The sequence below is a fragment of the Echiichthys vipera genome (assembly GCF_963691815.1).
Source record: "Echiichthys vipera genome assembly, chromosome: 6".
In the NCBI taxonomy this organism is placed as follows: Eukaryota; Metazoa; Chordata; class Actinopteri; order Perciformes; family Trachinidae; genus Echiichthys; species Echiichthys vipera.
This window is the reverse complement of record NC_139831.1, coordinates 10,702,271-10,774,359: the sequence shown is the minus strand read 5'-3', so window position 1 is coordinate 10,774,359 and position 72,089 is coordinate 10,702,271. Positions and strand designations below refer to the sequence as shown.

Here is a 72,089-nt window from a genome sequence, read left to right as displayed (position 1 = left end):
TTACATTGCATCTCCATCAGTTTTATACTAAAAAAAAGACACGGAAATCTAACTTTTTACAATATGGGACTTTTAATAACCAGCTGAATTGATTTCATTTTGTTATTGATGCTCTGTCCATAAATAATGCATATTTGAAAATACATTTGACACATAAAACACGCTGAATTAATTTTATTTCAAATGCAGAACTTGTTATCACATTAGATTCTGCCTCTCTGCAGCTCAGTTGCAGATGTTTAGGTGAGTTACGAGTTAAGCCATTTTTTTTAATCAATAAATCATTATAATGAATAATTCACCAAATACATTATCTACTGCCTTATAGCTAAAGGGTTTAATCAAAAGCAGCACCCCTGTTGCTCCTGTTTCTTCTTTGCTAAGTATTGTGATATTTAGGAAAGAAAAGAGAGGCTTTAATATCCTTATTTTCTTATGCCTCATCATCAACATTTGTCACATTTCTGTCCTGGATATGATGGGCCAAACTATGAATTCACTCAATGTGAAAATGCTGTTCAATAATAGTCTCCTAGTGATTACATCTGAAATATTATTACTTGGGATCTTAGGAGCAGCTACCCCAGAGAGAGTTACAGAGCCTCCAGTACTTCAGCTTATTTTGAGAAAATCAATTTTAATAATGTGATCGATACATAAGTCAGTTTGTAGTCAGGGAGTACACAAAGAAGACTGACCTTCGCTCTGGCCACTGTTTCAAAAGAAGCATAGACCTGCCACGACTAATCCTACCTTTGATGGGACCTGATGATGCACATTGTCCACAATAATTAGATAGGACTGCGTATTGTGTGCTATTGCTGGTAAACAAAGTGCATTGCAAAATCAATAACAAGCAAAGAGAGGCAGCACAGTATGCAAGACATTTACTCAATAATATTTTGAGGCTGCTTTGGTCTTGTTCTGTGGCATTTTCATGTCCTTGTCTATTTAAGTCAAAGCAGAAGGATAAAGGATACTTCAGATACAATTCTGCTAAAAGCCTCATGAAAAACTGTCCCCTTAAGTCATTGCAACTGTCACAGTGCCCACCGCAATTGTGTAGATTCCTTCTCTCTCTCCAGACAGATTTCTACTTTCTCAAACCTCTTCAGTGTTATTATTTACATTGTATTTCAGATTATGCCCCTCCCATCTGCCCTGCAATCATCTCATCCCCCCTCACCTGAGCTTCCCTGCCCATCTCTCCACCTACACCTTATTTCCTTATCAGTCCCGCAGCACATACAGTGTAACAGCCCCCTTTCCAGTCAGTGTTGGATTGCTGTAGTTTATTTGATGCCATGTTTCTTTGCCTCTGAGTTACCTGTCTGTGCACCCGTACCTGCCTGTCAATCTATTTGTGTCAACCTCTGAGCTTTTGTTTTTGTATCACTACATCATTGAACTGTCACTATATGCCTCAACTATCTGCATTTGGGGCCTTCTGCGGGCTTCTGACCTTTGTTCCAATACAGACAGGATCACTTGACCTTATACAAGTGTATGTTAGTCAATGTGAACAAGGTGATTACCGTCTCATTTAGAACAATATTGAGTAAGTTGTTTTTATTGTTGTATTGATTGAGTGGTGATTGATTTTTAGCCGCACCAGTGTTGGGGCTCCTGGGATTTCAATGTCAGCCGGTTGGTTGGTCATCATTTCAATTAAATTAATCCAGACTGAAATATCTTAATAAAGACAATCATCTCTCCGTAAAGACAGTCACAGTGCGAAGATGATGAATCCTAATGACTTTGACGTTCCCTTGACATTTCCTCTAGCACCACCATGAGGTTGACATTTGGGGTTTTGGGTGAAATGTTTTAATGGATATGCCACAAAATCTGGTCCAGACATTCACGTCCCCATCAGGATGAACTGTAATAACTTTGATGATCCCATAACTTTTCATCAGTCTCGTCTGTATTTTGTGTTTAATTGTAACTAATATTGAAATACTAACATGCTAAACTAGAGGTGCATCCCAAAACCATACTACATGCTAATTCTATACAGTATGTACTGTACAGTATGTACCTGGACACTTATCTTCTTCTTTTTTGTGCAATAACTTTATCCACCACTTAAGTGCAATAATTTAATCTTACTGCTCATTTCTGTTATATACAGTCATACATATTTTATCTTATAAATGTCCTCTACATAGTTTTTTTTATTTGACCTGTATTCTTACTTCTACCTCATATATATTTGACTAAGAGTTTATTGCTTACTGTTTATTGGTTTTTATACTTTCTGTAGGTATTTATCCACAAGTTTATTGGTTATCTTATACTGTATTTTTTTTTTTATACCTCCCTTGTGTTTTTGTAAGCTGCTGGAAACTCAATTTCTTTGCGGGAGTCATCCCAAAGGAATCAATAAAGAGAAGTCTAAGTCTATGTACTAATCATCATAGTATACTTGTTAAGAAGTTAGAATATCAACATACCTATGTCTTATACTAACAGAAAACCATACGTTTAACATCAGATGTGAATCAAACAGCAGCTTTAGAAAGCTTCTGGAAAGTAAACTTCATAAGATTTCACACCTTTCGGGGGGGTTTCAAGATTTAGTTTGGAGCCATTTCATCACCACAAACATCTTCCCCTCCGCTTTACTTTGTGCATTGCATTGTGGGATAATAGTCTCCATCAAAAGCACACTCACAAATTAACCATATTTAATATGCATGCTGTCTGCTGTTAGTATACTTTATTATCGTAAAGTTGCTTATGTGGCATGGATTTGGATGGCAGGATGTCGGACCAAGATTACTGTGAGCATGTCAGCATGCTGATTTTTGCATTTCGCTGTTAGTCTCGTTAAAGATACTGTCATAGCACAGCACATAACACATCCCAATATATATAAACATTTAACTTATTTGGAGGAATACACACTTGGAAACTAACTGTCTTGGATGTTGGAGTGTGAGCAAATAGCATGTTTGTCAACACTGTTTATTTGATTGACTTGCAGTTCATTAACATGTTACAGGAACTATAAATGAAACTTAACACAGTAATCATATCAAAAGCTGCTCCTATAAAAAGTGTTGACTGAACTGCAGAAAAGCTGAGAGGTTCAGGTTCAGCCCTCCGTCACTGCCACTCACTGGGCTTTACTTCACCATTTTTGCTGCATAAGTTCCAGACAGAGTGACCTTTGTTCGGGTGTTTTCTCGCCTATAGAGTCAATAATATCTGCAGGTTGTTTTTCGATCGGTAGTTCTTTTTACAGCGAGTAGAACAACAGCACTGGGGCATCAAGATAAGATAAGATACACCTTTATTGATCCTCAACAGGGAAATTTGGCTGTTGCAGCAGTACAATAGAAACAACAGAAATAAATACAGATAAATAGAAAGTAACAGAATTCAATAGTATAAGGTACACAAACTAAAATAAAAAATAATAAAATAGAAACTGAACTAAACTAGCAGTAGGGTCTATGTAAACAATAAACACCTGACTGATATATGATATGATTAAGTAATGGTAAGTAACTCAGTAACTCAGTTATTATCTGTATTAATATAATAGAATATTGTGCAACATATTAACACAATAAACACAAACAATTAACATGAAAACGTACATCAAGTGAGGAAACTCATCCCTCATGGTTTACATGTTGCGTCTTTGTAATGGATGGCCTGACCTTTTCACATGGAGACAAACTGCCATGCCAGAAATGCCCCCCAGAGCTTTGTGAAGCCAAATCAACCATATACCAATAAGTTTGCAGTTTGAAAGATTAAACCAGTACATCAGATGGATATACTTTAGACTTTATCTGAAAGGAAAGACTTTCAAATTTAATGTGGTCCATTTGTAGCTGAGCACTTCCCATTGATTCTGAAAGAGTACAATCAATTTTTACTTTTCTTTTTTTTCAGGCTGTACTTTCTGTTTAATTTTTCATATGAGGTTGAAAAATTCTTCTTGGGTTTTCTTTGAGACACTGCCTCTGTATTACCCGAAGAAATGATTCCATATACGAGTTCAATACGTCTCAGGTTACAACGGACCTGCAAATTGATTTCTCTGGGTGGGTTTGCAGCCTGGAGCACATTAAAAAAAATAAATTCTTTTTGCTCTGAAAGGAAAAACAAATGATGTCACGCACACCGTTCTACTCCTTTGTTATCACATGAAATGAATTGTTATATCGCTCTATTTTGTGGTGGAAATAAGCAATAGCCTAAGGGGAGCAGGTCATCGAGTCATATTATTCCATATACCCCCTCCCCCCCTTAGTTTAACGAGTAACGATATCTATTATCAACAAAGCATCACTATCACTGTGCAGATCCCATGATTGCAACTCCATGTTCCAATACTCCAAACACTCTCTCGTTGTTTACAGACCTGTGAAAACTCTAACATGCAGGCTTCAGCTCATTACCCCTGTTACACTTGACTGGTAAGCTTTTACGCGCTTGAATCAAATGGCAAAGGCATAATTGGATTCAAATGAGATTTTTACCTATTAGAATAATATTCTCTGTGTTGGAAGATGCTAAAATTTTAATGCTTAGCTCTTTTCATATTAGATGCTAATGAGAAATTGGTAGGTCAAAGCAGAGCACATTCACAGCTCTTTAATTATTGGACACATAGATTAAAGGTTGCGACTGCTATTACTCTCAGCAAAATGTTTTTTTTTAATAGTGTGTTCATCTGTGAGTTTGTAAAAAGTTGTTTGAAGAAGGATAATCCCACCTGGTTTTGAAGATTAAAAACCCACTTTGTATCATAATTCGTCTAATGTGATTAATTGACTGAAGACAGACAAAACAAAACAGACGTGCACAGACATTTTGGCATTCTTTGAGCATGAATAACCCCCAGCATGCTTTGCATCATAACGTTTTCCTTATCAGAACGGCAGCATCAAAAACCTACATTTAAAGCATTCTACCTCTTTTCCCTGGTGAAACAGAAAAAGGTGTTATTCTAATGAGCTCTGTTTTTGGAGAGACGCTCAGTCAGAAGTAGAGATGAAGCTTTTATAAGCTGTTTGTTACTGAACAACTTAAAAAGTGCAAGTTTTATCTGGAAGTCATAATTAACCATTGTTGCTACTTTGAAATGAAACTGACCTTTTAGAACTTTACATGATGAAGGCTACAATAACTGATTCTCAGTAAAAGCTGTAAACACAAAATTGATATACTGTTGGTGACAAGAGTCATCCAGTGGACTATTGCCAGCAGGTGAGCGAGGAGCTCCGGTCACTGAAGCTGTTCACTGCAGTGACACAGAGACGGGTGAACATTGGCAGTTTCCCTTAAATTACTATATATATATATATATATATATATATATATATATATATATATATATATATAACCTCTATCCTGATGCTAGTATGCCGATTACAAAGTAGCCCCGCCCTGAAGCTTACACTTCTTTATCGTCTATTTTTCTCTAGATGGGACCAATATTTACAAAATGTCATCATCATACATTGAAGAAGACTTGAAACATTGATTAAGACCATAAACTCATGAGGAAAATGTTTACTGAGGTAATAAATCAAGTCAATCATTGACGTCTATACAAGCTGACTTTTTTTGCAACCAGTGGAGGTGCCCCCTGCTGGAAATTAGTGAGAGTGCAGGTTGAAGACACTTCAGCCTTTCCTAAACTTTTCAGACCCAGAAGCTACGTCCATCTCTTATACACAGTCTATGGCTACAACAGACTTTCACAACTATCTTTATGGAGATACTATTAACCCAAGGAGAAGAGAGTCATCATGCTTGAAGTAAACATTTGTCTTTTTGTCTGTTTGAGTTTCTTGGCAGCTTCACAGATGATTGTTATTGTTTCTAGATGATATTTCTGCAGTGAAGACTTTGGGAGAGGCTTTAAATTAATTTTCTCTCAATGTTACATTTATTTACCTTCTTTGAAAATGTGTTGGTAAATTTTTTTACACACACCAGCACAAGAGCCCTCATTTATCAATCTTCCGTGAGAGGATAACCTTTGTCCCATAGAAGAACCATACCAAAATGTTAATCATCTGATACCTTGTTTGATTTAATGCAATTTATCGAGGGTAGCCACTAACCGAGGAGATAACTTTGGCTCTGCAGTGCGCCTTGCTGCAGCCGCGCCCCAACACATTCATTATTTAATTCATCTTCAACCGTTTGATAAATGAGGGCCAAGAGGAGCAACATAACAACTTTGTCTGTCTTCCGTTTGTTGCTGTTGTGTACTTTGGGTTTATCAGAGCTTTTTCACTGAAAACAGCTGCTTGCTGCTGCAGGAAATAACGCTGACGAGAGCGCTGAGAATAAAACGAAACAGTGAGGTTGCAAGCGGTAAAGACGCCATAGTGCTTCATCGAGGCTGAGGAGAAACTGCAGCGTCATGCGTTAATCATCTGTGGGTCCATCGTCATTGCATCCTTGATAAAAAATATATTGATAAGTGCAGCTGTAAATAGAGAGTGGCAATTTCATGTCTTTTTTTGAAATACATATTAATGTTAGTTCAAACACAATTTCTCCATTTAGATGAACTTCAAGGTGGAAATCTTGATGACAATGTAAAAAAGCTGGCAGCACTCACAGCAGGATTGAACGCTTGACAAATGGTCTTTTGTAAGGATATTGTATAATGGTCAACTATACATTTAATATCTATATATCATGTGCGATGGCAGGGAATAGAAAAATGCGAGTTTGTACATGCAGTTACAGTGACACATTGGATGAGGTGTGTGTAGCGGGGGGTAACTGGATGGGACAGACCATTACTCAGCAGGATGCAGACAGTAAATAAAAGGGTGTGGTGGCACCTGCTGAGCATCCCCTGCTGAGTTTCGTCTTTCACATTTTGAGTCCGCCCCAGGTGTTGCAATGCAAAGCTCAAAACAGACGTAACAAAGAAAGATGTGATGTTTATTTTTGAAGCTCCTGCAGAGACTTCTCGTAGCAATGACGATGGGAGTTTTAGAGCAGAGAAAAAAAAAGGTGAGCGAGGAGCGCACACACTCAATTCACTGGTGTATCCTGCTGCATCTTCTTCAAACACCAAAGTCCCCTTGCTCCAGCACAAGCGTATGCATTGTGTATCATGTATGCTCACACAAACACACTCGTACACACACCTTCATGCTTCACCCCCCATAGACTTTGCCTCCCCTCCAATACCATCTCCTCATCTCACAGATTATTATTCACTCTTGGCTTCGCAGCAGGCCCTTTGTTTCCAAGGCAACAAGACTTTGTGGCTGTGTTGGATTTGCTGTAGTCTAGACATTCAGCATTTTTAAGGTTCCATAGCTTCACGGAAAAATGTTGACCAGAAAAAGAAACATATTTAGTGTTTCCAAGATGCTGAATGAGGTTGCACATGGATTTTATTATCCTTGAGAAATGAATAATTCCTGTTGATTTTGGTTAACAGCACAGTATTAATAGTTATGCATAGTCACACTCGTCCTCTGAACATAGTTTTCTATAAGGCACTTTACTGGCATCGTGGCTCACTGATTGTGCATGTGCATGCTCAGACCATCTCAAGACTTGAGATGAAGCCTGATTATTAAACTCACGTTGACGCTGACATGTAAATAACATATAACAGTTAGATCCCTCTAAATCCTAAGCGGGAGAGAAACAATTTTGTTACAATTGTTACAACAACAATTAGCTATTTTATCATTCAAAATGCTGGACTGTGTGTGAATAGTCTAATCTATATAGCTCACCCAGTCCTTGTGAGGAGCCAAAACTTAACCTAAGGCTCTATAACCGCAGTGACAGGGCTGCCCAGCACTGAGGAACTGTTCCATTGGTTTCTCCATTCAACTGAGTTATTATTAGCAGCTAGAAAGCATTTCAGTCTCACCTGTTTTACCTGAATCAGAATTTGAAATATGGAAGGTAAAGCAGATTTCTTGGCATATTTGATAATGTAGCAGCTAAGGGACTGCAGTGGCAGCCTACAAGCCACAAGGCAAGCTTAACAAATTATTAAATATTTGAAATGAGCAAATTAGTTCGTTTTTACTTTTTAAGAATTTTTTCAAATAAAATCATCCAGTATGAAATTAACTGCAAAAATGCATCTATTTTCCTTCTTAATGGGGGCCATCCCAGCCATGCAATATTTAGCTAATTCAACATAGCTTCCTCCTGTTCTGTCCTCCATCTAGTACATGTAAATATTGTAAAAAGGGATCAGAAGATAGCACTTTAATACCATAAAGCAATGGGATTCATGAGTGATTGGCTGCCAATCAAGACCTTGCACGGAAGGTTGTCCAATGTATTTCAAGCCCCTTTCACACAGATATTCTGCAATAGCGCAATGAACAAGGCCCGCCTCTGTGCCGGCTTTGATCATTCACGCAGAAACTGCGTGTCATGGTCTTCTCAAGGAAAGGCAGAGTATTCCTCAAAGTTTAAAATGTTTATTATAAAAACAAGAACAAAGAATCTTCAGCCTGGCCAGGGGCTCTCTCTGGGGTCAGAATCTGCAGCCACAGAGGCAGAAAGAGCACAGAGCCCCTCCTTCACAAAGAATATATAGTGCAATATACAGTAGTTCAGTTGTAAACTGGAACTTATCTGCTACATCCTTTAAATGGAATTGATAATAATGTGAAAGCATGCTAAATCATTTCTATTTAACTTCCATACGTACCCTGAGAGTAATAACAAAACTTAAATTATATTGGGACAAAAATGAACACTTTATGTTTAAAAATCTCCACAGACACCTACATAGCCATTACCATAAGTTCAGTGGAAAGATGGCATGGCATCTTCTTGAGTCCAAACTCCAGGTAACAACAACTTCTAAAAAACGTTTTACCATTGTTGACATTTACCTTGTTGACAGAGGCTGTGGGGTCCAGTGGCTGATCCTTGCCAACACACCCCATCTCACCAGGCTGACGTGTTACAGGACCAATGACACCTCTATCAGTCTTAGCAGAGTGACATTATGACTCAACCTCGAAGGCTGCACACTACCTGCTCACCTGGTAAGGCAGGTCACCTCTCAACAACTCTGGGAGGTGTTTGTAATCACTGACTCTCCTCACCAACAGGATTTTGTAATGCCAGAGATCCTTCAAGAGTTCAGGTCCCCTCTGGCCATAGCAAGGACACTAGGTGATTGCAAATGCTAGTCTACATCTAAAGTGTAGCACTCACTGGATGGAAATAGTTGTTATTTTGCTGCACTGTATTCTCTGAACTGAATCCTCAATAGCTGATGATAATAAACATAATTAAAGTAGAAACAGCATGTTCCATTAAAAAAAAAAAAAAAAAAAAAACTGTTCCAGTAAACCTTTCCCCCAGATGCACCATTTCAACTTCCTCAAAATACAATAAGCATGAAAAAAAAACAGTGGCTGTCGGAGGCGAGGCAGGAGGTGGAGGTGCATGACACTACTTTGATAGGAAAAAAACAGAGGTCATCATGCTTAGTTTCCTTTACTAGCATCAGCCCACCTGCCTCAGCAGAGGGGGAAGACCAGCAGTGAGGGATTAGATATGAGGGCAGAAGGCCTGGGCATGTGAGATCTGCTACCACACTCACAGTAATCAAACCGCTTCAGGAGATCAGGAAATCAATGGAAATGCTTCCTGTGTTGCTGTCACCCCACTATGGATAAGGGCCCAAGGCATGTAGTAGAGTTTGAGCTAAGATGCCATCCTTGGTGGTGTTGATGTCTGTTGTGGAGTGCTGAAGAATAGTCAGTGAGCAGTGGTGAGGTCCTGGCCTTTACAGAGTTTATCCTGAGCATGTTCATGCAAAATTCAACATCCAGGCCCAGAGGGACAAAGCTTGTATCAATGAAAACTCCAGCACAGTAACAACAAAAATCACTATTTGTATCTGGCATTTGCCTGAAAATTCACACTTTCCCACTCAGTAGAAAATATCCCCATCTCAGGCACCCAAACGACAAAAATATTAAAACAATGTGTTCCCTTTCAGAAGAAATCAAGCCTCTCCTACAGAGAATGAAAATGACAGAGAGAGAAATAGTTTGATAAATTATTAATATCAGGTCAACGTGATCAGACATCACCTCTCAAACTATTTTCCTCGTTAAAAAGTCTTAAATTAGCGCATTGAAATGCCACACATTTTAGTAGGTGCTACATCTGTATACCAGCTGGCATCCCTGTCTGGTTATTTGACAATTTATCTCCTGAGTTACGTCTTAAAATGAGATAGCCACCACTCTGAAAATGATATATTTTGTAAATAGATGGTATGCATAACAGCAAAACCCTTGGATACCATTGAAACTTTTACCCAGAGGTCTCTGAATATAAAACAATGACACAAAACTGGTGTTTTAATCAAGTTTAAATAATTATGGCAAACGTACGCAGCATATGGTTCTATTATTTCTTGCAGTGAACCTAAACTTACTAAATTATATATGAGAATTATGTATATTAGATGTAAGAGGTCAAACTGTTTGTTTGCATACTAATTTAGCGCAAATATGAGGTAGAAGAATTAGCAGACTGACAGGGTCCTGCAGACTCGGCCTTGCTTTTGACCTGCCAGTGAAAACAAGAGCAGATGAAGATGGAAGGGCTAACCTTAAGAGACATCACAAGCATTCATTATCATGCAGTCTTTGGCATTCTCTGGGATACGTGATATTTAACAAAAGGGTCTTTTCTTTCCCCTACTTTTAATTAGCACATGTGAAAATGACCTTTTTAAATGACCAAAGCCTGTGTCACCTTCAGAAAAGATAATACATCTGTTTTTTGGCGTTATATATCATGTGTTTAGATCAAAGCATTTAGATTATTATTTATAAACGCATATATAAATGGTGTGGTAGGCTTGGACTTCAGAATAGGGAGAATAACTTCAGTTGCAAACTAACATGGGTTGTCCAACTTCGAACATTTAGCCACTTAAAACCTTAAAACACCTGGGGATGATTACCCTGATTGCTCCTGGTGTACATAAAGGGCAGCTCACTCAGTGATAAGAAGCTGCAAACTGACAATTTGTAAATGACTTGAAGCGTTTAGCCAAATAATGTAAAATGGTGTTTTAGGGAATCACATTGAAGGTAGTAGCAGTTGTTTGAGAAGACTGCAGACTATTTTTGTGACTGATAAACTGCTGTGTTTCCTTAAGATTTTATAATGTGTTAAAGACCTCTGATTGTGTCACAAGTGGAGAATACATATCCCCTACCTAGCCTGTAATGATAGTGAACCAAAAGGACCAACAACACAGAGTCTGTAGTAGCCTGAACGCAACCTTCAAGAGGAAACACTTTTGGACTTGTTTAGCAGCAACAGTGTGCTTCAATGTGAGTGTTGGAGAAAGAGGGCTACCTGAGAGGTCCAAAGAGGTCCAGCAAGAATACCAAGAGCAACCAACTGATATGGTAAGATATTATAAAGCTTTTGAAAAAGTACTAGATGGGCACAATGTAGTAGCTGTGAAGTGTTGGGCCTCTCATCTCTTCTTTGAATGAATCACATATGGCAGAGTTTGCACTGCACCAAAGGCTTTGAAGTGTTTCTCTGGGTGAACAGATACGGAGGCAGTTGAATCAGAGGAGGGTATACTTGCTCCCACACACCTGGGACACCATTCTCTGCCAGCGGCACCAGGGCGAGGAACGGACACAACAGAGTCGGTGAACTTTTGAAGTTTGCCGGCCCGGTCAGCTGTTTTCATAAAACACGTCATACCCAGAAGAAAACAGCAGCTCTGAGGAAGGCTGGAGTACAGCTGAAACTGTCAGCTAAGAAAAGGTAAGAAGACATCCTTACCATACAACTAACTTGTCTGACTAGAAGAAACTAACTTTCAATATAGGTTACACTACTAGCAGGAAAAATTGCACCAATAAATGCAGCCATTTTGAAAAGCATTGGAGCCATTTTGAGGTGATCTGAAGACCAAACATATGTTGAAATGGTGTTGAAGTGTGACTGCAGCCTATGGCTACTGCTTTTTTTTATTTTTATTACTCTATATATGGTAGAGTTACAACATCAGATCATCACAGCAAAACACAATCGCAGAAGTAACAGCCCTACTGGAAAATGTTTTCTTTTCTCTGTTTCTTGTGATAACTATGTTCTTGCAGTAACACAAATGGCCTGTATAAAGTAATTCCTAAACTAATTGAAGAGGGACATCAAACAAGCATTTTTTGGGATGCTTGTTTTTCTTACCCCTGCCTCCAAAAATAACGAGTCTAAAACATTTCCAACACAAAGTACCAAAAGGTCACCATTTGAGAGCAGTGAAAGGACATGTTTCTCGTTTTTGCTCTTTTTCTATCTTTGGTAAGAAGCCAAGGAGACATTTAGCCATCTCAACTACATGCACAAGGCCACAAATATGCACATCCATGCATCATTTCCCATGGAAATAGTTATTTTCCCTCTTGGCTCACCTCTACCAGCCAACTTCCAGCACAGAATCCGTGTCAGAGTATTCTGGCCTACCAGATGTACAGTACTGGGATAAAGCCTGAAAACGCACCAGATGTCAGAATGATAAGCCAGTGTAGCCAGACCATACTCAAGCACTGACATGGTGCTGTGGAGATAGGTCTGGCAATGCAAGACTAGTGTCAGAGCTGTGGAGGGAAAAGGCTCCGAGCTGTCTCCCTCCTTTGCTCTCTTGGGCATTAACTGAGTGTGAGTCGTGTCTGATGGACAGGGCAGAAAAGAAGGTTGAGAAAACCCCCCAATTTACTTAAATAGAAGCAAGTGCAGAGGAGCAGGGGGGATGAAGGATGGACACAGTCAGCAAGCCAACAAACATGCCCACTCCTCCTTTTCCATTTCCCTATAGGCCCGTTGCTATTTACCTGAAGACTTTTTCACTGCAGTTAGTCTGGACAAAGAGTAGAAATGAGATTAAATGAAGGTCAAAGAAGGTACAGGGAGGAGAAATCTTAAAGTACTTTTTTTAAGTTATCCTCTTAAGCACCAATATCACAATGGAAACATACAGGATTAAATATAATGGTCCTGCATTTAAAATCCTACATGAGGAAAAGGAGTACTACTTTTAAAGTGGTTTACGTTGTGAACTCACACAAAAAACCATTTGGTTAAAAAATTTGTCAGATATTTTCAGAATATTATATTAGTGTACAGTTTACCTGTAAAAAAAGTCAAGCCAAAACCAAGCACTGCCCACCAGCAGGAGCAAACTAGACTGTCTTGGGATCCGACACGTGTTTCTGGTTGTTTGTTGGAGTTGGTATATCTCGATCATTAGATGCAGCCCCGCATTTGCAAAACCAACGGTGCAGGGGTGCACAGTGCGTGACCATTGACGAGTCAGGAGTGAAAACAGGTTGCCCAGACACGTACTGGGTGGGACATTTTACCATGTAGAAAAACTTGTCAGTCCTCTCTGGTGGACCAAGTAAATAATTCCTTACTTTTCACCACTGCTTTTTATACATCATGTCAGGGACACTTCTGTATGATCTGTGGATGTCTTAAAGGCATGTAGCAGGTGTTTAATTTGTTACTGTACCGATAAATGAATATTTTCTACCTTGTACAGACTACTTTACAACCACTTTGTTGCTCTAAAAGGAGCGCTAAAAAATTTTCTGGCATCTTTTATGAAGAATTGCTGTCAAACCTAATTCAATCTTCGAGCTTCAGCTCTCCCCAAGAAATTCTGAACGTCTCAAAATGTGGGACTTTTGAAAAGAGGTTTGACATAATTCCCACTGGTGCCTATTCTCTCTATGGAAGGATTGGGTTGGGACTAATTCCTTGTTTCTCCTGTTTGCACACAAAGGAAATGTAGTGTGCATATATGTCTATAACCATTATCCACGTAAACCCCCGAGCTGCTGTCTTCCCAGCTGCAGGGCTTCTCTCTGATGTTGGAATTACAGAAATGTAGAAGCGCAGCAAGGGATTAGTGGAAATGAATCCTCATAGGATTTTATGTGTAAGTGTACACAAGGATGAGTTCTACAGCACTGCTTGAAATCTAGGTTTTCCCTGCTGTCTCCTCGAAAGCATGTCGTTTGAAGGTGCCTGTTTTCTGATGTCCTTATTCAAATTAGACAAAATATGGAGAAGCTCTAATCTCTAGATCTGATTCAATATGGAAAAAGGTTATAAATTGAACAGCCTGAGTGCCCATCTGACCTTTGATGAATGATCACACTGGTGCATCAACCTTCTTGACTCATGCATTAAGTGGACAGAGGGAGTGACATGTCAACCCTTTTCAGCATCATGTCTGCTTACATTTGTCCTTTAATTGGCTGTTAGAGATGTGTTGTTTGTGTAAAAACGACATTAGTGCTCGAATTTGGGGAATACATCTGGTGTGATGCTTTAAACTGCTGCTGTAGATACAGAGGAAATGTTAGTTGATGGCTTTTGCACTTCCTACCCCCCTTGGGAGTGGTAGCCCAAACAGACGAGACAAAGGACACAGGGATTGGCTGTTTTTCTCCATTTAAGAATATTTGTAACAAAATTTTACTGCAAGTATTGTATTGCATTGTACGTATATTATATTAGTCCAGAAGGGTCTGTTTGGCTGTGAGAGTGTGACTTTCATTATCTCTCTTCATGCTCTCTCATTAGGTTGTAAAAAATCCAGTGACAGTCACATTTTGTATCTGCTTAAGCAAGATATTAGTTTATCAAGCGTTACTGTATAAATCAGATACAGGACCTGCTTTGTCAGTTTTTACGTTGTAGGATTGTGCCATCCAGTTTGTAAGCAAGGTATACAATACATTGAGGTAATCCAAAACATTTATACATAACATATATATATATATATATATATATATATATAGTCGTTTTCTGTTCACCTCTTTCCTGCAAATTTGAAATTCCTGTGCAGATTGCGTTTTCCAAAATCGGAGAAGTGCCATTACCTTGTATTAAACGATGTACAAAAGTTCAAACTCCAGCATCACTCTCATACACTGTTTACAGTTTGTCATTGCTTTGGGGCTGAGTGGCAAACAGTTTCAATGAACATGAGTGTCATGTATATCGTAACCTGCAACTGTATGTTCAAATGCAAATGTTAGTTCCTTCCTTTTCCATTTCCAAGCAGAATTACATACAGTAAGTAACGGATGTAGGGTGTTAATTTTTGGCTGCCTTACAGACAACACTGTCAAGCTGCCAACGATTTCTGGGTGAAATCTTCTCTCTGGAATTGATGTGCTGCATGTGCAAATAGACTTTGATTTATTTAGATACTGACCTGAAACCCCCGTACTGAACACTTTGTTAAGAATATTGTATGTTTACAGTAATGAACGTCATTATGTTTGTGTTGTCTTGAAGTTATAGAAAGGTCTCTGTGTAATTTTGCATTTATATCTGAGTGTGTATCCTAGCATTATAGAATCTGATCATTAACTACTGGATATACAGGACGTTTGCATTAAACCTTTACACCACCCACACACAAAATATGTATTTACAAGCAAGCATATCTGTTACCACATGCTGGGTGACATCCACAAGGTTTGCATCCATAATGCTGTGTGGAGCAAGCAGTTTCCTCTGTTTCCACTCATATTTAAAGGTGACATGTGTAGCGTTGTCTCATTAATACATCACTTTCAAAAGAAACCAGTATTTTCCCCTCAGCTGTTCTTTCTTCATCCAGCAGTCATCTACTAGGATACACAATTATGGAGATATTTATGATGTCTGGTACTACAGATTTTATTTTACACTATAACATTATTATTATTTAGAGGTCCAGCTATTGTTAATAGTTCTGGATAGTCATGAAATTTGATACGAAAGTTCAACAACAAAAAATACAACAATGCAGTTTCTACAATAATACGCTTCTGACTTTATTTTATAGTAAAGGACTATAATATTAAAGTCAGAAGCGTATTGTAAATTGGAAATTGTTTTCCTTTATAAACTGATAAGAGAGAAAAAATAATCTTAGAAACAACCGAGGAGAAAAACACTACCACTGGAAAAATAACAGCTCATACAATGTAGTGTTAATTGCTGTTGTAAAATTTCATTGAGTGTGAAAATCCTACACATAGGAGTATTATTTTTGTGTCTACGTATGTGTTTCTGTTTTTATGTGCATGAAAAGGTAAGAAGCTGGTTGCTCTAAGGGACAGTAGTATTGATTGCAGGTCTAAGGCTGCTCTCTCAAAGCTCACACATCAGTTTTAGCTCTGGCACCATTGACATTCAGCTGAAATGAGGAGGGGGAAAGCATGTTGATTACCCCTGAGGGAGAATGCAAGGACATGCCTGGGACACGATGACCGGAAGCTACATTAAATGTGCATTATTTTCTCTCCTGCTCGTTTTTTGTTCGTTTACACACAATCTGACTATTTAAAATACATCCATTCATCAACATAAAACATTCCTTAGAGGAAGTCCTCAAATAGGCATCTACATACAACAGTGTCAGATGTTTAAATACTGCAGAAAAATGAACATTTAATGTCCTCATTTGGGTCCTTTCTTTCTAGATCAGACCCTTGTGACAGGAGAAAGGTTGAGGAGTTGTATTTGTTTAAGTCATCACACACTTGGGATTTTCTGCGTAATGAAAGTTGGCGCGTGAATACACTCAGCCGCGTGAAGATCCTACGATATTTGAATCCATCAGTCTTCCTGTGTCCTTGAAATAATACACAGGGAGGGCGACATGTTGTTCTCTGGGAGAGGTGATCAAGCGTTATGTGGGTCTATTTTTTGCATGTCAGTCAGGGTTTGTGGATTTAGAAAAGCTTCTTATATTGCCACAAATGTGCCATTTTTTTTGTCAGTATTATAAACAATTCCATCCCTGAGTTACAGTGAATGGAGACCAGCTGCTAAGGCATTGTTACTTCAAATGATACTGCATGAATGTAAAAAATAAGGCCGTATCTTAAAATGTAAATTAATAAAATAAATGGTAAAATAACACATGAACAGTGGTTGGGGCTGGAATAATTATCTTTGTAGTGTCAGATATAGTGTTTAGAGCTTTTAATACCACTTAAAAAAGATTTAAGCCCTAAACACTATAGGAAAAAAACATTCACTATAACAATAAAACATTTACTGGTTATATATCGATTAAAAGCCATCTAAAAGTTTTGTGTTGCCAGACTGTGGAAAAAAAAACATTTGGTTGATGCTTATCCTTTCTATTTAGTTATAATATATTGTTTTCAAATGGTACCATTTGTGTTTTCAAGAGTCTGACTTGATGATTTTGAAAGCAGTGCCAGTGACATGCAGTCACCATTGTTTTTTTACATTTGCATACTGATTTCCAGAATAGTTTAGAGTATGTGGTGAGTTAGCAGTAATACCGGCCCCATATAGTCCTTTCTATCCGTAGCTCTAAAAAGAAGATGGCTGCAATCCAAAGTTTTCAATGTTGGAGTTGTTTGTTTTTCAGAACTGGGATTCAATTGATGGGGAAAGTGGTGCGAGTTACAAGCAACAGCCAATATTTTTGACATTTGCATGCCCTCATATTCTGATATTATAAATTTATTCATTCATTCATTCATCTTCAACCGCTTGTCCCTGTCGGGTCGCGGGGAGCTGGAGCCGATCCCAGCTGACATCGGGCGTGAGGCGGGGTACATCCTGGACAGGACGCCAGTCTATCGCAAGGCACATAGAGACAAACAGAATTTAGATAATCATAATTAATTATAAAAAGCTTTCCATATGAAGGACTTTAGTGAATATGTCAAGCCACTCAGTCCTTATTCTGCAGACCACCGGCTTTCTTCCTCTTCCTTGTATTTATGCTCCAAAGATGTATGTACCATCAACCCTGATTGAAGTCTGTGATTCAGAAAGATAATGTGGAACACTGGATATGTTTTAACAAAAATCTATATCAATATAACAATGGAGGGAAGAAAAAGAAGCAAACGCACGCTTGGAACACACACACACCCACCCCCTTTTCATTACCTGGGGAACCGTACAATACAGGGGAGTTGATTAGGACAGGACAGTAGGCCCCAGCTGCCTTTCTGAATTCATTGTCATTAGCAGTGGAACACCAAGCCCTTTTCAAACTCATTAGTTGATAAAACAACCCTCTGATTTCCCATTAAAAAACCCATTCGTCCTCCCTCGCTGGTGATGCTCACTCTCCACTGCAGCCATGCATTTCCACACCTTCAAAGACTCCTGAGACTGGGAAAGAAATGGCAGCTCTTATGTGATTTTTCTCAACATGTTTGTCCAGATTCCTCCTGGATTGATTATGCAAGCGTATGGTTTCACAGCGAACAATTGAGAAGTAAAACAAAGAGAGTTGACTTTCACCTTCAGTTAAAGGTGTTTCCCTTCCCTTTTGGGATTTAGAGCTGATGGGGTATATTAAAGCACATAGAAGGAAATAGAAAAGTAATTGTGTGTTATGCATTTATTCTGTGACTGATTTTTTTTTATGCACTTAAAAAACATTTCTGAGCATGACCCCTGCATCTTTTTTCAAAGTAATCAAACAGATCTTCAGCTTAAAGAGGAACAAATCATTTCTGGTTTCCTGGCAGAATAACGATTTATTTAAATTTCGACAAAAGGAAATACATATTTGTGCTTTGTGCGGTTTAATGAACAGCTTCTTTAATATACACTTTATACACTGTTAATATATATATATATAATTTTTTTTTCTTAATTGAATTATCACCACTTATTGAATATTAATAAATATCAAAGACCCATTCCTCCCCCTGCACCCATTAGATAATCTAAAGGTGTAAAAAAAAACCTATATCTTTTGAATTTTCAAAAACATTCATTCAAAGATAAGTAGTGTCAAAATTCAAGTCAGTATGTCTCATCCAGCCAGGATCAACATTAACTTCTCTTAACCTTGTCTTTCGGCTTAATCACTCTTCCTCTGAGATCCTGAAGACGCACCTGAGCACAAAGTTTGTAGCAATGGTTTTAAGAAGCAGATATGCCTCTTGACACATTTCCTCATTGTAATGTAGATCTGACAGGCAGTTTTGGTTCTGAGAGAAAAAAAACTAACTGTAACAACTGGCAGCAGAGAGCGTTCTACAAACTTGCATGGATGTCCTCATGCCGCAGTACTTTATAGGTGATCCAGTAGAAGATGTTGAATATGAGGAAGCTCAAGGGAAAGACGGCTCTGGATATGGTGTCAATGCGCTTGGCCCGGTCCACAAAACGCTTGTGAACTGCCTCTCCATCGCAAAAGGTAACTGGAGGAGGAGGAGGAGGTGGTGGCGGGGTGAAGACAGTGGCCGCCTCCACAGCGGTACCATCCTTGTTCTGCAGGCAGTGACCCAGTCCATAACCCCGGAAGTAAAAACCACGGCTCTCCCTCACGAGTTCCTCCTCCTGTGGAGTCAAGCAAAGGGAAAACGGATTGACCTCTCGCTGTCAACAAGAATTTGCTGACAGCTTTTTACATTTCCTCTCAGTGGCTTATTCCCAAATGCGTTTGGGATGCAGTAGCACAAAAGGGCAGCATGGTGCATGGGAGTGAGAACATACGCAGAAACAAAGATGAAGATTAAATGCTGTGCTGTAGATGACCTGTCAGGGATTGTGTGTAAAGGGAGTATAAATTGTGCCTCTCGTGTGTTAACATTCAACCTATTCTCATCAACAGGTTCATATATCTTAGAAAAAGTTATGCACAAAAATTCATATGTTAGCATACGCAATATGATGTTCTATTAAACGCTGTGAAGGGGTTCGTCTGATATCTTACAAAATATTTAATGCTGTGCAGCGACGACTGGACTAGGAAACAAAAAGTTATGGTTAGGCATCAAAATGACTTGGTGGTTAGGATTAGAAAAAATGGTTGTGGTTTGGCTTAGTACTTCTGGGACAGACACCGATCCCTTGGGTGTATGTCCTGTATTTTGGGATCCGTACACCAGCCCGACCCACCTCTCTTCGAAAAGTATAGCGGTATGCATTCTGCTGTACAACAAAAAAGATTTTGAATTGGTTTCTCAAGTTGTGACTATATTTTCTGTGAAATATGTTCTTGCTGTTTCAGTACAACACAAAAAAGTTACCACATGTATATGTATGAAATAAAATATAAGCATAAAATAAAGTAAAGTCATACACAATTGATAAGTGATGATGACATTTTAAAAAATGTCAGTGGCAGCTAAGGGAACAGGTTGAAAATATTTTGTCTTGCATCAAGTTATAAGAAGAGTATTTGAGAATTACTTAAATACCTCATAAATATTATATAAAAAATGATATACTATAAATAAAGTGTTAAACGAACAGGGTTTTTCAACCATGTAATGGTTATACATGAGAGACACTAAACTAAAACAGGCACTAGCCTCAGATAAACTTTCTTTAATTAAGCTTTTTGAATTTTCTACAACACAAAGAGGGGAATCAGAGGGCATCATCATTAGGAGGAAGAAAGGAAATTCTAAACGTTAATCAGAAAATTAACCTCCATCTCTCCTTTCCAGCTCTTTTCAAAGTTGCAGAATGGTAGACCTTTCCAAATGCCTATTAATAAAAAGTCATGATCTCAACCTCGCCAAAAAAACCTTACACTTGGCATTCTACTTTGATGAATGGCGGGGGCACTCTTTCTTTTTTTTTGAATGAGACACTGTTCCCGCCCTCTGAAGAGAATATTAATGGACATGCAGCTTAACTCTGACAGCCCTCTGACACTTTGAGAGATTCACTTTAGCAGAGGAAAGTGAAGATGTGCGATCTAAATGAGATGATTAGTAGTCAGTGTGAAGTGCCCTGAAAGCTCTGATCCCTGCATCCCCGCCTCTCACTGACCCTGGCAGCTCTCTGGTACTCTGCCGAACTTCCTATGTCGGTGCTGGACAGACTTGGCATTGAGACGCTACCAGCTCCTGTCAAAGGTCCAATGCTACTAATGTATTTCACAACTGTTTCCACCTGTCTGTTGCTACACAGTATATTCATAGGCCTTTTTTTTTAACAGTCCCCGACCTCTTCCCTTTGATTGCACCTTCACTGTTTAGCTAAAGACTAGGCCGCTAGCACCATTTATTGTAAACTTCCTCCTCTTAACAGTTGCCTGGTTGTCAGTAATTTTATGGTTACTATCTGTTGCCCCTATGACAAATTGCACCATACAACAGGGGGATAGGGAGTTGTAGCTCTTCTAGCATAGCTTAATTATCCCTCCTACTTCTTCCAAAACTATACAGTACATCATGTGCTAAAGTCTAATGGTGCGTTTCTCTAAAGATAATAGGTACTCATCGTCTGTGCTCTCAGCAGCTGAGACTGATTATTCTCCAGAGAGCACAATGTGATAAAGTTACTGTGGAGGTGGCTAGTTATCAGTGACAATCTTGAGTTTTCCTTTGGAGATGTAGAATAATGCTGACAATAAATTAAAAGAATTGTATAAACTGGAACAGTCTGGGAAATGCACACACACCTCCATCTTACCTTTTTCACTAAATGTTGAACTATCTTCTTACTGTGGATACCGGGAATTTAAATGTTCAGTCTTTCTACTTATTATATTTGGCTCTTTAGTGTCTGAATGTTCAGAGCATGTGAGCGAGAGGGAAGATTTTAGATGGAGCGCAGAGCAGATTTTAAAGAAGGTATATCTCCAGCTGTACTGGCACGACTAGATGGACGGAGACCTTGCCCTCTCTCAGGGTGGGTGCCGTTCAACTGATAAATGCAACACCACTTTTTCCCTTTTTTTGGAGCAAGTGTTGAGCGATTTGAGTGGAGCGGACTGAAATGTAGTTGAGTGTGGGGCAATATTGAGCGAAGGGGGAGCAGAAATACTCACTGCTCCACTCTGCTCACAGGCTCTGTTACTGTTTACGTATTCATTATATCATGCTTTTTTTTTTTTACACTTTTTCATCTCCTTTGCTGTTGTAACACTGCAAAATTACTAATAAACTAATTTATTACTACTAATAAAATATTATCTTAAATTGGCCTATTACTAATTAAATGATTAAAATAAATAAAGACCAAACCTTTGTTTTGTCTTAAGTAAATGACAACATTCTTGGAGTTTCCTGAAAAAAGGTATCAAAAGTTGTACAAGGAGAAAACAACAAGGAAAAGGTATGTTGGATTTTAAATTAGCCTTAAAAGCAGGATACACAATCGGAAATAGTAAAGGGCAGTTAGTAACGTTTGGATAAAGGGGCAGAAGGTCAGAAAGCGAGGGCTTTTAGTCACAGGGCGAGATCAGCACAATGAGGGTTTGGATGTGGGAGAGATGCCAGGATATATTCAAGTTTAAGTGAAAGTTGCACGACACAATCAATTTGGAAGGCTGGAGGCATGGGCTAAAATTGGGTTTGAAGGTCAGGGTTGAGATAGGGTTCTTTTTTACCCTGGCACAGGCGCTGCAGTGCTGATTCAGGTTCCTGTAGGTTGAGTTGTTACCGGGGATGTCATTCGCTTTCCGCAACGACTCAACACTCCCAGGCACACTGGAAAAGTCCTCCATTGGAAAAGAAGGTAGACAAATTGGAATAAGAGTTATTGCTCATTATTTCACCATTAGTTGTGAAACAAGCGTTGGGTCATCTGTACTGTTTAATTTATAATTTGTTTTGGACATGGGCCTTTGCATTTTGCTGTGAACAAAAACGCTTCATTTAGATGAAAGACCTACCTGTGCCATGCCAAAAATAAAGCGATTGAACTTCATATTCAAAAAACTAAGTAAAGCAGATGCTCTCAAGTTTTAAATGAAAAAGGCACCACTGTGATGGTGGTAATACAGGAGATTATCTGCGGCTTGATTAGGGAACTGGCTTTGACGATGAATAAAGAATCATCAAGGAGCCAGTTCAAGTTATTTCCATTAAGATTATAAATGGAAACTCTATTTATACTTGCTATAGCTTTTTGGCTGAGACATGTCAAATACAAAGCTGAACGTGCATTGATTTAACCTGGTCAGTCTCGGTTTTTACACCATCAGATTTTTAACCTCTAGTACAACACATCTGATTGTGTTTCAGTACCTCTCAGATGGATAATTTACGACCTGAAACTCCTCAGTGGGAGTAACTGTGTAGCTCATGTGGCCAGGGGAAAGCTTTTCCTCTACAGACCATTGTTTTCTCTCTCCTGTATCGATGCAGGAGGGCAGACTGCCCGATAAATCCTCTGGACTCTTCTGCCTTTGCCATGAGTCTGGGAAGCTGCCCAGTCAGTGAGCTGTTTAATGGGATTTCCAAGATGTCCCGCCTGTTTCTCTTGAGACAAACCTTTCTGTGTCCGATTCTCTCACCTCTCCGTAAACGTTTGTTTTAGTCAACTTACCAGTAGTTTGCCTTGATAATCGCTGTTCATGATATGGAGCCAATTAAAATGATATGGAATTGTTATATACTTATTTTTCAAGGTTACAATTTTAAGGGAATTAAAGAGATAGTTGTAGTTTGTATTTTTTAAGTGGGGTTGCATGAGGTACTTATCAATAGTCTGTGGATTACCTACAGTAGATAGGAGAAGCAGGAGTACAGGCACAAGGCTGAGAAATGTGCTGCTGTGGACAGGGGCAACAGCTAAATGCATTTTGGCTATCAAATAAAAAAGAAATCTGAATCAAAACTTTAAAACACAAAATTCACAGAATCACACAAATAACCAACCAACAGTGGCAGTAAACCAGCAACTTCTGTGTTCTGCAAGGTAAAATAAATGTTTTTGTCAATGGAGTCTGGTTGCTTTGAATAGAGCATAGAGTGCCTTAAGTTCCCCTTTGGTAAAAAGAATCGTAAATATACTAAATATACTAATATATACTGTATACTAATACTTGATCTATTTTTTTGATGGCTTAATTACATTTTGCAGCAGCCCCTGTCCACAGCAGTACATTTCTCAGCTTCCTTGTCGGTACTCCTGCCTGCTTCTCCAAACCTGCCGACTGCCGTCTACTGACTATGGATAAGTACCTCATACAACCACACTCCCTTTAAATGCATGCCTTATTAGAATATGGCACGGAAGAACACTTTAAATATAAACCAGTGTCTGAAGAGACCTATCTAAAGATATTGGTTGTTAATTAGTGCTTGAAATGGATGTTATGGATTACTTATAACAAAACAGTGAAACATTCAGTCAAAGTGTCTCACACTGACCACAAAAGGTCAGAATACAGAAACTCTATATCGGTGTTAAAGCGTTAATGCAGGGATAGGGTATCTCCCTGCTACAGGGTTGGTAGGGTCGACTGTTGCTCTATGTCAAATGTTGTGACAGAGAGAAAGGATCACAAAGGCTTTTCACAGGTCAGTGCTCACAGTGGAAACGAGCTGAACTGAAATGAGCAGATCTGCCTCATGTAATATGACAGCCAGCTCTAGCGTGTTGACGTTGTCAGTTCCTGAATATACAACATCTTACAATAACAAGAGGCTTAAGTCAATGTTATAGAGGCTGACAAGGACTGGAATGTTTGTGTGTGTATGTGTGTTCTTGCTTTTTAAAATCTGGGACAATGTGTGTTTTAAGTGTGTATGTGAGCATGCTTAAGCCTGTGTATGTGTGATTTACACTTACAATTCTTGCCTGCCGCTGCTTTTTTCTCAGCCTGATGAACTCCTTGTGTTGCCTTGAGACAAAGTTAACTGCGGCGTACTCCAGCAGGGCAGCAAACACAAACAGAAGGCACACTGCCATCCAAATGTCAATGGCCTTCACATAGGACACCTGGGAAACAGACAAGGTCGCAGTCATCAACAGCTAATCAATGAGGCCAACCAATAATAAATCCTCGCTAAATCCGTGGGTTGTACACAACCCACCCATTCCTTAGCTCTGGCATGTAATGACACATATCTTTGGGCTGGTCTAGAGTTGTAATGAGTCAGTAGGATGTGGGCAGTTGACACATAGCCATGAGACAGGTCACGACTCGATACTTGAGGGGAGCCCCGGCCGGTTCGAGAATACATGTCACAGCAAATCAGCAACGCCCACTGAGCATGCATTGTGTGGAAACTTCACTCAATTGAGCAGCAGTTTGCTGACTGTCACATATAAAAAAGTGGGTGAAAAAAAACAGCAAAATCGGTAGAAAACTCTGGAAACACATCAGCCATGTGTTAATGACACTTTCACTGCACACACTCATACTCCAGCTGTCACACATCTGAGTCTTTTTTCACTGTGTTAACATCGCACTTAACACCTACTGACTAGGTATTCTAATAATCTTAACATTTTTTGCTTCGGTCGAAATACTATTCATTATAATTAATCTTATTATTTAATACTTTCTTCCATGGTTGTCCGACAAAAACTTTATTTTTCTTGTCAGGCATTTACTTTATTTTGGGAAATAGTCACTGGAAAAACGCATGTGAACAAGATGGTAGCCTGGCAACCAAAAATCTAAGTATAGATTTCATGAAAACCAGTGCCTTTTCTGATTTTCATGAAATCACAAGTTCATTGCAAAAAATCTACTTCTTGCGAAGTCATTTTTGCCTGTAACTTTTATATATTATGATCTTAAAACCTGCAACCTGCCTTCTCTTTTGTTTCAAGATATGGACACTTATTACTCGCAAATTGAGGAAACAAGTTGACTTCAATGGGAGACGGATTGAAACTGTTGCTATACTTGCGGATTGTCTAACTTGTTTGAAGATTTTTCAATCAAATAATACTTTGACTACCTATTTAGGCATCTAAAAACCCTTCAAATGAAATGATCTAAGAAGCAACATGACACCCACACTACAGCCAGAACCTGTGCGTATACATCTCTTTATTTAACAGGGTTTAAAGCCATGTAATTTGGGAACACTGGTTAACTCTGGGTGGGGTAAGTTAAAGAGCAGCACCCCCCGTGCCTCATTGCCACTACTTTAGTTTCATTGAGCAAGGCATTTAGCTCCAAATGGCTCAAAGGGAGCTGCTCAGTGCAGCCCCCCCATTGAAAAAAAAGCACATCAAGCATTTAAACTCTACAACCATCAGTGAGAGTTTACTGGTAATGTAGCACCAGGCCCAAGTGCTGTTGCTATGGTTACCAGCAATCTAATAGACCTTTGCACTGATTTAGAACATCGGTTTGCTGGTCATCTCTTGTCAAGATATTTTAAAACCCATTTTTAGCCAATCAAAAAAAGATATTTATCGTCATGATGGTATAATACAGTCTCTCTTTCGCTCTCTTACCTTCTCCGCTGGGATCCGTGTGCCTGACCCTGCATTTCTTTCACATGCCAGTGTCCTCACCCCGCCTGACCCTTGTTTGACTGCTCCCCCGCTAAACTCTAGCCTTTCAAAATCAGAGACTGCCTCATGCAAAGTCAGCATTTCATGACTAAAGACCACAAATTTCTATGCTTTATACTGTATGCTCCAAAAGGTCATCTTTGTCCAGGGCTCCCTTCAAATGCCTCTTTTACCCAACTTCATTAAACACAACAACCAGTAGACCTTTTGTAGTCCTCAGTATCTGTCTCTTGTTTCGTAGGTTATTTGGGTCAGCCTTGTCAGGATATATCGGGTACAAAAGGTAATATTCTTTCTAAATCATGTATCACTTTCTGGGGAATATGCTGGAGCAACATGCCAAATGGGTCTACAAGTTTCAATCTCTTTACTAGATTGCTCTTCATATAGTTACTGACTTTTATGTTGAGCTGACAGCATTATGTAATGATTACGGTTATGTTTTTGGGTTTTTCTGACCCAAATTTTAAGTCTGTGGCCCAAAAGGTTATTTCGGTCCACATTCTTACATTAGTTAACTGGTTACCAGTCTCCAGACCCACCTTGGGCAGAGAGGCCCTTGAACCAGAGCTCTGCGTGGTCATTGTCAGCACCGTGGTGATGCCCAGACCCACTCTGGCTGGTGCAGCGTCCATGTTTATCCAGAAAGACACCCATGAGAGGATGACGATGAGGAGGGAAGGGATGTACATCTGGATCAAGTAGTAGCCCATTTGACGTTCCAGGTGGAACTTCACCTCAATGCAGGTGAATTTACCTGCAGATGTATAAAATAGTACATTCAACTGTCTTGACATCATTGTTTTTATTGTTTTGGGACCAGAGACCATAGAAGGTAGACATGATAAAGATCATTTTTCGTTAAAGCAACTGTTAATTTACCATACATACAACTGTTAATTTACCATACAGTTTACCATACAGTTTACCATACAGTTCAAAGGTTCAATCGCACCAAGAACCAACAGTTTGCAGCATTCTTGAAGTTGTTGTAGTTGATGAATCTCTATTGCATACCTAACTCTTATTACATGTCCCTGGAGAAGAAATAAGCTGAAGCATTGAAATACAATTTGGCTTTTCACCTCGGGGTCCCTGGTTTTTTCGACACAGAATATAAAATTCATTATGTACCTGTGTTGTAATGCTTAGTGCAGTAACCCAAGTCCTTCTCCTCTTTTAGCACAAACTGGGGGAGGGTGAGATCATCAGCCACCTGAACAGGGTTGTCATCCAGCCACTCAAAGATCAAGTCATTCATGGTGTAACCGACTGCAAAAAGAGAACAGTGAAAACAAAGAGATGATTTTTAGATAAGGGAGAAATAATAAGAAATATCGTCTTTTTCACTTGTAGCTTAGATTATATTGAATAGACTATTAATTCCCCTACTATTCTTCTTTCCATACATCTCAAACCAACATCACAAATTACTTTAGAAAGATAATACATCCCATTATATCACCATGGAATGCATTTTGAAAAATTACACCGATTTGCCAAAGACGGGTATACGATGCTCTATAGTTCATTATTTCCCCTAGACACTCCCTAATATACAATATCTTAGACATATGTAATCTTAATAAAACATCACATTACTTGCAACTTCACTCAATCATTTCAACATTATACTAATAATATTTCATCAATGATTCCACAAGTAAACATCAAAACAAGGCTGTATATTGGTTACTAACTATGAAGGAGAAATGCATCAGTCACAGAATATAACATTTCTTGTTGCTGTAATGATCAGGAATATAATCTCTGCACTAGCTGTTAAATATTCTTATTCTTGTGATTCTCCTCCCTTTCCACCTCCTCCTTAACCTATTTTCTGTCCTACACAACTCTAGCTGGGATCTTGTAAATATAGTATAACATCTGTGCATGAGAAACCTCAAACCTTGGCTAATGAGACCCAGAGAGGGAGTATGAAACTTGGAAGGTTGTGGTGAAATAATGAAGCTTTTGCCCATCTGTCCAACTACCAGCTCCTCTCTGCCATCGTGTTTGTCACAGTAAAGGTCACCCACCAATGCTCCAGTCATGTTGTTGTGGTTGCTTGAAGGTTACAGAATAAAGGGGGGACATGAGGAGCATATCTGCCTATGACAGTGGGAAATGCTGTATGTACTACTGAACTGATAAGTGTAATAACAGTCATTTCTAAACTGTAACATAATGGCATATTAATTTTTGCAATCCACTCAAAAAGTCAGTATTTTTGCTTCCACACATGATTTCCCTTTTCAGAGGGTTACACTCCTTATCATAACTACCTCATTATAAGTATATTAAAAATGCATGTCACATACAAGAACAACACAGAATTTCTCGCACATCTGAATAAGACTGATCTCCACTGGGAACCTGTAGGGCCGGAGTAACAAAGGCATCAATTATTCAAGATGTTATACTCAATCACGCCCACACGCCTGGAAAAACAACACAACTAAAACACGCTTATCTTGTTCATGAGGAGAATTCACTGTCATTCACACATCCTGCAGCAAGGTGAATACCAACGCTTTCCTAAGATAATGAAATGGTTTCTCTTTCTTCTGCCAGCTACAGCTATGAGGCATCAAAACATAACTGCCATAATATTTAAGGAGCAATAAAAATTAAATTCATAAAGCAGAATGTCTGGAACATCTCAGCATGTAGATTAATGACTAACATTCTGTCTTGTTTTTTCATGTTAAAAGTCACGATCTTAGTGCAGCCACGGTTATGCTTAAGACTAGAGTCTTGCTTTTCACTGACTGATGGTATAAGTTACAAAGTGGATTTGAGGTTACTGGACACCAATGTCTCAAGGTAAAGAGACGTGGTCCAAGCTGAATAACTGGAGCTCTGACGTGTCAGTATAAGGCAAAATTGTATTGTTGGTTCTATCTATACATCTATAGAAGCCCGTGGAATGAAAGGCCAGAAAAGGCCTTGGCTCAGTCAAACCCCAAAGATAACTCTCGTTTTTCTTTTTTCATCACCCGCTTCCTGCTATCTCGTGTTTCTGCAGCTCCAAGAGTGGCAGTAAAACCTATAATGTCCTCTTAACATCGAGCACTAGCCAAGGTGATCACACCCTTGGGTGGTGTACTAGCACTTGTCAACACAAGGCCAAGTATCCTCACCAGGCCTTTAATCAGGAATGATTACGTCTCCCCTAATGGCGGTGCGATGTGATACACTTACCCAAACACATACACACACACTGCTGCGTTAAGCACACATCTGTTTGCTTGAGTCATCTCCCTTACACTTCCACAGGGTAAAATATCTTTATATTTTTGTTTTTATTCTGCAATGTATTAGATATTTTTTATCTGTTTGTCCCTGAGTTAATTTGCAGAAATAAATCATGCTGCCTTCTCTACAAAGAGGGAATAACTAGCTCTATACAAACCAATTCCTCTCATTCTTATTGAATCAGATAAGGACGTAGGTAGAGATAGCAGCATTCAACTCCACATATTTATTTGTTAGAGCTACTTCTGTAAAGGTGCAGTGGCTTCAAGCTATGAGGACTCCTTCTGTTTCCTCCTTTTTGCAACACATACAATGCTGTTGTCCCTAAAACGGGAAATAAGGTCACCTCTGGGCATAGGAGGTGGGTCACATATAATAAGAGACACAAAATTAAAGTTTCATTATTTATATCTTGGAAATTGAGGGCAGATGCTATCTCTGCTAAAGGCAAGGTAAGACTGAAAGGCGATAATAATATTCTTCTCCCACATTATATCAATTTAATAGCCTTTTTAAAGGCTTCAAGTGCCTTTTTGTACATTTCTTGAAGACTCCAGTTTTAATAAATGTACAGCAGATGCGAATAAGTACAGAATGGTAAACAAGTGACTCTGTTAGCTAAGCCGCACAACATCCCTTACTGTTGCTATACATATCAAGCTTTTTACAATGAAAAACGTTTTATTTAGTAATTCCCCCCCAAAAAATGGGTCCTTGATCTCAGAAATGGCAGATAAAACCATGCTTTTCATTTATAGTCAGCAAGTGTTGATTTTGTCTAAACAGTCAGCTGGGGATAGCTTAATGAGCTAATGTTAGCTTCATACATTGGTTGAAAACACTGACTCTGGGTGACTTAATTTGTTAAAGCTGATTTGTAGAGCGTTTTAGCACGACAACTAACCAATGTGTTTGGTGAGAGATGTTTAGACGTCTCTGATCTAGTAGCATCCATGACTGGCATCCACATGGTGGTGAACAGGGCTTTTTCTTAATGTAGAACTGAACTCCACAAAATAATGTACCATGAAATATCCATTAGTTAACTATATAGCTCATCATGCTGCTAGTCTTTGTGGCTTACATTAGAGCAGACAAACAAACGCTTAGTCCATTCCTTACACTTCTGCTCTTGTATTTTTGTTTTTGAAGAACGTATGTGAATATGTCCCCGATAATGACACAAATTTAAAGTTATGATACAGTTGCCTATGTCTTGGAATAAAGAAAGATTGGGCACTTTACAAGCAGGCAAAAGGTGGAAATCAGGAAGAAGGGGGTGATGGAAGGAGGTAAATGAGACAAGAGGAAGAAAGAAGAAGACTCACAGCTTTCAAGCTGCATTGTACAGGTCTGAATGTCCATTGGGAAATTCTTCAAGTCCATGGGGCAGGACAGGACAAGAGTAAGCCTGAGATAGAAAAAACAGATTGGAAGAAAGCAGAGGAGCAAGAGGGGAAGTCAAAATGCACAAAAGGGCTCAAGGAAAATACAACAAAGCACAAGGAGAGATGAGGACTAACCTATTACAAGAGCAGATGAATGAATCTGGGAAAGCTGCTTCGTTTTGCAAAGTAGGATATGAAACAGGAGTAGGGAGTAGCTCATTTGTTTGATTCAATAACATTGGCCAAGTGAAAAAACTAAACTGATTTTTCTGTTTTTTTAAAAAGTAGATTGGAAAAACCTATTGAGTTACTCTACCATCCAATTGCTTGTCACACCACAGTAATGGTAAAGTAATTGTAGGCATCCGTGCTTTTATTTGTTGTGATGTTGATGCATTAAGCCTTTACAAAATCCTCAGAAGAGAGAGAGAGAGAGAGAGAGAGAGAGAGAGAGAGAGAGAGAGAGAGCTATTTGGGAATCTGTCTGGAGGAAAACTGTGTAATTACCTGCTGTAATGCATCGCCTAGAGGCGAGACAAGAGCCGCCAGCCGTATACTCACGGGCACCCATTTGCTACGGTGTTATGATGACACAATATCTTTTTCACCAGCTAAAGAACAAACTACAAACACTCAAGTGATCGATTTTCCTAACACTGGATTAATGGTATCACACAAAAAGATGTTTGATCCATAATTACAAAACATAGTTATTAAGCATATCTAAATGTAGAGAAAGTAGTAGAAATAAAATTCAATCCTGTTAAAATGTATAAATATCCTCTTAACATAATCTTTTATAAACAACATATTTTACATGAAAGCACCCAAAAGAGGGCTTCCAAGACTTACTTGCAAAATTATGTTTGCCCACCTTCAGTCCACATGTAGGCTTGGTTAGATTTCCAAGATCAATCAGTTTAAAGTTGTAAAATGTGGGTATTACAAAGACGCCATGTCCTCCAATGTTAAAGTTTAATATAAGGGCACAGAGTTCCTTCCAATATTGGGGCAGGGGGACACATTAAGTGGAGGTCTGGGGGCCTCCCCCTTATTTCCTGCATTTGGGTCGAGTTTTATGCACAAATTCATGGTGTATTTATGTAAAGTGGCTCTCTACACTCATGGTTTAATAAGCTAAATTTCCTATCCAGTGTAGAATGTCATTTAACAAACAGATTTGGCACACTTGACATTTCCGTGACCTGTGGTGCACCTAAGTGGGCGGAAAGGTGCAGTTGGGAATTTGTGATTGACAATTCAATTTAATCAGCTGCAATTGTGGTCAAGAGGTAATGTATGAGTGTGCTTTGTTTGCCATCTGCCTGCATGGACCAAACTAAGTTGCACTAATTTTCTTCACTTACATGGAGAGATGTTCCCAAAATAGACTCCAAAATCCCAATTAAAAATACTGCTCATTTTCAAGGTAAAGAAGTATTTTATAAATATACGAAAATGTTCATTTTGTGTAATAATACTGATTCACCAGTAGCCTCTTAGAGTAAGACAAAAACCATTAGATATCAAAGCCTTTGAATGAATGACATGGATAGGATTTTACACACCAGACAGCAGCTACATCTCGATTAAACCTCTTATGATCTCCACCTGGCCATGCCAGAACTCAGCGGCTCCAATCTTTAAGTTTTAGGATTATTATCTGTGGTTACCTGATACTGTACAGAACGCTGCCATCTTGGAAAATCCGTAGCAGCTTGTTATCTGTGGTGACCTCGTGGAAATTGGCTCCTTTCTCGTTTGCAAAGAATAGATCAGGTTTCCAGATAGAGTCCAACATGGACGGATCAAGATCAAGGGAGTCGTCGGGGTATTCACTGTACGCCAGGCGAGGGTCGTTCCATTTTTGCCGTAGAAATACATTGAGCCTATAGTCCTGTGGAAGAACTCAGGGTAGTTAATGGAAAATATATCATCGGTGCAGGTTGTAGTACAGATGGTGAGCTTAGAAGTGGATCATTCTGCGGCAGGGATTTAGAAGTTTCCGGGAACGTTCTGTTACTGGCTGCTACTGGAGTCCGATCTAACTGATAATGATTTTAAGACGATGTTGTACTCAGATGAAACTATGATGAAACTTTGAACACTTACCTTACTTCGATGGAATATCACTTTAACGTCTAAATCTACAAAAATGTATTTCTTCTTTGTTTCATATGCGATGATATAATCTGCATGGTAAATACATACACTATTATGTAAATATGTCCATTGTGCTTTATTTCCTCATTGATTTGTTTTTGGGCAGCATCAAATTTGTGGTTTGCTGTTTACAATAAGATATTCTGGGAGGATTTGAGGCAGTCAAATTGTTTATTGTTAGTAGAAAAATGGCATTTTCTCAGACCGTAATGGTCTACTTTAAAAATAATCCTGTAAATAAAATAAAAAATCTCCCAATGATAACGACTGGTGCAATCACTGGAGTTACAACAGATAATCCATCTTTGTAATGTAACCTCAGTGGTTCAGAATAATTAAGGCATCACTCTTGTTGAAATACCCCTGCCTTACCATATTCATCAGATTTTCCAAAAGTAACTGAGTACTGTTTGTTCAACCATTGCAGCCATGTTGTGCTGCTGGTGAGCAGAGGGTTGGCAATGCAAGCCATGCCAAGGACAAGTACCGAACACAATCCCTCCTGCCTGCAGCCAGCATACATGAGTAATTCAATTAGAATTCTAATCTGTGCAATTAATTCAGAACTCATCTTTGAGCACTGCACATTGTTCCCTTTTCTTGCTTGTTCACTTCATTTATCAGAATAAAAGCATGCTTCACCAGCGCATTCATTGAGTGTTATCATTCTCTGGGTTGTCCTGACCGGAGGTCTGACCCTCCGGGCCTCCCTCAGACACCTTTTAAACAGTTCACTTTTGTATTGTGCTGACCCAGCAGCTACAGTATAACACTGTAAATGCACACTTGAGGACAGCCATTCCTGCCTGAATCCCCCGTTCTCTCTGCTATATCCCTTTTCATCCTTTTTCTCAATTTTTCATTTTAATTGCGGAGTGGACAGTTCATTATCAGCATGTCAGTGACCCATTGGTCTCTGAAGGTTGCACTTTTATGCTCCAGGAAACACACAAATGAGGGAACAGCTTCAGCACAGAGTGGATTAGCAAAGAAGTGAAAGAAAGAGGATGAAGTGTTTGAAGATTTCTATATAAATCACAGGAGATATAACTAAAGCAATACAAATCATAATCTATGATCATATTTTAAAACAAATAAACCACCATTAGATTTTTAAACATAATAATGCCACTATACACATTTGTCTCTAACATTATCAATCTCCCTGGTCTTCTTACCATTGTGGTTTCTGTGATGGACCCAAAGCTGTTGATGAAAATATTACAGGTGACATTCACAGCTGGGCCTGAGGAAAGAAAGAAAACAGACAGAATTGACACATATTTTCCCCTCATGAGATCACACCACATAACAAGCATACCTATTATATTGTAGATCTCCTTATGGCTTTTCAAGATATACAGCAGTTCCTTCATTCATTTTCATCCAATACAGTTATAATGGCTAAAAAATGTTGCTGTGTATGCTCCAGTTCTGCTGTTGAAGAGCCTGCTCTTAAAGACTTTCTACAGGTGTAATCATAGCCAAAAAAACATTGGGATTGTTCAAATTTGGGTTCTGAGAAAACCCTCAGTGTGCAATACTGACTTTTGAATTACGTTTATATGTTACGACTTTTTCTTTTTCTTTTACTTTTTTTTTTTTACTCCAGTAGTGTTAAAAGAGCCTACGACTTAAAATTTTTAAATGCAAATGACTGCTTTCATTTAATGAGAATTGCGTTTTTATCATGATGAGGCCTTTTGACAAATTTTCACTGTCAAAATATTTTATTAGTTTTTCTCTACAAGTATCTTCCATACAACATCCTGTCATCAGCACCTACAGCTTGGCTTACGCTCATGGCTTTGATCAAAGCACTTGGTTAAAGTCAGAGAAGACCGTGGTCTTAGTTTAAATAATGTTTGGACGGCCCGTTGACCAGCCGGCTGACTTTTTGTCCTTCAGAGTGTGTAGTGGATATAAAGCTACCATGAATAAAAAATATACATATAAAGAAAACAATATGAAGAATCCATTTTTGCCAATCATAACATGCTAGCTTATTGGGAGAGTACACACGAGTCCCCCTTTTACAAAAAAATGCCTGTATTATGATAATCCCAGACAGTTTGGGGTAATAAGCGTGCAGTTTTGCTGGTGCAGTACAAATGTGTTATTTTCATCTTGTCTAAAATGGTGTAATTGAATATTTCTGCACACTGGGGTTAGAGCATTTTGCTCCCTATCCAATCACAGAAAAATGCAATTCTTAACCATGCAAAAATGGTTAAATTTTGCAAACCTGTGTTACAAATGGTGTCAACCCAAAAATTGAAAGTATGGGAATGGCCATCATCATGTGCAGACATAATGCTCTAAGCCCTTATACACTCTAAACTTTTGGCAAAGCAAACTGAATAGGCGCCTAACCAGAAACAATGATTATTATATATTTATGATTACAAGGACTTTACACACGGTGCTGAGTTGCATCTCAAATTAATTGTTTTTCCAACTTTCAGATGATGTATATCACTTCTGTGTGGTATCCCTGCTCCCCACCCTCACCCCTCTAAAAAAAAGGCAGACTGCTAAAAGGGTTTGTATTGAAAATGTCAATAGTGACTTGAAGTATGGAAGAATATGTATGTACTTATCAGCAGTTAACCAAAACCATGATCTTTTCCAAACTTAACCAAAGTGCTTTTCTTGTCTAAAAACAGATTTTCAAAATGTGAAGTGCGCCTCCCCAGAGGGACACGAAAGGAGAGATGTGAGGCAAAGCTGCAGAGGTAAAAGGGACAGGTGCATGCTAGTGTTCTACAAACAACGGGAAGTTGTTTTTTGTTGTGTGGCTCATTGATTTTGCCAGCTTATCAACCCTGTCAGCAGCTGGAGCAGCAGCAGCGGCAGCAGCAGCTGTGACATACAGCTCAAGGAGGCAATTAAGGTACTGATTGAACATGAATTTGCGTCAAAAACATACTCCTTCTTTGTGTCATAACACGGTCACATCTGACCACACGATACACATAATTATATTCAGTACACTTCACAATAATCCTGTTTTTAAAGTCTAACTGAACTCCCACTTTATCATCTTTCAGTCAAGAATAATGTAAACTTTAATCTTACGGTTAATGCATTGTTCAGTGTGCTGCAGCTGAGTAGCTAATTAGCTATCTAGACTGCAAAGTGCCTTTGCATTGCAAAACTAGGGGGTGCCATCGTGAAACCAAACTATATAAACCTCTCCCTTTTGGTTTCTGTTTTTTTTTTTTTTATCAGGATGCTGCCACAGCTGTCATGTTGAAGGGGGGTCCACACTATCAGAAAACATTGCCTAGACTTAACAATATGCAGGACTCCCTCCCTATGATGTAGCACTTCCTTAACTGGAAGCAAAAAACATTACAATTAGATTACATTACAATACACAGGCAGCAACCGTGTTTCCTTCAAAACATAATAATGGAGACAGCGTTGCTGTGTGTGTGTAAGTAAAAGTAGCTGGCCGTCACCATAGAGAGTTAATCAGATGTTGAACTAACAGTACTGTGTGAAACCAAACAGGGTAAAAAGGTAGACAAGCTGATGAAATATTTATACTGGAAGGCTGGAAATCTCAAAATCATATCAGAGTATCTAGCAGAACAGCATACAGCAAATACACATGAGAATGGTCAGCTGTTTAGATTTCACAGCACAGATCCACTGCTCCTTGTTTTGTTTTTTGGGGTTTTCTTGAAGGCTACTGTGATGGTCTGGCCTTGGCATGTGCTGTACCTTTGAAGTTGGGTCTGATGCGGGCATCATATCCTGATGTTTTCCCCATGAGCTTGTCCAGGAAGTCAGAAGGCGACAGCTGTGGTCCTGCCCTGCCGGGGGGCTTTATCTCCTCCTTACAGGAGCTAAGTCTGACGTTACCCAGGGAGGGAGAGACAGGGGAACAAATACAAAGAGAAAGAAAAGAGAGAAGATTTGAGAAACTGCAGAGGAGTGAGTGTGTGTATGAGAGGTAACAGTGGGGGTGGTGATGAAAAAATAATGAGAATCCAACAGAATGAGAAGCCAATAGCTATCACCAAGTCAGTCATCAGCAAAGAATACCCAGTGGTGGACGGGGAAATGTGTCTGAAAAATTACGAAGAATGGCTTGCCTCAGCTGGCAACTAAAAACTTATCTATTTCATATCATATGTAAGACTGATTGTAGCTGTTAGGCTCTTACAACAGAGAAGCAAAACAGAACCAGAGGTAAACTTGTCCCTCTCCTGTGCTTCCCACAGCTTGTGGCTTAGCAGGGGTAAGGTTTGACAGATTGATGACTCAATTGTAATGCTATGAATGTCACACTGGGGAAAGGAAGGAGTTGATACAAGTTCCAGTGAGGCTCGGGCAGCCTATGACAGGAATAACCAACAGGCCAGAGTGAAAGTAAGAAGAGAAAGGGAGACAGTCAAAATTTTAAAGAAAAAACAAAGAAGAAGAAAATGTTCATAAAAGATTTGATTTATTCCTTGCCCCTGATGTAGCACAGCTCATTGCACCCTTTGCTTTTGATTCTCATGAGTGAGTGTAGCCAGTCACTGATCCACCAATCTTACGGCCTCTTAGCTGTATTTAGAGCCACATAAACTGCATCGTAAGGGGCTACAGGATCAAGAACTATGTGGAAGATATTTTTGGCACGTCAAAAGTAAAGCTGAGCTGATCCTAAGATATCTTCCACTACATGTAGGCAACAGTTTGGAATTGTTTAGAAATAAAGCTATGTAATGGCTATCATTATGAGTACTTCACTGTGTTATGATTCTGGTTAAATATGCAGAGTATGTGAGTATATCTCCACAGAATATCTAGCAACAGTATATTTTAAAGGGGTTTACTTAAAAAAGATCATTTTGCCATTAGATTGCTCACTGACACAACTAAATTTTGAGTGTCCTTGCTCATCCATGTTTTGTCAATGCTTACAATGAATGCAGCCATCTGTGTAAATCAATCAAGGCATTACTAAGAGTTAAGTGCTGTGTTGGCATAATTATACTGTAAGACGATCCACAGAGTGAAAACTCTGCCAGAACCAAACAATTCAACATCTTGTAAGCCTTCAGGTTGCGTCAAGACCACATCTAATTAGCATGATAACAAACAAACAGCTATCACAGTAACATACCAAATTTCATTGCTAATCATCCAGTAGAGTACATCCCTGGAGCCACACCACTAGTACTGTATGGCTAAAAATAACACAAGCACCCAGCACCTTTCGTTGATTCTCCCAGAGGAGCTGGGCCCATATTTCAGACTTTCTCAGATTATAAAGCTCAACTCTCACCGGTCCCCTGACTCCAGTCCACTGCTTCTGGCTAAAGCCCACTCTGTAGTGTTGCTCATATTGCTTTCATTGCTGTCTCTCCCTCTCTCACACACCCAGTTATAAACTCACACAGGCACAAAGGAGATTGATTGATGGTCAGACTCAAACGCTTACAGAAAGCCATTGATAACAAACTGTCTGTCTTGGGTTGTGCTTGTATTACAGATCAACACAAAACAATAAAACACCCTGCTTGGTCTTGAGTGTGAATTTCTTTGACAGGTTGTCACAATAACTTAATGAATGTATTTTGAAACAGCCAGCTGATGAGAGAGGTCCATTATATGACATTTGTGTAAATGTGTGTATGTGTATGTGTGTGTGTGCATGTGTAATAACAACAATCACAAACAGAAGTGACACTAGGCTATTTCTAAATAAATATAGTGCACAACAGTTAATTGAAGAATTATTATCTGCAGTTTATAGTGACTATAAAACTACCAGTGTAAGTGCAAGTGGCTCCTTTAGAACCCTTCAAAGCTAAATTATGTGGTTCTTTGTCTGAGTGATTCAATTATTAAGATGCTCTTTGCTGACATTTAATGAGGCTGACCTTTTTGCTTTCCCCTATGCCCCTTTCATTTGAGAATCTGTGCCAGACTGCTGTCGAGAATACGTAACAACCCTTTCTTTCCTTTCAGAGCAAGTTTTGGCTGTCACTCTAGTTAGTAAGTGGCTTTATTTGGCTTTCACAGCAAAGCTGAATCAAAGCTGAAATTTAAGTGTGTGTATAGACAGACTTCCAAGTAGGAAAACACAGAGGTTGTTATATAAATGTAGAATTCAAACAGATGCATTTAGACATTGAGTCTTTAGAATTTCATTATGCAAGCCAAACTACTGCATATATTTTCGTCTCTCTGAGGAGAAGTGTAAATAGACAGTCAAACATTTATTTTTGGCATCCTTTGCAGATATATACCTGCAAATGAATCACACACACACACACACACACACACACGCACACGCACACGCACACGCACACACTAAAAGATTCAGTACTTCTATTCAGGATGGAGTTTGTATGGCAGTTGTTTATCACCCCGTGCTCACCTAAACTCAAACGAGTGAAGTATACACCTATGAAAGGGAAGCTCTCTTATGACAAACCTGTCAGGGCTGTGCTGCAGATCGACCATGGGAAGCCACTGTACGAGCAACTCATCTAAAGAGCTACTCTGCATTTGATTGGCGTTTCACTCCACCTGGCTTTATGAAAAACATTTGTCAGGCATTCATTTTAATCAAAGTACCTGTACACATGACCAATCGTTAGTCATTTTCTGCAAACATGGATGCATGGCCATGGATGCGTTGTTTTCCAATTTTTCCTCACAGAAAAAGGCTCAGTTTTGAAAATTCAATTTTGTCCACAATCATGACAAACATTGTTTATAATAGGTGCTGAACCAAAATCATTAGGTAAAGAGACCTCATCAAGGTGGGCCAAGACAAATTATACATGTATTCAACCCAACCCTAGCACCAGACAAAAACAACGTTTTGTTTTTTTCCCCAGCCTCACAACATAAAGGAAACACTAGTTCCTACATGGGAAAGAAGCAAAAAATGCTCCAAAGTTAGGCCAGACTGGTGGCTGGAGAGGTGCCAGTTCATCTCCTGGGCACTGCTGTGGTGCTGTTGAGCAAGGCACCGAACCCCCAACTGCTCGGGGCGCTGGTCACTGGCAGCCCCCTCGCTCTAACATCTCTCCATTAATTGCATGTATATAGGTCCTGTCTGTGCATGTGTGTGTATTCCGGGCCTGAGTATGTGTAACATGAATAACAATAATAGAGTGAAAAAATTGAATTTCCCCGTTGCGGGACTAATAAAGGAATTCTTCTTCTTCTTCTTCTTCAAAATTTTGGCGAGAGAAAAACTGGCATGGCTATTTTCAAAGGGGTCCCTTGACCTCCCACCTCAAGATATGTGAATAAAAAGGGGTTCTGTGGGTATCCATGAGTCTACCCTTTATAGACATGCCTGTGTTGTGCTAATCTCATTCAGTTTGGGGCAAAAGCTATGTATTTTGTCATGCAGTATAAATGTGTTATTTTTACCTATTCTAAAAATGGTGTATTTTAATATATCTGCATGTCTAAACAATCTAGGAACTGCATAAATGGGGTATGATTGGAAAGCTAAGTCTCTTGTGGATTCAGTGAGCCTATTCAAATTCATGTGTATTCACAACATAAAGAGTACACTACGTCCTGCATTGGCACTGAATGTTGGCACTGGATTTAAACAATGGGTGTATGTAGAATCATTCAATATGGATATAATTCCTACAGTTACTGGCTGTTGCAGCTTGTTAGAGATGCATGTTCGGGTCCCAGTTACATTATGACATAAAGTAAAAAGTCCTGTCAATAATATCTAATGTTGGATTTCTGTGACCAGACAGCTCAGACAAGGAAGGACAGCCTAACCGGTGCCTGTTTCCTAAGTACTGCATCATTTAGTTAAAAGCAATATGTGACCATACACAGTGAAATAAGCTGAAGCTGTCATTCTACATACAGTACATACGGCTCAAATGTATAAAGATGTACATGGACTGGGGAGAGGGCGTTGAGAAAACGAGGTCAGCAAGATACCATCATTTCTTTACATCTGCAAAATTGCCTGTTTCCACAGTTTTTTTCTTACAGCTATAAGCCTGTGTTTACAACTGCGGACACACATGAATGCTAAATGCTTGTCTTGGCTACAACATTGGTTGATTAGTTTTCACTTAGAAACAACAAGGAGCATTGTTGTCCATAAGTTGTCATCTTATTCTCTTTAACCTCACTGAGTCTCAAATTTGGAAGTAACCGATGAAAATGATCTCTAATTAGATGGGATTCTGTCCAAGGAGCGCAAACATATCCTTTTAATTGCTTTTTCATTAAGAAGCTGGTGATCAGAAAGGCACATCATATCTCAGTATGGCTGTTCTTTGGTTTCCTACAAGAAAGCACTGGGGGATATCGCGCCCATTAGACATCCATGCATGAACATACCATCTTTTTTAGTGCCATTAGCATAATGGGAAATTGAACAAAACTGCTCTTGCTGCCTGTTGAAACACATTGCTCTAATTTCCTACTTGTCAAATTGCCCTTAACACCCACTTGAGCCTTAGGTACTGCTCTCATAGAAGCACTCTCCCTTTGAGGTTGAATGCAGGGCTTCTGGACAATCAATGCAACTTTCTAGCATGCCCACCATAACATACAAGTTGACTCATGCTAGTGACAGGCCTGTTATTAAACTACATTCAACCACAGCATGCTTCATGGTAATACACTGATACTTCAATGACCTGTGCAGTCCTCGTCTTCACACTACTGTATGTGATAACCTCTGGCTACTTCTGTCTTGTTTTGATCAATAGGCTCATAGGAGAATGGGATTTGGAGCACAATGCAATTTACACTTGCACATCTATCTTCAATGACATGACCACTGCCACTCCTGCACAGTGACACCTCTAGATATGGAAGCATAGGATGCTTTTCTCATATGAACTCTGGACAATGTCCAACGAATCATGTGGGGTACTGTCGAAAGTTGCCCTTTCACACAAGTGCCACACAACAGGAGATCTGGAGTATGTGTGGTTTAGGTCAGGGGTGGCACCTGAGTAGAGCGTGCTGGAGGCAGGATATGACGTGGATTACACGGTGTTCATGTAGGCTGTTCGTAATTTGGTTTTAAACAGGCGAGTCCCTAATGTCGGGCAGCCCTTACCAGAAGTCCCCAAATCCCATAGTCTCTTCAGCTATGACAAGGATTTTTTTCCACTGGTGTCTTCGTGTCCTTCATTACCACCAGATGGCTGTTTTCTTCCAGTTTTGCACCAGCTGCATGATAGAAACGTCATCAACATGCCCACTTCCTGGCTGTGAGTTCTCCCACATGGGCTCAATCAGAGTTTAGACTAAGCTGGCAGGGTAATGTCTGTTTAATGTCCAGTTCAACTGATTCGGACATTTGTGTTCTTACATCAGCTCCACCGTGTAACGTCCACATAAGTTCAGAGTTGCAGTGTTTGTGTAACGGGGCTATAGATATAGACCACTTCCTACAGTAGAAATTTTCTCACAGTCTCCCTAACTAGCAACCACATCTGAATGACCAGTGAGAAATTGATAACAATTTTGTAAGGATGAAAAAACCTACTTTTAACACCCATAGGGGCCAAAATGGATGGAGTCAGAATTTGAAACAAATACTGAAGTACTACATTACAACATTTTTGTTAATATTAAGCCAGAATTTAGTAGGACCGAGGTAAAAGGATGCAGATTAAGTATTCAGCACAGAGTTCTCCTTTGCAAGGCAGATTACTCAAAATTGATCCATGGTTTTATGATACCATGGGAGAAGCCTACCGGGCAAACATGCATATTCAATCTACAGTAGATAAAATATAAGATGGATGGATTTGAAATTAGTCCTGAATTTTTCAGGCAGTTCATTTTTGCATATGACCTCCATCTGTAGAGCAATATCTATCATTATGCAGGAAGAGGTTGACGAGATGAAGACTGTTAATGTACTGATTACAGTTAAAAAAGACAATCAGCTACATTCTGTTTAGCAGCTTTTGTTAAAGGATAAGGCTGCTGATGTTATACGTTTACTTTTGTCATTAAATCTCTTACATAAATGTTTAAAAAAAAGTCTCACAAATCTATATTACTTATGTTTCTGCAGTTTTTAGCACCTGTTACTCTAACACATTTGGTAGGGACAATTTCCAGATGCAGGACCAACCCGTGACGCTGATGAGAGCGACGGGCGAAAACATTGTTTCCACCAACAAAAGCCTTCAGAGCCTTTCTCTGGTGTTCTTTTAAATTTGCTAGATTGGACAACATGGATGAAATAGCAGCATCAATGTTGATGCCTGCTTCCTCGATGCGAGCCGCCATTGTTGTCTGAATCACAAACAGTCGCTTCTACGCTACGTCACATCTATTAAACCCAGCCCGGTGTTCCTGAATGGCCTGACCATTTTTGCGGACCCTAAAATCCCTCTGCAATGGAGCGATCCCAGATGGTTGAGCGGAGCTAGGTGGAATCAAGACGGAAGCAAGGCGGAAAGAAAAAGTAATCTTGCGATAGGTTACCAGCTAGGTGTGTGTGGAATTGATTAAAAAAATCACAGCAACCATTTTCATCGTAATTTGATAACATGTCACCCAGTGCAACGGTGTGGCTCATTCATGTGTTTTAAATAGATTCTGTACAACAATGGAGGTCTATGGTTCAGAGGAATACTATTTCAGGCTTTGGCTACTTATACAATACTTATTAGTAGGATCAATTTATTGTTGGCATTGGTCTTTTCATGGGTTCTGTTCTATATGTTCAGGGAAGTGAAAATAATAAGTGTAAACCTATATAACAGTGTTGCTTCATCAACCCTATCACTACATTTATACACCTCAGTATGTTCGTATCAAAGCATTAGGCAGGTTACAGAACAGAAGAACAAAGACTGGTGTAGTTATATAATTAAATAATATTATATTTTACTACTTCTATTAAGTTTACGCTTTATACTTAAATAATACATAGTAGTAGAGGACTCATTCCCATTAGATATTGTGATGTTTACTGTGCATGCATTAAATATCAATCCCATCTTTGAACTATTTATTTTCTCCTCTCCTTTTGTTTTCTAGTAAAGAATAATTAGTTCAACCATGAGCCAATGGTAGAATCTACTACTTGTTCAAGTATATTTAGCTGTCTCAATGCAAACCCCAGGGTTTAATGATTTAATCCATGCCAACGCAGAGTAAATCGTAACTCTGTGCCATTGCTCATGCGTTCTAATTTGTAATGCAATCTTTAATCTTGCGAGAGCGGGGCTTGACATCTCTTGAGTACCCAGCAGAAATGATGTTTCTAGGCTTGTGCCACAGTAATGACAAGGGCACAATGAGCTGCGGCTTGATGACAGATTTATGCTCATGATGGCTCGTTTCTACTACATTGAACTCCAACTGCCACCCCAGGCTTTTCCCATGCAGCCTTAACTAATCTCTGGCACTTTAATACATTCTTGTCTAGAGGCTTAAAATTCCTATTTGTGTGAAATATAATATCCTTCTCTTTGTAATTAAAATCTTCTATCTGGTGGGTTTCTGAGACTGTGTGATTAAAACAAAGAAAACGGTTCTACACTTTTTCCAACTCTAATTGCTACCTCTGCTGTCAAAATGCCACGACAGAATGAATTGTTCAGACCACACATTATCTAGCAAATGTTCTTTTTTGTGCTCATCTCAGAAAATATTCTTACATGTAAAATTTGGGGAATATGATAAACTGGATTTCGAGTTCTAGTAATAAACACATGCAGCAATGTCAGATCCATGGGCTCACTCTATGCCGTATGCTTACTTTAGATTCCAGGATTGTAGAAGTGTAATCTGAGAATTCAACTTAGATTTTGATCTGATATTGTCACTGCTGGGTGGTTTTTGTGCTTTTGGCCTTTTAGTTTCATAGCAGCTCAGTCCGTCGAACCCTTGTAAATGGAGCCCTCAGTGGAGCTCCTCCTTAGGGCCTCCAATGCACCTCCAGAACTTTCTGCTGATAAAAAATTTAATTTAGTATAGTTAATATATTGTCCATATTTTATTCCTATCGATAACTAAAAACACTTTTTTGACAATGATTAACACATTTTTGTTACGGAACTGAACATAACTAAAAAAAAAATTCATTCAGATATTTTCTTGCAATATTGCAAGTTTTCAATGTGGTATCTTGTTTTTTAACGTTTTTATTAATCTATTTGCTTTAAATAATTTGCATGAGTATTTTTCCAGGCTTGGTCAGTTCCTTTGATCTGGAAAAGGATGCAAGGAAGGCAGAATAGTGCCTTAGCCTCACAACAGGCAGTTATCCATTACAGTTTAACAAACCACTTGTTACAAAATTCTTTACCTCTGTCACTGGTTTCCTGATCAATTATAACATCGCACTGATCCGGTCTTAGTTGTTTGTCAAATCTCTTTCAACAAAATCTATCAGATAAAATTGTTGTCAGTCAGGAATGTGTCTAAATGTTGTGGTTGCCGTCCACCACAACTGTTGTTTTCTGTTCATGTTCACGCATAGACAGGTGGTCACCTACCAAAAACACAACGGGTGAGATTTGGGGTGCAGAGGATCCACGTCCTGAGTTCTATTCATCCCATAGAGTGAGCAAGCTGAGCTAAACCAATAATGAGTGTGGATTTACAATTGAAGAAATTATTGCATTTAAAGTAAGTTTGAAGGAGGAGTTACAATAGCCACGTACTTGCATCAGAGAGGAGTATGTCTTTTTTAGTCCCTTTGTCCCTGTGTTACACATAGTATCAAATGTATAGTCTTATCTTAAATCTACAGTCATCAGTGACATTTGGATCAATGGTGACTCAACCAATGCTGTTTAAATGACATAAAGCATTAGCATTAAACTTTGAAGGAGAAATACGTATTTAACTGCATATGGGGTGTTCAGCATTTACTTGTTGGTTCTCCCCAAAGCTAAATCAAACAAACAAATGGTTTCCAACAGTTGTAGTTTAAATGGCAATCTCTGTGATAAACCCGGGGAACTGACCTTTCCCCTTACGGGAGATGAATGTGGCATAGAGCGTTGTCAGACCTACCCATCTTCCAGATTTCTCTCCAAGCCTCTCTGTATTCAGGCCACCTTTTCATGTAGAAGATCTGATAAAGGCACGGATTGCCTCCTGTCAGTCTCTGTGAAACAGAGCCAGCAGGATTTCTGATAGAGAGAAGGGACCATACTGACAGCAAAAGATTGCTTTGATGTGTCTGCTTGCTTGAGGCTTGAGATGGACTGCAGCTTTATCCTAATACAGCAGTCAGCTCCTCACCACATAAGCTTTAGGTTTTTGCTTGTCATGTCGCTGGGCACTGTAAACACTAAAAAAAAGTTTTTTTCTTGGATCAAACATATAGTACAGCACATCTACATTCATGCAAATGGAACCAAGCCTCTTTCTCTCTCTCTCTCTCTAACGCACTTTCTTTAAGCCATCATGGCTGATAAATGACAATTTATGGTGCCATTATGGAACATGCTGTAAACTGAATGGCTGTGAGCACATGCAGGGGGTATACACACCCTGATCAAAGCAGGATATTTGTCTTTCCCATCTTCTTCATGTACTGTAGTCAAGTTAATGAAATGCAGCGATTAGAGAAGTAATATTGGGTTTTTCGATGCAACCAAACCAAATGGGAATGAAGAACATAATGAAGAACTATGCAGTATGTGCGTGTGCATTTTCAGTACATAGAAAGAGGCTTTCATCAGCTGTGTGTACCTCCACATGTTGGGGCTCTGCATCCCCCATCCCTCACATCCTCCTCCAGTTTTAAAGGCCACTGGGAAATCTCTCCAGCTGGATTCTTACAGAAGTTGTCAACAGTATGTGTACAGTGAACATGTATTTAGAAGCTGTAGATTGCTCGAATATGGTGATTAATGTCTTTCATTTGCTAAATGCACCTATATGAATATGGATAGAGGTGTCGCAGTATGTTTGTTTTCCTGTTTCCTGTAGATCATTTACAGCTTCCATAATCTTTTTCTTTTATTAGCCATTTGCTAACTGCTTTGAGCATTTTTTGCAATTGTGTTGCCTTCTATGTGAGGTATTAGCCCTTGGTTAGTCTTCAACAGTTCTGACTTTCCTCTGGCTACTTCCTTATAGTTATTAACTTCTAATGGTTGCTACTTATGGAGGAAATAGGGTTTGGTGGATTTCTCATCTTGCCCCAGGGACCATGGCACCATAGCAGTAACTGCATTAAGAGACATGAGAAAGCCAAGGGCCAAAGGGTGAGTAAGTGCATGCTTGGTCCCAGATACGGTCCACCTGTGCCTTAAACCAAAGAATAAAAGCTACTGGGGTTCTGCTGTCAATCTATGTAGTGAAGTGATGTTTCAGCCCAGGAGAGGTAAAGCAGACTGTCATACAAAAAATGGTTCCCACAAAAATAAACATTTCACTCACATTCGAAGCCAATGCACTCTACATGACCCATATTTTGGACATGACAGCGAGGATGAAGAAAGTTGTACTGTAGGCATAGCCACTGGCCTGTTTCGCTTGATCAAGCTGCTGGCTGGAACCAACAGCATCATGAAAAAGCCACCATGGAGCTGGGTCTACCAGGGATTTTCTGAATCAAGCCCGTAAGGGAAGCAGCCTAACAATGCTTTGTGAAATTCTAGTTTCTCATTTAACTCATGCTGCCAATGTAGAATTTTGCTATGTCTAAAGGTAGAAGTTGGATTATACTCTTTGGTGAGAACTGTCTGCACGGTGTGAGGACATTTGGGGTTTTGTGTAATCATTCTGGTACATCTTGCAGATATATAACCAAAAATTCCATAAGAATGAACTGTATTGTGAAAGTTTTAGAGGCAAACGTCAGTTTAGCCATTTACCTATGTTGATCACTTTAGCTTTATTCAAGATAATTATGAACTAATAATGCAACTGAAACACAAAATAGATTATTTACTGCCACTTTTGCAAATATATAATATAATATAGCAATTTATTCATATTTACTCATCATCTTTCTTTTGCACAACATAAATATATTTACAAACTTTAAGTCATTGTCAGGTATATTAGTGAGGAAAAAATATTAACAAGGAGGTATTTATTATGCATAGTTTACGTGTTTCTACCACAAGAACCTCATGCTGATTTTATCCTGCCTCCGAAAAATAACTGTTTTTAACCGTTAACTGTCGTGGGGAAAAAAAAATTTTGGCTCGATAATGTACGTATATTTACTTCTTTACAGCAGCTGGGGAAAAAAAAGGTTTCAGAAAATGTCAGGTTATGATGGCAAGCCCAAAGAAAGACAGTAAGAGTAAATCAGGGAAAGTGAAGGCCTATTCCATCGCTATTGTTTATCTGGAAACTGGAAATCACAGCTGAATCCATTGTGTAATATTAATATTCTTGAACACATTCACAAATTTTATGATGTGTTGAAGACTAATGTGAAGCAAACTTTTGGCGCAGCGTGACAACAACCAAAGTATATGAAAATGCGCGTGTAGACGTCCTACATCATAAAGCGTGTTTCCATTAGTGTAAAATGAGGCCGCTTGGAAAGTTTTAGGGCACGACCTCTCAAATGGCGGTTCACTCGCAGTGTTTCCATGACAAAAAAAGGCCCAAGAAGGATTTACGAGACTCTGGAGGTATCCGTATCACTCTGAATGGGTTTTGATCGCCGGTAATACAGCGGTGCGCTCTCCTTTTCAAAGTGACAAATACAGAATAGATTTAAGGTGTACTGTCTGATTCACAATGTCAACTTATGTACAAGTAACATGAAAGAAAACACTCCACCTTAAAAACTTGAGGCGCAGTTAAAGTGTTTGTTGACAGACACACCGTAAAGCAAGCGCGGTAACAGTCTAAGTGTGTACGTTTGTGTATAAATGGGAGTGAGAGAGAGGGAGCATGCAGCAAAAGGCCGCAGGTCAGAAACCAACCCGGCCGCTACAGCACTCATTTAACAAGCCTGTGCAAAGATGTGCATGCACAGATCCTTTTCTGCACTGCGTTCTATTACACCACTGGATAAAAGTGTCTACTCTACTTCGCCGTGTTGTTGTGGCGTCTGTACTACCACATGTCACATCCTGCTGAGAGCTACATCCAATCAGCAACCAGGCTTCTCTCAGGGGAGAAAAACTGCCCTGCTCTTTCACAGGGCCAACAAATGGCCGCTCCAAAGTCTGCTCCCACGGCTCACATGCAAATTAGGGGTGTTTCGGCAAAATAGACCCACCTCATTCCGGGTATTTGAGCCTAATGGAAACGTACCTATAGATCTAGAGATCATTCATGTCATTCAAGTGAGACTTGAGTTTCTCCTACATAGCATAGCCCTGAACAATCTGAACTTTTTAATGCAATTAAATTACACCAAAATCTGTTAATTATAATGTAGTCCTCATAGCCATCATTGATCCAAAATCCATTGAGAAAACAGCCTTTTTTTATAGGGCTGTGACAAATTGGTGGTATTTTAGGCCCTGGGAATGAGCACAACCTGGCAGATCGGTAACTCAATAGAGATAATATCAAATACAGTTTGAATGACCTTTTTCCAGAATTCTTTTTGTTTAGGGCAGTTCAAAGGCAGTGGAATAATGTGCCTTCTTCTAGGCCACATTCAACACATAAATCAGGATTATCATTATCATCAAAGCGATGTAGCAGGCCCTCTCTGCTAGATGGTTATGTATGTACGAACAATTGGCATTGTTCTCATGATGCAGTTATATTGAAATGTTATTGATCCGTTTATTGCAGTCAAATCATAGCAAAATCTGTACCTTAAGTAGCACTGGGATTGTGGGAAAATCGTGTTATGAACCCTGTATCGTGAATTGTATTGAATCGTGACTTCAGTGTTTCGTTACACCCATAATCTTTATTGTGTCAGGGATTACTAGTGGAATTAATGACGACAGCATAACCCGGTGTCATCAGCAGAGTCCTTGACACATTTATTGAGCGTGCCACCCATTTATTGAAAAGCAAACATCTCTTATCCCGAGAGAACCACAGGATTTGACACACTATTTCAGAAAACAATGTGGGTGTCTTGTGGGGACAAATGAAGGGGAGTCTCAGTGGTCAAGCACCAAAGTGAGAGAAATAATACATTCAGGACTCAAACAGTGTCTGTTCAACATGATAATGAGATGTCTCTAACCCTGTTATGGATGGTTGGGAAGCTCTGAGCTTAGTGTGTGGCCTGAGATAACCATGAACAAAGTATGGCCACGCATGACTAATAGTGTGTGTGTCACCAGCTACAAAAACACAACAAAATCGCGTCTATTGAACATCTAGGCAGGCATTAGTGTTGTGTCCTCCAAAGAGCCCTAATACAATATCAGAACACTTTTTACTCAATGTCAATGTGACTTCAAAAGTTTGACATCATTAAAACTAAGGCATTGAAATATTAGATTACCTTGAAATTACCATTTTAACAGTATGACCGAACAAGGACTGTTGCCTCTTTTTGGTCTGTACTGCAATAAGGGTCTCTTTCTTTCTTTTCATATATCATTGGATGTGGCAGTAAGAATATGTCCAAAATCAGCTGAACTTCACCAACTACTTAGGAGTTGCTTATCAAATACAGTTAAGTGGAACAAGTCAAAGATTTATGAGTGAAGCCTTTTATAGAAGGTGTGTTGGGTATCTCAATATTACCTCTACCATGCTATTTTCCTACTGTAGGGCAATTTAAATATATCATAATGATCCTGTTTTGACCTCACCACATCCAGGTATAGAGGAAATTCAAAAAAGGTGCCAATAAAATCCATCTCATTTACACATTTACCATTGCAATATAAAGTGCATCTGTGAGTCTGTTTTATTTTTTTTAAATTTTGATGCAGTAAATACTATGAATACTCTAGATTGACTCATGAACTAAAATGCAGAATTACACTTTAATACAACCCTTACTATTACTCCCTAGAGAGCTGCAAAATTGATATATATCACTATTAAACATTTAACGTCATTGTTAATTAATAAAACAATTGCTGATATAATGATTATTAGCCTGGCCTCACTATCATGAATCTGTCCTTTCATGGGAAGACAAATGCCTGGCAGTGCCATTGATTGAATCAAGAAAAGGGGGAAGAGTTAATTAAAGGCTCAGGATAGGATCTAATAGACCCAGATAAATATGGCTCTGATTACTTTCAGAGTCTCAAGCATTGTGTGCAACCCCTGCTTTACCGGTAATATGTGTAGTACTGTATTCCAATTCATTCATTGAATTCAAAAAGGTGCTAAACACTTGTGTATGTTTTTACCCCAGACATTCACTCATGTGTTGCTGGCTACTAAGTGCAATCTACAGCACTTGCAATAGAAAAGCAAAGTGGCAGGAACTCAAAATCTTATTTTTTACAATGAAATTTTAAGGTTTATCGCAAATAACCCCACATACTTCATGTCAGCAATATGTGCTGTAAATTAAAAAGCTCACTAGGTTTACTAAACTGGTTTAACAGCTCCATGTTCAATGAATTGCATAGTAAATGGCTTCTGTCCAAAGTGAGGCTTAATTTCTATTTCCCACTGGCCAAAAAACCCACTGACACCCACTAACATCTGGATCTCGGCTTTAGTGGCAAAGGTTGTAAGCGATATTTGTGTCAAGTCACAAATAACTCTGCAGTAGTCATAGGTATTTATTGGCTCCAGCTCCAATTGTCAGTCATGGTAACATTTTTGGTGCAATGTCGGTAACCTCTGTGACCATCTCCGTACAAGCAGCACTTCAATACTAGCCGAGTTTGAAAAAGTGACTGAACAAGAAGCAAACATTAAAAAAAAGTAGTAATCACTGTGCCTCCATGCTGCTTTCTAGTGTTTACTAACCCTGTTTTTCAGCGTGTTTGAAACTTCAAAGGTAACACACCAGAAGAAAACAGAAAGGCACACTCATCTCCTGGCAATGGAAGGAAGAATGGCCTATTTTTTGCATTTAAACAACCTGCATATAGATGCTAATTTACGTGGAAAAAAGGGGGTATACAGTATGAGACTGTGAGGAGCGGGCATGTCAAATCTTTTACGCCTAAAAAGGTTTATTCTACAGCAGTGCTACTGGTTGTTAACTGCAGACAGCAATTATTATGAGAAAACATCCTTGGTAGACTTATTGTCAAAGCTGCATAATTTCAGAAAAATTCTCTCTATGAAGCTGTGCACCAATCCAACCCAAAATATCCCTGGGCTTTGCAACAACAACTTCCGGAGCTCTGACTGTTTTGTTCTCTTCTGAAGAAAATCTTGGTTCAGCTACTGTCTGGGTTTTTCTTGTTCTTTTTTAAACTTAAGCACACTATACTATCATTAATAAAGCACGTCACCTGTCAAGGACAACTAGTTATCTCACTAATGTGGGGAGAAAAGTCTGCCAGTGATCCAGAGGTCAGAGCACAGGGGATTTGTAGATGTACACAGTGATCTGTGGTGTTCTACCCTTGAAGCAGCTTTGCACTGTGTATGAAGAACAGTCACACGCAGGCCACTTATGGCAAACGGCCCACTTATATCACAAAGTGTCAGATAATGGACACCTACAGTACGTCAAATCATCAATAGAGAGCTATTTCTACGGAAACTGACTATTGGATACCATACTGGATATCTTGCTGTTACAGCAGAGAGTTAGTTAAACATTCAGTTGCATATCAGTACCCACTTTGCCTCATACACAAAGCAACCCATGGCTATCAATGCATCTTTTTCCTTACTAGTGATGGTGTAACTGTCAGAATTGGGCATCTAATTTGGTTCTTCCTGTAGTGTGAGAGTTATTTGCCCTATCTTAAAAAACTAATTCATTCAGTGTGTAGAGGAATTACACAGGCTTCTGCTTTGTATCCTAACATGGACCACTCTCATTTCATGCTCCTGGAGAGGAGAGACCCCTATTGTGTTATCTTACCAACACAGCTGTAATCCCACCTCAACAACCCTCTCCACCACCTTTACCATCCGACAAATTCTGCTTCACTGGTCATGTGTGACCTCCGCAGGAGAAAAATGGAGGAAGAGGAGCAATTTGTTTGTTTTGGCTTTTATTTTCACTGCAGTTAGGCCTGTTTACTTATGAGTGACCTGGGTGTTACTATGTGCCATCTCAAAGAAGTTGCAGTGTGTACATGAGCCACACAGAGGCCTTCTTAATCAGTGAGATGTTACATTAGTCATAGTCAGTCATAGGAAAGCTCTTCAGTGACTTTAAGCGCATTCCATTTTTTTCTGTGATGATATGTTATTTCCCCCAGCTCACTTGGACAGAGTCTGGTAAAGTTCGGCTGCTAGCACATGTAGAACTTTTACATACTGCTGGTATTATTACATGTGCAACATGCACTATATGAATTAAATAATTAGACTTTGTGTTTTATGTGAATTGGTCATTTAAAAAAATGGTACAATTCACAGCTGAAACAATGTGTCTCCGCTACATGTGGCCTTAAAGTCCCAGTCTGCAACATTTGGTTGATCATAGTCACTGAAGCCCACACTATGCGCCGATAGAACAACATAAATCATCCGGTATTAGAAAAAAAATGTGCCTCTACGTGCACATAGAGCCTGTAATTTGTTTTGCGAGCCATCGTGTCCACTCATTGCAGTTCAGTTTGTGCATACGGCACAGATCCCCTCTGTCCCCACTCGTGCATGTTACAATATCACAGGCACAACGCCTCAAGCTAGGCATCAGCTAAGTGACGTTAGCAGTTGCTATCTATGAGTGAGTTAGCCAGCTTCCCTCCATGTAGCGTGTACTCCATGCCGTTTATTGATGAGAGAAGACACAGGCGCGTTCACAGGAATCTGGATTGACGAGCACTTGATTGGAGGCCGCGGAGGAGCTCTGTGATAGTGGGGGAGGGGCGTGAGATTTGTAAACATTCAAAATTTGACTGTGTCAGCTCAATCTGCCAAACTTGCCGACTGCAGCTTTAAAGCAGTTAAAAAAAAAAACAATTCCTTGGAAATGTAATGTCCAAATTCACTTTGTTTGAATTCAGGGAGACATATGACAGAGGGTGTTAAATAGTTAATTCATTTCTATTTATTACAAAATCAGCCAATATGACCAACATTAAATCAGGTTAATTTGAGCTGTATATTTTAATTTGAGATCATGAAGTGGAGTATGCTCTACTGCTGTTAGCTTTAGCCTGCAGTATTTGGCTGATAAATTACAGGCCTCTATAATTACTGATTTATTGCAGCATGGCCTTTCTTAATGGTTAAGTTTTTATTCAATTACACCGCGGAGCTTCTGTCTGATTCCACTGCCCATTGTTTCTTTTTGTCCAACCATACATTATGAGGTATGTCTTTTGTAGGACTGACTTCCCCTAGTCCCTGAGAGTTGAGCTTAATCATCATATACTCTACGGTCAGACATAATGACTTGATGGACGGTTTCAGATGGGCCCCCACTTCATGTTTCTAATTGCAGAGAACATGATGACCCACAGCACTGAACCTCAGAGCCAAAGTGCTGCTCTAGTCAATAAGTGACCATTTTAATCTGAAGGAGAGTGGAGAGGTCCACTTAATTGCATTACTTTACCACTGTGTCACATATTGTGTTGCCTAGCTATTGACTCACACAGTATGCTGTGTTGCTTTTATTTGTGCACAGAGTGAAAGATATTAAAACGAAGAAGCACGTGTTTGTACACACATCTATGGTTTTATAACTTCAGTGATGCCACATCCACAGTGCACAGTGGCTATCTGCCTGGCCTTTCTCTTGTCACCAGAGCAATTCAATTATTTTTACTATACAGTACCTGCTCTGACTACAATAAGTGCTGAAAGGCCTTTTTTGCAAAGAGTCAGCTTGACTGTAGTTTGTAACAGGTAACAAGCTTGCAGTGTTAATAAAAAAGCTGTAGTATGGAACTTTCCTCATAGGTACACAAATATGCACGTACATTTAGCTGAACGCTTGTCAAATCCAAAGCCTATGCATTGAAGACTGATCAAACAGTATTTGCTGTGTTTGATGAATTAACAATGCTCAATGAGGAGCAGAAATTTATACCGAAACATTTGAATGTTCAGAGTAGACTTGGGCAGTATCATGGTATTAAAGCTGTGGTCTATTATTTGGAATATTGGTAGTTATTAACATAGTTTATACAGCGATTATGGTCCTATAGTCCAATCTACCAGATATGAATAGTAAATAGAACAAAAAAAATGCAGCCGTAGGCCTGCATAGAAATTGAACAATGGGAGCCCTCTTTCCGATCTTGGAACACTGAGGGGAGGGGTTTGGTGGTGGTGGTGTGTGTGCGTGTGTGTGTGTGTGTGTGTGTGTGTGTGTGGGGGGGGGGGGGGGGGGTTGTTCAAATCTTGCAAGCCTGGCAGGCCAAAGCTGACTATGTGGGACTTTTCTTTTTAATTAAAGATATTTTTTAACTAAAAATACAAGTAGAAAACTCTTGCATATGTGCATAGGTTGTGTGCATATTGTTAAGCTGGGCATGCACTGTACAATTTTGGAAATGTTTAATTCCAACTCATACTGTACAAGTAAATCGTCTGTAATGTAAACCCAAAGCTCATGATTAATGTGCTCACACTGTACGGCCGGATCATCAAGCCATGACCTGCTCAAACTGTACATGTAAAGTAAAAGAGGCCCCTGCCTGCTGACACCTTTGACACCATGTAACAGGATACATTACTGTACCGCAAAGATCTAACACACAGGAGACACCAGTGCAGGCTTTTAGAAACTTAAGAAATAAGTTGAAACCACTCCTATATCTTCTGCACATCATCCCCCACACACAAGTTCCTTATACTGTGCATGTATACTATCACTACTCATAATACTTAATAAGAAGTGAGGCCATACACCGTTGTTTATCAGTAATGTTTTCTCCTGTGACATCTACTATTTTTGATCAAATTTTACATCCACATGACATGTTGTGTTGCCATGGTACTTTTCAGAGGCTCTGTTTGCCAGGTGCAGCACTTTCTGCTGAGATGCTGAGGCATTCACTACATGCTATTGTGGTAAGCTGAACTGGTTTTACAATAGATGCACTGCACAGAGTATTTGTTTAGTTTCAGCTTGAAAAGATCCCAAACTTTGGACACTTTCTGTCATTTTCTTTGGCCCGTCTCTTCTCTTCACCCCTCTTTCTATTCTCTTTCTCTTCCTCCACTTTGTAATCCTCGCCATCCCGCCTTCTTCGCAGCATGTGTCCACCATGGTTGTGGTGTTCAGAGTAAGCCTGTTAATCATCTGTGCAGTAACACAGCATGTGGTATATATAGCTACATGAAAGTCATTAATTAAACAAACCTTCCAGAGTCAGGGGTGATTATTTGTGGATGGTCCCTATGAGTGATCGTTTAAAATAATACATATATAGTCAATTAATCCATTATTAACATGAAAATATTGATTTACAGTTAGTTTAATTTGATGAATTTTTGACACAGCGCAATGTCTCTATCCCCAGATTATTTGGTAATATTGGATTAAACCTACCTAGAGTTTACAGGCTGGAATAATTTGTGGCCATGAGATGATAAATTTAACTCTGTTTTCTTTCACCTTTGGCATAACTTTTTCTCCTGCATATGTGTGAAGTGAGTGATGTGTAGCACAGAAACACATTTGATTTCAACCTCTGTGAAGAAATGCCTGAACAATTTTGGTGGCTCCCTGCATGACCAACGGACAATGTTGCATTTTAATGCTCTTCCAGCTTAGCATTAGCTGGCTACATATCTGTGGGGATTAAAAGTTTACCCTGAGCTGATGCCCATCAGTTACACTTCATGATGCATTTATTATTCAGTGGCTCGGGGTATTGATTTCAACTGGCAGCTGAGGCATGTCATAAACGCATGGTGTAGTGTTGGCAAGAAACAGGGAGGAAGAGAGACCCATTTTTCTTCCATGATGAAAACTAACATTATTGTGAGATGTCTATAACCATAGCTTTTAAATCCATGGTGTGAGAAAAGATGTTTAGCATATTTTAGTAGATATACACCCTTAGGACAAACTGTTTTTATCCTCCAGCATCAGGATCTCAGTAAAAATATCTGTTTTAAGATGTGACAAAGGAGCTAGATATGCACATTTCATATAACAGAAACAGGGAAAGGTCATATGTGGTTTGATTGAAATAGGCAGCAAACCATCAGTCACATCTCTCAGCCCAAGGTGTCAGCCTAACACTGAAGGCGCTTGCTGACTGCTGAGACCATCAGTAGGCTGTCACCACCACCACCACATATCCAAACACAAATCTAATGTCCACTGAAGCAATGGGCAGATCTGTGGCACAGAGCTCTCTTGTCAGGGATTTAAGATATGACTGTGTGGCCAAGTATGTGTGCTCAATAACTACCCTTTTTCATTAAAAGTTGCTCATGACAAATATTTCTAATCAGGATGGAGGTTAGTTCTGCTCAAAGCCAGTGTTTCAGTGATTTTAACTGTGAAAATGAAACCCGTTGTAGAAAAACAAATTCAGACATTCCTCTGAGAATGAGTAGAATAAATAATGACTTGTTTGAAGATTTTTCTTTTTTGACAAGCTATAATTAAATCTTCACCAAACCCTCAGCGGAATTTAAAGATTACTAGTACAAAAATATGAACTTGATGGTCCTTTGATGAATTTTCTTTAGTCTTCATATTTCATAGATAAGTGTACCACTACTGTTCATGGTAGCTCTGGATGTGGAGAGCAAACCGTCTGTTGGACTCTTGTCTCCAGCTTGGCTCTCATTTTTTAGTCATTAACTCACATAAACATCCCATCTGTTCTCTTTTCACACTTCCATTTTGTCAGCACTCCTCACTGCTTTAGTCTGTGTGTTAGCCAAGTGAGTGGGGATTTCCTGTTTTTTTGTTTTTAAAAAATAAGAGACCCTCAAAAGTGTTTGTGACACTCTTACTCTAGATGAAACATTTGGTTGATACTTTCTCACACTGCTGTGTTAGTACAAATTACCCAGCATGTGCATTTAAAGTGTGATGCTTTTTTTTGCATGTGTTTGTTTTTTAATTATCCTTTTTTTTTTTTTTAATCTTATTTAGCTACAGCTACATGCGACATGAATTTCTTCAAATGCAATAATTTCAATTCAAACTGGTATGTAAAAGTTTCCCTCTTCCTTATCAAATTAGGGTGGGAATGGCTTTTTCTCACCCACACAGTTTTCACATGCACAGTTTCATTTCATTGTTGGTTGTTCTTCTTCCCTCTACTGTTTGCTACTCTTCAGAAATTAGGCTACTTTTCTGTTGCAGACATTTCCATACCAGCTGGAACTAGCATCAGAATTAAATTAATTAAAAGCTATCAAAGAAAGATTGTGTTTTCGCCCAACAACTGAGCTTTTGAAGTTTGGATGGGCTAAATCGTGTTTACCTCTTTCCAGTGTTTCCTTAGAGAAATACCTTTTTATCTGCTGTTAAGTAGGTTTTATTAGAACGGGCCTCAAAGAAAACATTTGGATGAAAGTCATTTGATTGGGAGGTTTTAAGCACAAATTGACTTGGTGAAAGTTTTTTTTTTACTTACTGCTTCTTGACCTCTCTTCCAAAGAAACCCATTTTCACTTTACATTTAAAAAGTTTGTGATGCAACAGCAGCTTAATTCTATGTTCATGCTACGAATGATAAAGTGAGGGGTTAAAGTTTGTTATCAATGGAAGCTGGTGTCATGAAACTACACCCCTCGCCTGACACTTCACTGCGTGACATGCTACACATCAAAGTTGAGCTGGCCTCAACTTTCAAAGGTGACTCGGCGACAATGTGGCCATGCTTGGCTATTTTGAGCTGTTGTCAGTCGTAGAGTGAATACATCATAAATCCTTGATCAACAACTTTAAGGCCCAGTCACACCACAGCAAACTTCATCTTCCAAAAGCTTGGTGACATAGAGATGATTCCAAGGGCTAGTTAACTGTGGCTGGTGGGCTAACTGCTAAGATGCTAGCCAGCTAGGAACATGCCAGTGCTAGTTATTCCCGATGGCTCTATTAACTTCTAATAGTACTACTACTACTTGGCATTTTGTTCACTGAATTGTACATCATTTCATTCAATAAAGAGTTTATTTAAGGAGTACAGAGCTTGCTAACTGTCGGTCAGCTGTCATTTGCACCCTCAACCCTCACAACTGTCTGCACAACATCCCTCTTTTGTGGTTTATATCAACTAATGTTGTTGTTCTAGTTTAGTAGTTTAGTTTTTGTTTACATTGAATGAATTAATGAATGAATGAATGAATGCTTTATTTCAAACATGAAAAAAATAAATTACACTTGAAGCATGAGTCATTAAAACCCTTTGTATGTTTGAAAAGGAGCAGGAAGAAGCATTAGCTTATTAATTCCTACCCATTCTCACATTACACAGCTTAGTTTGACACTCGATTCTGATTCATCAGTATTGGCATTCTACGGTCTGACCATTGCTATGGTTGCAGTTCTAATCTGAAGTACAACGTTTGTCAATCTTCACAAAAGAAGTTAGTTAAATTTAACATTGGCTGTGACAAAAAAAAACAACAACAAAAAAAGTTAGCTTTACGTTTTTAAATCATTATTTTGTGTCATATAATTGATCTGCATCAACCTGTCAGGGTTCCAAGGTTTACTTCACCCCTGTATGTGAATCCACTGAGTAAAGGGATTACTGGAATTAATTTATTTCAATGAAAAATGTTTTAAAGTTGCATCAATAAAGCGACTCTGTACTTGAACAACTGGTTGTTACTGAGAAGTTATTTTTAGTAAGTATCATGTACCAACGTATGCACTTCATACTGTAAGCTTTTGATGAAAAATGTTCTGCCACTGCATGTATCCCACTAAACCTGTTCAGGAAAAAAAGTGAACTTTGTTCAAGGAGAGTTATCCTGAGGGAGTTATTTGATACAAAATGTTATCATCCATTACTCTTCACATTGACCAGACCCAGTCCCAAGCCTTCTAGCTCTCCCTGCACTTAACTCTCCCCTGTGCAGTATTTGAAAAAGCTCAAACTGTGCAACCAAATACCTGTTATGTTATAAGAACCCACTGATACGCCTGACAGCAACTGATATGGGTATGAATGGACTCATCCTCGTCATTGATTTGTACAAACTTTCATAGAAAAGAAAACATTAAAAGTTGCTTTGCTTCCCTACTACAAGAAGACACTGTTCACCACAGTTTACAGTAAACAGGGACTTGAAACTTAAAATAATGAGCTTTCAGCCATAAACACAGATTTGTGACATTTGTGAAAACTGAGAGTCTAGATGTCTGTTCTTGACATTTTAAAGATGATTGTTCATACAGCAAAGAAAAATCGAGTTATTAAACAAAATTGCAGTAACACAAGAAGTACCTCAGTGGCATATACATCATCTTAATTGGGCATCCATTGGGATACAAGAAACAAAATGAACACAAATCTCAACTACTTTTTTAAGTGTTCAAACTTTTAGGTCGGATGTTTTTCTGTAAGCCCAGTGACAACACATTAAAACAATTCCATATATCTAAAACCAACTATGAGAAACCGAACATGACTAAGCAATAAAGTCTCTTCTCTAAACTAGAAAATATGCCTTACTGGATTAGAGCATTTTTGCTAATGTTCATCTCCAAAAAAGTCAGTCATATAATTTGTTTTTTTATTCTGCAACTGACCCACTTTCTAAAGACGTGTTGACTTCAAGTAAAGCCATTAGCTACTTGAATTAATTTGTCAAAGTGAAGAGGGAAACATAGTAGACTCTCCCCAAAACTACACACACACACACACACACACACTATCAAGTAGCCGCCTAATAACCAGGCTTATGAGGACCCAGCTTCATCGAACGATAAGACCTTTTCCAGTTCCATTTCCAGTTCTGACTCATACTCTCTCACAGGCTGGAGGCAAGGACATCAGGGATCCTTGGTATGATTCTCTGCCCTTCACTTCAATGCAATTCACTAAGCTTCACTCTCAATTTTCCAATACACACATCAGATGACCGAGGGCGTGGATAAATTTGCACATTTTGTGTGTCTGCTGTTGTACTGGTGAAGTCAGCATGTGTGATCATTTTGAGTTAAATCTATGTATATTTCTTCGGATAACGGTGTACCAGAAACAAGATAGAACATGTACAAATCCAAACTGCTGTTTAAGACTCTACTGTGAACAGATGCAAGTGACAATACTTGAGTTCTGCGTGTTAATGACACTCCACACCAGACGGAGGAGCTTGCAAATCAGAGTTAACTATAAGATACGTCAAGTGTTTATAGTGCCCAACTGAGTGCTCGCAAAAAAAAAAAAAATGGATAATGATGAGAAAAAACTGGACTTCTGCACCTCCTCTTGGTTCTGTTTTCAGGATTTAGATAATCTAGCCTGCGACGGGAGCCAATCATAGGTAATTTCAAAGAGATGGCATTCCTATTGGCTGTTCTACAAATGCAGATGCACTCATGCACATGCCTTCAGATAATAAATGCCTGATAAGATGGCGTAAAATCCTGCAGAAAAGTTCCTATTCCAGCATTGGCAACAACTGCCTACACTGCAAAGCAACCTAAAAAAAGGAAGGCAAACATTTCAAAGGAGAGTGATGTCAGTATTGATTAATTTCTCCACAATTTCGAATCACAGTCCAACTGGAACATGTCTTGTTGTGTAGTGTTTGGTGTTGAAGCCTTGACTGGTGAGTTGTTATTCAGTAGAAAATCCCACTACTGTATATACTCTACTGCGGTCAGTCTCCTCTAATGGCAGTGGTACAGAGACAGCAAGAGAAGAGCAGCAGAGCGGAGACCAGGAAATACTGACCAATCAGAGGGTCTCAGACAGAGGGGGGAATACAGGTGCAGCAGCCATGGGCAGTTTGAGAAATATAAAAGCATGTAAATTTTAATTTTTAATAAAAAAAGAGATTTGATTGGTGATTGATTTCTTTAATGTAAGGTATCAAAATACAATTGTATAGTATAAATGTAATTAAACCATATCTAATCAGCATAGAACCTACTGCTATTTAGCCATAACTTTAGCCTCAAACTAATTCATCTAGGAAAACAAAGATAACTGCAATGTAAACACCAAAAATAAACCAGAAACTTGCAGCCTAACAACATGCATGAGAAAGGCAGCCAATCAGGAGCAAAATCTTATCAACTGAAGGTGAACTGGGGAAAAATGAACAAAAAAGAAACTGACTAACAAGCTTGTGCACACTGCAAGGAAGGCCAAAGCAACACCTCAATTTGTTCATAAAACAACACTTTCACTGTACCAAATGCTCTCATTTAAATGTATTTTGTATTATATTTCTCCCTCTTATAAGTCCCTTAACAAAACTTGCTGAGAAAACCTGCAGGCAACTAAATTGAGTGGCAGATTAGGTTCAGGAAAACAGATTCTAGATTCTACCTGAACAGACCTGAAGTGTTGAAACAATAAAAGAAACAACAAAAGTCACACACGGTTCTTCTAACACTCTTCCATCTCTCCATCCTCACTTTGATATGAACTTTATTTATTACACCTTTCTCCTTTCCTCCTTTCCGCGTGTCGACTACCACCCAGTCTGAAACCCTGCCAATTGCACCAATCCAGCTTGTGCACTGTTTTACAATGACAATCTTTTTTCACACACTTCTTGTCTCTCACACCCACAGCCCCCCTTCTCTTCATCTCATCTCCTCTTTCCTATCTGAACCATTTCTCTCCATCTCGCCCGCCACTTTACTAATCTCCACGCCGCCTCCAGCTAAATGAATCTCTCTCTATTTCTTGTTCACATTTCTCTCCATCCCAGATTGCTCATTCCCATTTTTACCCTCCATCTCTCCTACCTCCTCTCCGCACCTTCATCATATTCTGCCTGTCTTTTACCCCTGCCCTCCTCTTCCTCCTTTGATCCCCCAACCCCCAATGTGACGAGCCATGAGGCCGGTAGGACAGCATATAATGTCTTGGAGGAGGTGCTGTCAGTTGACTGCTCTCCAGGCTAAGAGCTGCTCTCCTCGCTCCTGGGTTCACAGAGTCACGGCTCTGTTCTGCTGCAGGATTATGCAGATCCTAATTCCCTTTCGCTCACACCTGAGGTTGGCAGGGCATGAAATAAGGAAAGTGTTCATTGCAAATAAAAGTTTTTGCCACCAAGAAGGATATAGCGGGGGAGGACGTCGGGGTGGAAGGAGGAAGGAAGAGACAAGATGGAGCTTGGTTGCTGGTGGATGCTTTGAGTAAGTGAGGAGAGAGAGACGAGAGAGGGGGTTGGACAAAATGAGAATAAAGAGGGAGAGACAGAGAGGTGGTGTGTTTTTGTTTTTTGTCCCCAGACACACTGAACACACACTGACTGGAGTTTGCCCCATTTTTCTTATACAAATCAATCAACTCCGCACATGTGCCAAACACTTTTTTCGCTGTTGAAAACACCATGGAGACCATTCTCAGTATGCATGCACAATAAATGGGATGTTTCCTAATGAGCACTTAACTCACATGTTGGTAAATTGTTAATCAACCCATGGATATTATGTCGTGGATTGGGGTTTTAACGTTACCCTTTAACCTACCCCCAAAAAAACAATTAGTCATGCAATACAAGCGTGAATTCCACAGGTAGTTCGCGACCGGGACAGGATTTCACTGAGCACTAAGACAACACGGTTTGTTATTTAATGCCGAAAAACGTTTGCATGAAGGCGTAATACTAAATTCGCATGTGCTGCCAGTTTGCAAACTGCGACCATGGTATCAGCTGTGATTTATTTTTGAGTTGGTGACGGAAGACACCGGTTTGCTCTGTGCGTAAAATGCTGGATTTGTTTTTCTTATTTTTTTGCCCACGTCCGCTCATGTACCTCTTTTTAACAGGCATTTTTTTGCCGTTTAATCACCTTTTATTAATCTGCAGTTACTTGAGGGAGGATTAAAAGCCATTCCTCCGCCTCAACAATTAAAAAACAACAACAAACAACGGATGATTAACTGGAGAGCTGCATACAAATGAAGTCAAAAAGTCTATCAAATGACAGTTTACGTGAACAGCAGGTACCGTCACCTCCGATGGTCTAAAAGTTAATGTTGGCAGCTGATAAGAAGCAAAATAACTCGCAAACATAGAGAGAGAGAATGATGTGTGTTGGTGCGCCTCACCTGATAAAGCCTCCTTGGAAAAAGCAGAAAGACAAGACATACAGAATCCGAATAACCTGTGGGAGCATTCTCTGCTTTAAAATCTCTCCTCAGTCCCGTTGAATAACTTGCAAAAATTTAATTTCGGAAATCAGCAAATCCACTGAGCAGCTTGTCAGACTGGGCTGAAGGAGTAAGGCATCGTCTCTCTCTCTCTCGCACTGATCCAAGCTTGTCTTTGGGGAAACTTCTCCCCCACCCACCAAGTCCACATCCACACAGCACAGCAGGCTCTCTGCTTCAGGCGGCTGGACAGCACTGGTCAGTCAGTCAGTGTGTCGGTGCTTGTGTTGAAAGGGAGTGTCGGATTGCGTGTCAGTGAGGGTATGTGTGTGTGTTTTGAGAGTGTGGTTTCGCCTGCTTTTTTTCTTGTGTATTTCCCCTCCTCGCTCCAACAAATTTAAAAATAAAACGGGGTGAAGAATTAAAGGAACGGTAGCTTTGTTTTGATGGCTGCCTCGTGTTTGGCTTAATTAGGCTTAATTAGGTTGGATGGAGTGGTGGATGTGAGGATGAACAAAATAACAGTGTTGAGTACATCCTCACCAATCTGGAGTGAGACACATCCAAGTAAACATTTCAGTTGTGATATAGGGTTGGAGAAATGTGAGTGTAGTGCAGCTTCCCTGTAGTTTTTGTAATTGGCTGAAAATGGAAAGTTTTAGATTTTTTTTTTTGTTGATGTGCAGTGTTTCAGGTTATAGATCAGTGTATCTGCACTTTCAGGATCCATTTAAGTGTCTGTGTATTAGAGATCACAGGGCAGTTGCACAATGTGACCCATCACTCACAGGCTCTGACCATCAAATTGCTTCTGTTGCAGTCATTCGTCTTCCAGGATGGATTACACCCGGCAGATCCAGTGATCCTAAGCAAGCAGAGGTGTCACTCTTTTGTGCGGGAAAACACGGCAGATTAACCTTTACCTTATACAATTACTCAATCTCCTTGTTCTTCCTTCACCCAAGCATTGGGGTATAAAAGATGCATTGGATTTCTCTCTTCTTCAGAAGGACTGGAAATCATAAGCCTCTTTGGCTTTTCACTCTGATAATAAATTTATACCGGTTTTTATCAATATTGTATCAATCAAATGCTGCTCGTGTGTTTGGCTCTGATCTGAGGTGGCAGCAGGCTTTCTCCACTGTAGTATAAGCCAAGACTGATTGTACCAGGCCAAGCACACAATCCAACAATCAATGTTATTTTTACCCGTTTGAGTTTAAGAGTTGTAAAAATCTTCTCATCTAACTCCCATTTAGTATGTGGATGAACATATTTCCTAAACTATTCTTTAAAACATATCACAAATATACAGTTTTACTTTTAAAAAATGGAGTGATTTCCTTAAACAGCTGGGAGCTGTAATTTTACTCAAATTTAAGTCAACAGCGGATTAATTCACATTTGGTCTGCTCGTGACTATGATGCTCATGTTCCTGGTTATGAAGGAGCGTTTCAGTTACTACACCCACTTACACTGCACCACCACCTGCAACGTAAAGATAAACAACTCTGCAAAAAGAAAATAAATTGCTGATAATGGATCTGAAGCGAATGCTGAAATGACAACCCTTTTATCTTGTCACTGTCACTCCATAACATCTCAACCTGCCCTGATCTTACCTTTGTATATAAATGGTTGGCCCACCGATAAAAGGTCAAATTTCAGCTGGTGTGACCACTCTGGCCTTCCCTCTCTTTAACCCCTACAACCGAATTGAAAGTGTTCCTTGGCATGTGACCATGAATTAAAAGAGAAGCATGGTTATATTAAGGGACGTTGGTCAAACTTGACCCTTTAACACAATAACCTGAAGAGACAGTGTTTGAGATTGCCTCTAACATTTCCCCACATTGCATCATAGGCTTGTTTCGTTACTTGGTCGTGGTCTGTAAAGAAGGCCATAAAGATCCTGAGACCATGATTTAGTAGACAAGACAAATACCCAAAGAGCAGATACAACATTTCTGTGTAATTCTTCAACTATTGGCTGTCTATGGTGTTGCCATCACATCCAATATTCTTGCATTTGCTGTGAAAGCCCCCCTGTGGCTGGAGCCTTTCTGTGGCCTAGCCTCTTCCTTATCCTCAGCTGCAGAGTAAATAACATTCTGCATGGCTGTTGGGCTGGGTGAATACGAAAAGCTTTGTGCAGCCGTCCATTCTGTTTATGGCCTAAAGATGTGATTATTCTCAAAATGTTTAGAGAAACTTACATGGAGTCAACGTTGTATCTCAGCTGTCTGGATTTGAAAGGACTTTGGTAACAGGTCTCCATCAGTTGTGTATCGACACTAGAGCTGGACCTGAATTATTGACTATTTCTATATTTGCTTGTTGGGCAGGTATTCGTTTTTTCTATTTTGGTATTCAAATATTTGTTTTTATTGCTTCGTTTTCCACTCAAATGAATGCCTTTAATTCAACCCAAAGACACATGTTGCAGCACAGTGTTTGCCTTCTCAGAGAGATCTTTATTGTGTCTTGCTGTTTTTTAGGCTCGTATAGCAGAGGAAACGGTCTCTAGGTTATAAGAGATGATTAAGAGGGATTACTTTTGTTACATTTTGTCTTATGACGTTAAAAAACCTTCTTTTACAAAGAGCTTTAGAAATGCATATTCAATGTAATACAAGAAATCCCAACAAACAACAAAATAAAAGGGTGCAGAAACAATACAGTCCAATTTTAAAGTATATTGCCTTCTGTTTTTTTTTTGTTAAGGTTGCTTTCTTTTTTCTTTTAATGCTTTCCTTTTTCATCTGATTCGTTGATAAAGGCTATTTTTTGTTTGATAAAATCTGTGATCTGTCATTTTTCAGTGCTCAGACTTTAAACTGAGTACTGTCGTTCTTTGTGTCAAAAAAGGCAGTGTTAGATAACTCTGTGAATTATCAACTTACAAAATGAACATGAAGAAACTTTTTGGTGAGCTATTCTAAAAGTTAGGAGAATAAACCTATTCAAGAACTACCCATTCAGTTAAGAACGTGCTTGGTCATATCTAACCTCCTCATACATAAATATGGGACTCAACCTATCTCAGCCTAATCTTCATGGCCTTTGCTGTTTGCTAAATCCTGTTTTTCACGACAATCATGTTTTTTTTTTTTTTACTACAGTCAAGCTGTATATCAGAGAAAGGTTTTCTGTAAATTATGTATTTAAAATCAGTTCATCAAATGTATCAAACACACAGGGGCGAATTCTCCCTGTGTATAGCTAAATGTGTTGAGATTATACTCCCCAGGTATGTACAACATGTATAAAGTGGAGAAATAATCCAGACAGACATGACCATCAGTTTGCATGCCTAAAGCACCCATTTAATTGCCCAGCCAGTCAAAATAGACAGCCAGTCCATAAGAAAGCTTTGACAGAGTGACATGGTCGCCATGCAGGAAATGACAAGACAGTCAGCCAAATTATTGGAAGATTACAATGTAAAAGAAAGTTCCACACAGTATGGGCTCTACATGTAATTCATATTAGTGAAAAGCCTCTTTTATGATTCATGAGCATGTAGTTCACATCACTGCAGTCCTCCATTCAGAGGATTCAAAGAATTTATGAAAGGAGAAACACTGGATCAAATGAACTTCCAGCTTTATTAGTTGAGGTTAAGGTTAGGTTTTGCTTTGGGTGATTGAATTTGTATGATTTTGTTCATAAACAAGATGCAAATCACTGTGGAAAAAACACATTAGACACTGATACATGTAAAAATGTTGAATATGTTTCTGAGAATGCAGCCACATCTTTATGTTGATTTAATCTTAAAAGTGATATTTAGCACTTTCTTCTACAGTGCAGACATATTTAGAGTATAATCCTCTTGTCGAGCAAAATTCAGCATAATGCAGACGTGGTGACTCTCAGAGTGTGGTGAATTTTCTAAGAGCTGTTCCACATTACTGTAATATAAAACATATTGCATATTAAAGGAATAGTCTGATTGGATTGAAAACATATTTTTGCTTGCTTGTCAAGAGTTAGAATTATCACCCATATTGTCTACTGTAATTCATGGCTGTGCAGGGCTGCCTCCTGTTTTAACTTTGGCCCAACTACTTACCTAAGTTAAACCGTTTGTCCTTCACATGCGAATGCCGTGTGCACACTGTTGTAAAGCTATGTTTAGCAGTATCGCCATGTCCGTGTTAGCCTGGGAACCGGATGAATCTGCAGAGCTTATATTTTATTTGCCCTGACAGATGCTACTGGCCCCCCTTACATTCATACAGATTTCTAGGGAACCAGAACCTCGACAGGCCAATCACAGAGGAGCGTCACCCACCGGTCCAGAATTTAAAAGTCGCACCTTTCCCCGCTGTGGTTGTCTGTAGATCTATCCAATTACGTCTACAGGTCAGTAGAGCCTAATGCACCAGGCTCATGAAGAGAGATTATCTTACTGTATGGCCTATTTATTCCCTCAGAAGTTTTCAAACCATTTTGTTTACTGTTTAGCTGTAATTCGAGAAGGTTTGTGACATCAAAGAACATACGAACATACGAACTCATAGAAAATAGGTGACATACAGAGTGTATGTACATTAGAAAGATTATCAAACGAGACTAAGAATAAAGAAAAGAACAACAAAGAAAGGGGGGATTTACATAAAATATACACAGAAATATAAAAATAGTAATTTCTTGATCACTCTGCAAAGATAACCGAAAAACACAAAGAGGAGCAGAAACTTCAACAATAAAGGGTCGTCCCAACTTGCATGTGTGGCTTAGAACTCCTGTTGTCGGTCACGTTTCATTGCTCTGATTGGTTGTAGTTCTATCTAATTGCGTCCAGAAGCATTTTGGTCTGCGCCGTAGATGATGCCCCCTGGAAATAGAAAATTAACTTGATGCCTTGCCATGTCCGTGTGTTACTACCATAACACTGGGGAGAAGCCAGATATATGAAAAGAATCCTTTATGCACTAGAAAAATAACTTATAGCATGTAGTTCACCTCACTGGCTCTGACTCAAGCTTCTATTGAAGCAGGCAGCTTTTATCTCTTGATTGACATATGAATATAAAGAGAACTCACAAAGCGCTGCATTTGACTCTACCAAAGATGCATTAACCCAGATAGAATAAAAATAAAACATATTATGTCCCGTAGTTTCCTTGCTCCTTCTGTGTGACCTGCTATGACTCCTGTCAGGAGAGCACGGTATCACCTGATATCACCAAACAACTGCACAGAGCTACACAGAGGCTGCCAAAGATTGACTGAGAGCCTGTAATGTTTAACTGTGGCATAAATAGCTCGACAGACTAAATTGGAAATAAAAGGTCAGACTTAAATGACAGACGTGGATATGGAACCCAGGTTGCGCAGGCCACTAAGGGAAAGGTCACTTGTAAATGCCTTGGAGGCCTGATCAAAGATAGTTTGTATCTCCTTTTAGTGTTTTGCATTCCTGTTTTGTCCATCTTGCATGCTATAGAAGGCACTGAACAAGCAATGGTGTTGTTGATTTTTATCTTTGCTGTATGTGACTTTTAATATAGGCTGATGTTTGGTGGGACAGCTTCCTCAGACAACATGGCATAGCAAGTGTTTTGTGGTACATTCTTCCAAGTGGACAGACGCCGGTGCTTTGGTCTGGCATACAATAGTGAAGTGAACACTTTGCTCAATTGTAGATAAGAGCTTCAAACCTTAACAGCAACTCTGTTCCGTCTCCCAAACAAGAAAAGGCCACACATACACCTTTCTATACTCTCAAGTTTTTTCCAGCTTCAGGAAGAGAATGTCTCTGCCTCTGATAACAATCTTTTTTTATCCCCGCTACACGAGGGGCAGGACTAAATTACAAACTGGACACCATTTAACTCCTTGCACCTCCATTTGCATCTACATTCCTTCCAACTCGCAGCACCAAACCACATCCCCCTTTTTCTTGTTGAAGCAGGAATGACAGGCAGTGTGGTCTACAGAGATAGCCTGGTCTTGTTGTTCATCTTGTGCAACCCTCCCAACTGCAGTCTTAAACAAGATGGCCCACACATAAAAACACACATGTATGCACAATTTAAGGGCACAATTTGCAATTCAATTGTAAAGCTCTAGAGGGCATGAACAAAAAACGTAGTTAGTTGTTTAGAGGACATGTTTTCCATGTTTGTTTGCTTCAACAACATTAAACATTTATGTAAAATGAGCCAAATTTTTGAATTGTTGGTGGAGCAGGGCCAATTTTCTATTCATAACTAATTTTCAACATAAAATATGTGGATGTAACCCAAATAGTAAAATGGCAAAAAAGAAAAAAACACTGAGAAGGGTCTTGAACAGTAACACCTTTTTAAAATGAACTCATACGCCATGTACATTTAAATAACATTCAAGAGTAAACAGCATGCTCACACTTTTTTTTTGTTTATTTCACACACACACAACTCACCCATCATCCTCTATAGATCAATTGTAATGATTTGTACACTGAGCAGATTGGAAGTGGTATGCTTTGTGTCATGTTCCAACTATGATGCAGTGTGTTTTAATTGCAAGGTCTTTTATAGCACACAAGCGAAGAGTTGTGACCATGAACTACAGTTCTATCTGTGTTGACTTGGATGTGCAGCTATATGCAGCTTTATGGGGTAGGAACCTGCAGCAGCCATAAATAAGGTGATTTATACCGTCTTTGTAGTCCTTTTAACTTACTGAGGCAAAATGTACTTAATTGGCTGTGGAACCATTTCTCTGGAAAAATATTTTTATTTTTTAATTTAATGTGAGATAGCTCATAAAAAAGGTTTTTGAAGACTGCAGTTTTTGAACAGTGTCTGTGTGACTCATTTCTGTTGGAGTGGATTTTGAAGGAGTGTTCAGTGGCTGTCCTATTTTTCCACGTTACGCCTGTGACACTCGCAGGGCTAGAAACAGTGAGAGGCAACAGTACTGTGCCCTGTGGCTTCTTTTATGTTGCCGTTATGATGGAAATGAATAGAATGCAAAGCAATGTGCTAATGCATTCCATTTTAACTAGCTATTTTCCTTCACACCAGTCATAGGGGCCATACACATGCTGCGTCTTTTACCGCGTCTGTTGGGTGCTACTACGTCCCAAAAGTTTAACATAGTTTAACCCAGAGTGCTGCCATAAAAGCTGCTGAAAAATAAGCTCTTGCGCATGAGCATACCATTAAGAACAATGGATTTAAGGGAGCAAAAAACGCTGCATGTGTACGGCCCCTTAAGGGAACTACGGTACAATAATTTCTCTGTATATTCTTTAGAGTTGTATTTAACATGTGTTCTTGAATTAATTATGGATTTATGATCAATCACGGATGCTCTGAAGTTCAGGTTGACTCTGAAGTATGATTCGTAACTGCATGAAGCAGAGACAGTATAGTACATACCTATTTTTAACATCTACCTTTCTTGGAAAATCACCTGAACACGATACAGTTTGAAATAGTAATAATACACTTTGGAACTCAAATAATTCATGACGTGCCTTGGTAGCAAATGTGCACACCACAAAACCATTACATCCATGGTTTGATCCCCGACCAGATATCTTATGTTGTATGTCACCCCCCCCCCCCCCCTCTCTCTTGTTTGTTTCCTGTCTCTCAATGTTGTTAAATGCCACAAGGAAACTCTAATAATCTAAAAAAAGAAAGGTGATTGTACTTGATTGTGCATCAGATCTAGTTCCTGTTCTTATTCTAAATGTGGAGTCTGCAATTCTGGAGAAAGATTGTTGATTTAAACTTAACACCCTAAGAAATACCTTTATACCCCTCCTGTCAATGCTCGATTTACTGCCAGATTTACTGTCCCTCTCGCTCCCCCTGCCTT

General features: G+C 39.2%; 1 protein-coding gene across 2 annotated transcripts; it reads right to left on the bottom strand.

The window, feature by feature from the left end:
• Nucleotides 1-18,428: 18,428 nt before the first annotated feature.
• On the bottom strand, nt 18,429-64,536 carry glra4a (glycine receptor, alpha 4a). 2 transcript variants are annotated; one of them, XM_083915652.1, is made up of 10 exons: nt 64,223-64,536; nt 36,801-36,931; nt 34,250-34,317; nt 32,582-32,805; nt 30,849-30,931; nt 27,397-27,534; nt 26,805-27,019; nt 24,577-24,726; nt 22,388-22,498; nt 18,429-19,380 (listed from the first exon to the last, which is right to left on the bottom strand). In XM_083915652.1, the coding sequence occupies exons 1-10, from the start codon at nt 64,288-64,290 to the stop codon at nt 19,075-19,077; spliced, it is 1,494 nt and encodes a 497-aa protein (XP_083771778.1). In that variant the 5' UTR covers nt 64,291-64,536; the 3' UTR covers nt 18,429-19,074. The 2 variants fall into 2 exon arrangements, with proteins under 2 accessions (XP_083771778.1, XP_083771779.1); XM_083915653.1 differs by lacking the exon at nt 22,388-22,498.
• Between the last annotated feature and the right edge of the window lie 7,553 nt (nt 64,537-72,089).

Bases quoted from the DNA above. Each gene is read 5' to 3' on its own strand.
- glra4a (XM_083915652.1), bottom strand. From the start codon at position 64,290: ATGCTCCCACAGGTTATTCGGATTCTGTATGTCTTGTCTTTCTGCTTT. The intron at 27,020-27,396 runs GTACATAATGAA...ATACATCTGCAG, and splicing joins CACTAAGCATTACAACACAG to GTAAATTCACCTGCATTGAG. The intron at 22,499-24,576 runs GTAAGTGTAAAT...TTTCCAATGGAG, and splicing joins AGCAGCGGCAGGCAAGAATT to GACTTTTCCAGTGTGCCTGG.